Raw genomic sequence first — 54,000 nt, forward strand, 5'->3', positions numbered from 1 at the left:
CCCTTTCGCCCGGGAGGGAGTCCACAAGTACACCAAGTCGCCCTGATGATAAACAACACTTCGTCGCCTAGCATCATAGCTGCGCTTGTTCTTCTCCTGCTGACGCTTCTCCCGTTCATTTACTATTTTTCGAGCCTGCCGCAGCCTGCGGGCCACTTTCATTGCATCCAGGGTGTAGTCGAATCCGCGTTGCGCGCCCGACCCTACATCCACCGGTAGTGTCGGTTCATGTCCGTGAAGAAGAAAGAAGGGAGTGAATCCAGTCGTCTCGTGGGTGGAAGAATTGTATGCAAAAAGAACGTACGGTAGGAATTCATCCCAGTCGCGGTGGTGTGAGGAAACGTACATGCTGAGCATGTCAGCCAACGTGCGGTTAAAACGCTCGCACAAGCCGTTGGCCTGTGGGTGGTATGCTGTTGTGGTGGCATGCTCGCTACCCACGAGCCGGAATACTTCTTCGGTCAAGTTGGCGACAAAGTGCTGCCCACGATCGCTTATTACTTTCTCCGGGGCACCATGACGTAGGACGATTTGTTCGACGAAAGCTCTGGCTGCTTCTGTGGCAGTGGCCACTGGACACGCGATAGCCTCGACCCATTTCGTATGGTAGTCGGTAATCACGACGATGTAGCGGTTCCCTGCTTTGGATTTAGTGAAAGGCCCAATGAAGTCCATGCCCACCTGCCGAAAAGGTCGACCTGCAGGTGGGATCGGTTGGAGGAAACCGACCGGCCTCCCCGGTGGTTGCTTTCGTGTCTGGCAGTCGGGGCAGGAGAGAACGTACTTGCTTACGTACGAGAACATCTTCGGCCAGAAATATCAGCAACGAACTTTCTCCCATGTGCGCTTGACACCTAAGTGGCCTGCCGTGGTGGCGTCATGGCAGTACCTTAAAATCTCAGATCTCAAGCACTTGGGGACAACGAGCGCAGCACGATCCTCCTGAAACCCTTTCGCCCTTCGATACAGTACACCGTCGATCAACCGAAAGCTCCGTGCCGTTCTTTTAGTTTTCTTGACAACGGGCGCATCCGGGTGCTCGAGGTGCTGCATAATTTCTTTCATCCATGGGTCTGCCCTGTGCTTTTTTCCAACATCCACCTGATCCAGAACCAGCAACGGTAAGGGGTTTTCTTCGCTTACAGGCGCGGGATCGTGAGGAAGGCGGGAAAGCGTGTCGGCATTTCCATTCTTGAGGCCAGGGCGGTGTCGCAACGTTATGTCGAATTCCTGAAGCAACAGGGACCATCGCATAAGACGACCGTTCGGATTCCTTACTTTCATTAGCCAAGCCAGGCTGGCTTGGTCAGTCACGACCGTGAACTTAGAACCAAAGACGTATGGCCGAAACTGTCCGCAGGCGTACACAACGGCGAGGCATTCTTTCTCAGTGGCACTGTAGTTCATATCAGCCTTGTTAAGGTGGCGGCTGGCATAGGCGACGACTCTCTCTTGGGTTCCAATTTTCTGTACAAGCACGGCGCCAATGCCGTAATCACAGGCATCAGTGTGCACCTCTATCGGCTTTCCCGGCTCAAACTGACGCAGAATTGGGGCTGTGACCAACTTCTCTTTGAGGGTTTGCATGGCCACTTCGCATGCCGCATCCCAGACGAAAGGAACATCCTTTTTGGTTAAGTTGGTCAGAGGTCGAGAAATGCGAGAGAAATCTTTGATGAATCGCCGATAGTATTACAGATTCCGAGAAAGCTCTGTACACCTTTCTTGTTTCATGGCTTTGGGAATTTTTCGATAGCTGCTACTTTGTCTGGGTCCGGCCGGATGCTTTCACCTGTGAGAATGTGTCCAAGATATTTGATCTCCTGGCGGGCGAAGCTGCATTTCTCGGACTTCAGTCGTAAGTTTGCCACGTCCAAAGCCGAAAACACAGTTTCCAAATCTTGCAAATGAGTTGCCATAGTCTTCGAGAAAATAACGATGTCGTCCAAGTAGGCCAAACAAACTCTCCAGAGAAGACCACTGAGGACTTTGTTAATCATTCTCTGGAATGTGGCAGGGGCGTTGCACAGGCCGAAAGGGACAACATTGAATTCGTACAGGCCGGGTCCACAGGCAAATGCGGTCTTTTGCTTATCTTCCTCCTTGATGCCCACTTGCCAGTAGCCTGATGTTAGATCAAGTGTGGTGAAGTATTTTGACCCCTGTAGCACGTCGAGAATGTCATCAATTCGTGGCAGTGGGTGCACATCTTTTTTAGTGACCTCATTGACTCTGCGGAAATCGACGCAGAAACGCCAAGTCCCATTTGGCTTCTTCACGAGGACGACAGGTGATGACCAAGGACTGTGAGACTCTCTAATTATCCCATCGCGCAGCATTTCTTCGACTTGTTGCTCAATCTGTTGTCTTTCAAAAGGGGAATGACGATATGGGTGCTCATTAATTGGTCGAGAATCACCTGTGTCTATCACATGTTCAGCGACATGAGTCTGCCGGATAAGGTTGTCACTGCTCGTAAATAGATGGCGGTATTTCTCAATGAGCGACAGCAGTTCATCCCGCTCAGATGGCTGTAGGTGATCCCCAGTCTCTATGTCAAACTCTTGAGGCACTTGATCGTTCTCGGGGGCCGTGATTGCCAGCTGTGCGTCATGAATAGATGAAGCCCATCCAAGCTTTGTTCCGCTGAGCAGGTTTACTGGCGACATGGTAGGATTAGCTATGCGAATGAGGCCTCTCCCATGCACGATCCTCGTTATTGTGCGTGCAACCTGAAGTCCGTTTCTGAGCGTGCTGTTCGGTTCGACGAGGTGAATTCCGTCCCTTGCGACCTTTACTTCAATAGCGACTTCTGTGCGAGGTTCAATGCGAATTTGCTCGTGGCACCGCACTGTAAGTACATCATTATGTTCGGGGGCACTTGAGTATACGTAGCCGCAAAATTTCACCGTTTAGTTGCAGCTCTTTTTTGGAGAAGTCAATGAGAAGCCGGGCTGCTCGACAAAAAGGAAGACCACCGAGTAGCTCGTACGGGCAATCCTTGACCACTAAAAACGTCTCGTGAACTTTGGTGGTGCCAAATTCAAGTTTTATTTCAGCTTCACCATTGGGGGTGAGCAAGCCTCCGCCAATTCCTCGGGTGAATATGTCTTTTCTCGATTTGAATGAAGCACATATTTTGTTAGCTAATTCTTCTGAGATGACATTTACGGACGAGCCGGTGTCAATTACAAGTTTTGTTTCTGTACCGTTGGCTCGTGTGGGGACTGTGAGAAGCTGACTTTCCGACAATGTGCCGATGGGGCGGCCGGGCTGGCCCCCTAGGCCCGGCCGATCTCGTTTCCCGAAGGATTAGGCTGCACATTCTGATTGCCTTGGAGCTCCGCCTGATCGTTCCTGCCATCTCGGAACCGCTGCCAGCACTGTTGTGCTATGTGACCTATGCGGCGGCAAATCTGGCATCGGGGACGCCCGTCGTTGGCACGGGAAGTTCTCTGAGGCCAAGGCATTGGGGGGCGACGCACCTCGTCTTCGATGCCTTTTAGCCGGTCAGACAGCAAGGCAACCGAGTCCGCAATCGTTTTCAGGTCTCTCTCGCGGTCGGCAGCCTCCCGCGGGCAACGCAATTCGGCCGCGGCGCAAGTGGCGACACACGTAGGAGGAGGGTGCCCTGTCGCTGCGGCGGGTGCGAACCCTACGGGATGCGCGATGTTTTGCATCCACGACCGCGATCCGGTGGAATACTGGATGCCAATCGGTTGTAGCCCCGACACACGGCGCATCAAAGCTGCCAGATTTATGCGTTGCAAAGTTTGGAGGAATGCAGTGCAGCTCTCCGGGTTTGCGATTATCATTTTCTCGAGAACATCCGGACGTAAACCGCGTATAAGGTGCCGCAACCGATCATCTTCCGTCATAGACGGGTTCACTCTTGCACACAGCTGTACGACGTCATAGTAGTACTGCTCGGAGGTTTCGGACGGCAAATGAGTGCGGGTTTGTAGCCGCAAATAGGCGATCTCGACTGAGTGGCGACTCGTAAAGGACGTTTTTAGTAGCGTCGCCCATTCTTCCCATGTATTAGGGGCACCGGTTAGAATTTGAGTATTGTGCCACTTTTTCGCATCTCCGTCTAAAGCCAGATATAGAAATTTCACCTTCGTGGCTTGGTCCCAATTATTAAGCGACGCTACATGTTCGTAGCAAAGTAGCCACTCGGAAATAGATTCCTCCGGCGCGCCTCTAAAGACTGGTGGTCCGATGAATGGTTTAGCTTGGGGGGTAGACATAGCAGAGAAGAAGGTAGGGGGTTCCGTCATAGCAGAGCAGTCAGAGGTAGGTTCCTGATATTTGTTGTTGACTCGGGGCATAATTTCGGAGCGGGACTATCGTTACCGAGCAACCTCCACCACTTTGTAGCGAAACGTCGGGGTTGTTCAAAGTTAGGCGCATCAGACGACGAGGGAGACGAATAAGTGTGGGTGAAACTCCGCGGAGGCAATCGATGAGAAGTCAACACGATGATTTCGGGGAGCACTCATTGGGGGTTTATTTAGCTAACGCAACTTCAATTTACAAAATGCACTGGGTAATAAAGACAAAACATAGAAAATGGTGACATACTCCTCGGCCTGCATCGCCTGGTCTCCCGTGGTGAGATCCGCTGTTTACCCCGACTCCGCTCGGTTTTCAAGTTCAAACATCCTCTTTTCAACCCTTGGTCGAACAAAGAGTCTTCACAAAAACCAATCACATGTTGGGACTCGCAGAATCACAACCAATCACAGAAACACTTTCATAAAAGGCACTACATTTGTAAAAACCTCCTTACCAAATGAAACACGCAAAGGGAAAGGTCCTCCGCACGTGACACTCTCTCACACGCCAGGCCGTGCTGCCCAACCTTACTCGTGCTGCCTCCTTCGGCCGACTACCGTCGGCGGCCGTTCCCACGCTCGGGCCCCGTCAGATCTTTCATTAACTGTTGCTTCCTGGAAGCGTCCTTAAAAGCGATGGGTACACCATTGGGCTTTGTGCGCTTACCAGGTGTACATGCGACAGTGAGGCGCCCCGACATCCTAACAACAGCGCGGGAGAATATGGTCGTTTACCTGCCGCCACTATGTCTCGGTCAGGCTAAGTGGTCGCGTCCCCATGTCATTCTCAATGACACGCGTGCCTGCCCACAATGGCTTAAACTCAGACGGTGGCGCCGGACCTGCCTCTTGCTAGACGCTTTTCCGAGTAAACTTTCCCCTTCTAATCCCGAACGGGGGCGACCTTGACTGCTCCATTTGTAAGCCGTAAAGGAACAAGTTTCTCCGCGAAACCTTGGTCTCGCGACACTATAACGAACATGAGATTGGTCATATCATGAATGACAATCATGAGATGACGCTTGCGGCCACTTCAATAACATGACAAACACAAAACTTCGTATTGCGCAACGTAACAGCATACAGCAAGTGATAAAATGAAAATCATAACATCCATGTCATGTACAACATAGTTTACATACCAAACTCATGGTGCGCTTGCGGCTTGTTCGCTATATTTTGATATACACTAAATTTGGTATTGCGTGGTGTGACTGTATGACGAACATAGGTAACAGGTGGTGGCATGAAATCATGACATTCATGTCTTTCACGACAGGAATTACGTATCACGCTCCCCGGAGCGCTCACGGCCGTTACGTTAACTTGATATACACCACAATTGGTATTGCGTGAGGTGACTGTACGACGCTATGCTAACAAGTAAGTCATGACCCGCATAATATGTGCCGCATGATTTACTCCTTGTTCGGCTGCTTCGCGTTACCTATGTTCCCACAATTCGTGGGATTTGCCGGTTTTTTTCCCCCTCACCATTCTTTTTTTCTGACGTCATCCGGGTAGCCGTTTCGAGGCCGGCTGGTGGAACTGACAGCGGAACACCCGACACCTCATTCGACCGACGTCTCGCGCGCGAGACACGTGTCGACCGTGTGTGATATCTTTATACCTGTTCTTTTTATACCACCCGCTGTTCGTGTCAGCCGCCGAGTATATGGGGCGAACTTATCGCACGGGGCGATTGAGGCGGACGGGCGCGAGGCTCTGAAAACAGCCCCGTCCTGGTTGCTGCATGCGGCACAGCTCACCTGTTCCAGAAAAGAACCGAGGCCCGTGTAATAGTACAGCCAGCCGAAACGGACAACTCCAAGAGAGGACAAACGAAACAGCCTAAGTCATTACTGGCGGCACTTTTAGCCTAAGCGTCGATCTCGTCCTCAAAACGACCTTGTGCTGGAAATGTTTAACCCCTGCCACCGCCATCCGTTGAGAAAAGCTTCCACACGGTGAGGTTGTGCCGGCGTTGCTACGAAGAACCGCCCATCGTTTTCCACTTGGGCAAGGGCTGTTGTCGCAACCACTAAGTGAGAGCTCTGAGTACTCGAAACGCAACGCGGGTGTGTAGTGCTGTGTGGACGCTGATTAAACAAAGGTTGGAGAACCTTGTGCTGCACAGGCAGTACTGAAAAAAAAAAGACTAACAGAAGGCAGCAAAAAAAAACATCAACAGACAATGCCACACGAACAGGACATAAGCGGGGTAGGCACTAATTTATATTGTGTTGTTTTGTGCCTTCCGTGAGTGTTTTCTCTTTCTTTTTTTTTTGTATCGCCTATGCAGCACGAAATTCCCCAGTCCTTCTCAAAATGTACAAACTAGCCCGAAGGAGTGCTTGTCCGATTCACAGCTTCGTTTTCTGTCCTTCATACAAGAAAGCTTGCAGGGTTGCTAATTTATAAACGAAAACATAGACCACAGAAGCGCCAGTTGACGAGGTTGTTTCAAAGAACCACAGTAATAGTTTTCAAGTTGAAGCAGTAACTATCAGAGGCCAAGAACCATGTGTTAGTCATGACTGTACCACCGTGACAGAGTATTGCGCTGCGCTCTCTAACACTCTTCTACGCAAAAACCTTATCATGCTGGCAGCAATGTCCCGCGTATTATTATACATTTTACCGAGGAGGCATGCGAGTTCAAAAGAGGTAAATTAGAAAAAAAAAACGGCAAATGTTTGCTTCGATGACCACCTTATTGGCGATTCCGCAGCGAATGATTGCAGTAGGGGCAGAAAAGATGAGGAAGGACGATAAAAAAAAATCTGCCCTCAAATTGTACAAAACTTCAGTCAGTTCTGCAGCTTAAAAAAGTCAGTTTCACCAAAAGGATGAAACAATAAATGTGACAGCAACAAATTAAAATGTTTTACGAAGCAATATTAGCACATTTAGGAGCAATATTGGTTGTAGTAAACATGCGCCTAATAAGTAACCGAGTTTCCGGCGGCGCGGCCACAGTAGATGGTCACACCAACAACGTTAATATACGAAGTGTGGCTGGCAGTCAACTTATTTAGATCTCACGTAACTCGACAAAACGCTGGTGTAAGAGAACACGGCTGCTCCAGGTAGACTTTTGGCACCGTTTTGTGTGTGTGTGTGTGTTTGTGTGTGTGTGTGTGTGTGTGTGTGTGTTTGTGTGTTTGTGCGTGTGTGTGTGTTTGTGTGTTTGTGTGTTTGTGTGTGTGTGTGTGTGTTTGTGTGTTTGTGTGTGTGTGTTTGTGTGTGTGTGTGTGTGTGTGTGTGTGTGTGTGTGTGTGTGTGTGTGTGTGTGTGTGTGTGTGTGTGTGTGTGTGTGTGTGTGTGTGTGTGTGTGCGCGCGCCCTCCCCCCCTTGTTCGCTCTCGAGATAAGCGCGCGCGCATACGACCCCGGCCGCAAAGGCAATGTTCTCTCCACAGAATGAGGAGGCTGGCGCATCCTTCCCTGTGTATATACACTGTAGAGGAATAAACTAGACACAGCACCGTTGTTGGTGGTGGTAGTGGTTAGAAGATGAGAAAAGGCACCTAATTTCTGCAACCCAGTCGGGAGCATGGCGCAGTGCCTGGCACCCTTGTTGCGGGCCGGCTGTTCTACTCTGAGCGTCTTTTTCCTTCTCTGCCTCACTTTTAAGACTTTCGTGGAAACCGCCCACCCGCCCGCCCGCCCGCCCGCCTGTCTGTCTGTCTGTCTGTCTGTCTGTCTGTCTGTCTGTCTGTCTGTCTGTCTGTCTGTCTGTCTGTCTGTCTGTCTGTCTGTCTGTCTGTCTGTCCGTCCGTCCGTCCGTCCGTCCGTCCGTCCGTCCGTTCGTCCGTGCGTCCGTCCGTCCGTCCGTCCGTCCGTCCGTCCGTCTGTCTGTCTGTACCTTTGTTTGTTCGTCCACCCTTAACGGTACCCTGAACGCCACCGAAGTGACCAAAAGATACTCCAAACGGCCGACCCCCTCCGCAGCGCCCCCCCCCCCCCCAATATTACTCAAGGTTCAGCGCCTGTCAATTAAGAAGCAATTGTTGCGCATAACTGAGGCACCATAACAACACGTCAATATTATGTATGTGTATTTTTTACTAGAAAATGCATACATGAGTAATTCTAAGGATCCCTTTATAACACTGCGCTGGCCATGCAACGCTTGCATAAAAAGGCAAGTGTTTCCAACGCTTTGCTAAGACGACACGGTGGTTGCACCTACCCGTCGCCTTGCGTTCTATACCTTATCACCTCAGAGACGGGCGCGCACGGGGCCCTCCCCGTTTTCCAGGATAACTGCCAGATGGCGCTCATGTCTCACGTGTGACGTGACTTGATGCCCCCGTTTGCCTCCGCTGCACGCTCGAGGCACTCTAACACAGCATTTCCAGAATACCATTCACCGATTTTTTTGCGCAGAACATCAAATAAACGTTTTGTTCACTCTCTCCAGACGCGAGACTATCGTCTTTCGACGACACTTGCGGTGTAACATGCAGATACGCGGCCATTTTTTCCCCTACCCCTCCGCGCGCTAGAGCCACGATGCCACTTTTAGTCATCACAATACATACATATACATATACAGGAATGGCGCCGGCGGCAGCGGTGACGGCAAAAACAAGCCAAGACTGTCCATTTAATTGCTATCGAAATGAAAACGAAAAAAAAAGCCGCCATTTCACCACAATAAACTAGTAATTAATGTGATAGCAATAAGTTCTAAGGTTTCGCGAAATGATTAGCAGCTCGCTCCTCAAGATCCGATCTGTTGTGACTCTACAAAACGCTCGCCTAAGAGAACGTGGGCCGCTCCTGCGGGCGAACCCAGCTTCGTGCTGTGCACTACTCTAACGCAAAGCAGTGAAGCGTAACACGTCTACTAACCTCCGTCGATATACCAGGCCCGTTTGATCAAAGTTCGGATCGAAGCAACGCTTCCCCCTATACAAGCCTACTGCACGCGTTTTCGCGCAACAGGGAGAGCATCGGCACGTTTCGTCTTTGCTTGAGCCGCTACCAATGGCAGCCCTCGCCCACTTTACTCCTACATAGAACATATTACAGACCCGGCGATGTTACCGAATCAGACGTTACACAAAGCGTGGCGGCGACGGTGAAAGTTCGCCCCGAACACCCATATAATTGCGGTTGCATTAAAAGTACTGACTTGGAATTGAGCGCGATAACAAAACGACGACACAGAGACAAGAAGGACACGAAAGGCACGTCTCTGTGTCGTCGTTTTGTACTCGCGCGATAACTATCATCATGCCATACCAACTAGCCCAAGCTGCCACACTTGGAATTGAGGCCTTGCGAAAGTGGGTGCCAAGCGAAATTTTTGAACACGACCACTACTGCAGTGCTGAGGGTCATGTGCGGGGGTTGTACAAGGGTGCATGCTGTTACGCTGGGTCCGGCAATTCGTCTGGGCAGACGCCATTGTGCGTAAGCCGGTCTGCTAGGGATGCTTTCAACCCCATCGGCGCCCAGTCTGCAAGACGCTGTCCTGTAGATGTTGCAGGAATTGGTCGGGCCACAACAAAAGCTTCGCGAGGCAACCTTTTTGTTGGTTGGATTTAAACAACAGTGGGACGGCGCCACTGTGGCTGTTCTCATTAAGTCAACCTCTCGACTCGGCTATTGTCATCTACGCGAGGCCATCGCAAAGCACCGTCAGTCCGGGAGCGTGGGGAGACGTCGAAGAAGCCGTTCTCAGGGATCGACCATATGGACTGCCATGTTCGAGAGAGTTCTGGAAGCCTGTAGCTGAAAGCAGCCATGGACCGCTGCTGACGTTCGGGTCAGCGACCATCTCCCCGGAGGAGCACAACTTTCCCTCTTCAGACTCTACCTCCTCGCCCTGCGGTGCCTTCAAGGCGTGGGCCGGGTGCGTCTTTGTGTGGTGCGCTCGTGATAACATTGGACTTTTTCGCCCAGCAGAGTAGTTCAATATCTGCACCCTTTCCGGTGGACCACTGAGACTGCGTCATCTGATTTGTGGCAAGAGTGGTCCCCGCCTTCTTCGGACCTCCGTGTAAGGAGACGGCGGGCTACAGAAGCCGATGAAATTTTGTAAATAAGCTGAATCATAAGCTGAATCATGAACTGAATCTCTGTTGCACATAATACGGGATCTTCTGAATTTCTGTACAGTTTCTATCTTTCAAATTTTATGTAAATAAACCTTTGATCTATCTCTCTACGAACTCGTCTCCTCACTGGCGAAGATCGGCTATGTGGACGACGGCGGGGAGCCAGCTACCCTATAAAAAACCCGTCGAACCTACCATCGACCTCCTACCCTTAACAACTGGTGGCACCGGTGGGATGCCATCATCAAACTTCCTTACGTTTATAGTGCATGTATACATGCATTCTCCGTCTAACTATATGCGCCGCCCTGTGCCTCAGAGAGGAGGGGCGGAGGGAAGCGTGGTATTCTGAACCATATACACTATTGTGTTTTTATTACGATTACTAAAGTGCAGTCCTTAAGGTTGTATTCACTTCTGCCATGTTGCAATATCTTCGGCTTCAACCGACTTTAGCGTTGAGGACGACGTCACCACGAAAAATATCTACCAACTATATGGTGGACAGGTTCGCTTTAGAGCACTGGCGCTTTCCACACAGATCGGGCCGGCGATGACTGGGAGCCAGGGTGCGCTATTTTAGAGTAGCGATGCTGGCAAATCGTTTTACGTGAATGGCGAGGTTGAGCAGTGCAACGAACACAAGGGCCGCAACACAGGTAAATGAGGACTATGGAGATATTGAAACCACGACATGTCCTGTGCAACATGACTTGTGTGCACCACGCTTATGGCACTCTCACGGCCGTTTCGCTGGCTTGATACCCACCAAAATTAATATTGCACAACGTGACAGTATAACGAACATAAATGACACGTCCTAACATGTAAATCATGAGATGCATGTTACATACAGCATGATAAGCAGTAGCTGGCTGCTTCCCATTACATCGATTCCCACAATGCGTGGGATCCACCTTAATATTTCTTTGTTAGACACAATGTTATTAAAAACTAACAGACCATTATGACACGGAAAGTATAGGGGACGTAAACGTAATGAAAATGTGTAGAAAGAAAGAAAAGTGGACGAAAAGATACATTGCCGCGGGCAAGGACTGCATGAAGCTGATATCTTCGAATAACGCACCCGATGCTCTACCAAATGAGCTACCACGACGGCCATCCCCCCGTCCACGTTATGGAATATATATGTGGCACAAAATATATACAGACGGGTCCACTGTTAAAGGTGACACTTGTGCGCAAGGCGTGTTCAGCTTTCACTAGCATTCAAAGGCATGCTGGCTTAAATTTGAATATGGCTGCTGACGGTTCTGGCTCTTTCCGACAAACTAGTTCAACGCACAAATACCGTTTCCTCGTTCACTTGAAGTTAGAGAGCCCGGCAACTTGAAAGAGTTCCCTTTAAGTGTCCCCTTCTACAGAGGACCATACTATACACATACAGACGGTATACGTCAATACAACGTTAAGCATGATGCGTTCTAAAACGGCTATATATGCCTCCATAATGATGCAATATAGCAGAATGACTACATACACAATTCCTTTGATTTGCTCTTTCGCTCTCTCCTTGTCCGTTGTACAACCCATATTTACCCACCTCTGTTTACTGGTACAGGGTCGCCTGCCCGTTTTTCTTTTATAATCTTTTTCTTTCTCATCAGTTTCATCTGGTGTAAATTATATATATCACGAGCTTGGTTTTCTTTCTATTGTTTTGCAATACATTAAATGCAGTTTTTGCCCTGCATAGCGTTAAGGCATAAGCTCATTATCTTCTGAAACTATCTAGTTACTGAAAATGCATGTACCACAACACCTATATACTATTCTGGCACGCTCCTGTAAAAATACCCAGTGGGACTGACAGTATCACGAAATAAGTCAACATAGAAAACATGTGACGCGGACGGCGGCATACACAAGCAGCTGCCTGCGCGCAACAAAAGACCTTCCGCGTGATCATTAGATCATCTTCTCTAAACTTCGACTGTGCCCTGTCTTCCCAACCGTTTCAAGGCGAGCACAACCGAGAGAGTCAAAGACACACCGTACATTGCAGGCAGGCACAGAGACAGACAGACGTACCTCGGCCTCGTAGGCGAAGTTCTTCCAGAATCGGATTCCGCCCCGTGAGAGCAGGTACCGCTGCGACGAGGCATCGTCGTCGACTGCGCTGGTCTGCCGCTGGACGGACGACTGGCGCACCAACGGCGGAGACGGCACCAGCGGAATCTCGGCTTCCGACTGCCGAAGAGAGCAAAAACAACGAGCGTGTTGCACGCCACACAGGTAGAGGACATAGTGACTAATAACATCTATACACGGCCATTAACACATGCACCGGGACATAATTTGTGGGAATCAACTGCGACAAGCTTGACGGATGGATACGCACACTTCGGAAACATTGCAGTGCGTAAGACGACGGCATGTGAAACAAAATATAAAACGGAGACACTTTGACCACTTAAACAGTGCTTTCTGTAGCACAGCTGTAACGATGAGTGAAGCGCGATGTTTTCAATTCTGTACAGACGTTGATAAAGAGAACGAAAATATAGGAGTAAAAACACCAGCACATTGCCCAGTATTTTTAAGGCTCTTTTATTCTGCTTCTATCGAAATAATGCTTCGTAAAGAGGCTTTATAAAGCTAACGTCGAGTATATTGAGTATAACCATACTTGTTTTCAGGCAAACAGCTTGCAAGCATAATTTGCCAGGCGAGCCGAGACGCACTATGCTTCCCAGTTGGCCGGGCAGCTGGTGCACGCGAACATGAAAAGCCGGCGTTAATGTGTACGATCAGACTGTCGTTCTTGAAATAGCGAGCCCACAATAGGTCAACGTGATTTTCCCGCCAAATGTTGAAGAAGAAATAGCAGAAAAGCGCCTGAAAATGGCCCACGCCAAAGTTCGACAAGCTTCACTAATTCAACGTTTCTGCAAGCGCAAAAAGAGCAGTGAAAACAAAACATTAGTATGCTACACTCTAAAAAGTAAAGGAGGAAAAGGGGGGTCGAGGTTACTCCTTTAGAGGAGTAACTGACTTGCCACACCCATTGCACCATTTCGGGAGTAACTGCGACGGGAGGAACCGTTACTCCCCAATTTCAGTTGCTCTTTCAGAGAGTAACTGACTGGAGCAACTGATGCTCTGTCACTACTCCCATGGGAGCAATGGTTACTCTTGCTCAATACTCCTCAAAGGTGTAACGGATAGTCTTATTTGATACTCCCACAGGAGTGACGGTTACTCTTTCCCAATACTCCTGAAAGGAGGAACAGATAGTCTTCTTTAATACTCTCAGGGGAGCAACAGTTCTCTTTGCAATTACACCGCATGAGAGCATCCATTGCTCCCTTCCTAAACTCCTCAAGGAGGAACGGATGCTCTTGGTCAATGCTCCTATGGGAGTGACACTCTTTCCAATGGAGGAACAGATAGTCCTTTTCAATACTCCCAGGGGAGTGATGGTTACTCTTTAGAAGGAGCAATGGATACTCTCTGTCAATGCTCCTATGGGAGTGACGCTTAGTCCTTCCGTATGCCCCTGATGGAGTAACAGATAGTCTTTATCAATACTCCCCGGGGAGCGATGGTTATTCTTTACAAGGAGTAATATGCTCTGTGAATACTCTCACAGGAGTAACACTTGCTCTCTCTGAGTGCTCTTAATTGGAGCAATTGTTACTCTTTCCCATTAGTCCCGCAGGGAAGAATGGATATTCCACGCCAATGAGAGCGATGGTTACTCTTTCACAACGTTCCTCATCAGAGTCGCATGCAGTTGCTCATGATCGATGTCTCTCAATGTAGTTCATTACTTGTGCGAGTGCTCTTTAAGAAACCAGCCGTCAAGCTCTCCCAGCGGCAAATGAAAAAAAGTTTTCAAGAACATGATTTTCATTAGGTTGCGCCATGTCTGGCACAGAGGCTCCAGGAGAGATAAGAAATCCACATCTATTCGTTCAAAAAACTTTATTCATTAATGGCTCAGGGTGGTCAGTGTTACGCTGACTAGTGGTGTTGGCCGTAGGCCACTCTTCACTTTAAGAGCGCGGGATAGAACGTCAAACGTTCGTTGAGCTTTTTTATCAAAAACTATATTGGTAGCCCAGTATAGTGCCATCTGGGTGGAAATTGCTGCCAAGAGGCTCTTCTCTGCAATTTCGATGTCCTCCAGCCTCACAGCAAATGCATCAGATGTCAACACATTTCCCATGAATGTGACTGTGGGCACGTAGTGCGTCTTTGTGGGGTCCTACAAAAATAAAAAAGCACACTTCAACAAAAAACTTGTTGCTTCATTATTACAACAGCTCCTTTATGTAGGAACAGATAAAACGTAATGTTTTACGGCACACTGACAAATAAATGAAACTGAAATTAATTTGCAAAGCATGCTTCCAAACTAGAAGGAACATTCTTAATAATTCATAAAGCATTCGCACTAAGGCTACAGGCTTATCCACAGTTTAGTGACTGGTCTTGTTTACACACAACCCAATAATTCGTTCTGAAAAAAAAAAAAGAAAAAGGTGTGATTCCACGTAAGATTGAACAAACCATGGCTGGTCGACCTCTTAAATTTTTTTCAGAATTTTATATTGTTGTTTGATCAGTGGAAAGAAGAGATCCGCAATTGGTTTTGCTGTAAAAAAAATTGTTCGAAGCACAGTAAATTAATAATGACGGAGAGGTGGGGTGCCACGCTTACTTGCTCTGCTGCTTTTTTCGAATTTGGCAATCAGTTACGCAAAATATAACAAAGCTACATGACTCCAATTTGTTTGGCTATATATAGGGGTACTGGCACATACAATCATATTTAGATTGTCTTTTAGAACTGCATTATCGAACTGCATTAGAACTCCATTTAGAACTGCATTATCGATGAAAATGTTATTGTAAGAGATTCCATTGAAGGCATGAAAAAATTGAGCAGGCATGGCATGCTAGCATGACAACAGAAACAACCCACAAGTAAACTGAGTGCGATAAGACCATGCAGTTTCTGGCCTAGGTGCCCTTAATTTGCAAAAACCTTGCACAAAAAACACTTTAGAACTATGTGAGCTAACACATGGCAGTGAATTGAAAAAAAAGATTGACTATATATATCAAGAACTACAAAATTATGCCTAAAAAGGAATATGCCATCAACAAAGCTAATAGTAAAGAAAAAAAGAGTTCATTATTGGCTGCCTACCCTGGAGTCTGCACAAGCGTATGTAAACCTATAAGGGGAGCCTATTTATGAAAAAAAATTAATCAAAATTAAAAATGGGCAGAAGTGCATAAAGCATGCATTCTCAAATCATGACAGGGAATCAGCCACTGTTCCTCAAATGAAAAGTATGCAAACCTCTACGTACCACCAGATCAACAAGTAATCTGGGCTTAGAGCCTAACAGGGAAACTTAATAAAAATTAGAGAAATACTGAACAAAAATTGGAAAACTGACTAAAATTCGTGATTATAATCAGAAGATGTGACTGTTCTGATAAACAGTTGATTTCCCATATTTTTGAACAGTTGCCTGTATTTTTCATGAATTGTCAACCCGTGGCGTCTGTGTGCGAGTGGAAACCATGCCATCACATTCGCCGAGAAACATGCAGGGCGCACGAGTTCCTGTCCTCTTCTCTCACTCTTTCCCAAAAGCACTGATGCTTTGCCTAGCTACTTGGCCTCGGCGGGGAGAACTGTTTGCAACCGCTGCTGTTCATACCGGTTCTAGGAACCGCAGGGGGAGATGAGCGAGTAGAGGGCCCGCATTGTTAGTGTGCCCATCTCGGGTGGGTATGACGTCACGAAACATCACCTCCTGTAGTGAACGGCGTGGCTGCTGGATGCGGTAGTAGTTTGTTAAAAACGCATTAAATTCATTATTTCCCTGTAGTTTCTGCCTGGAATGAAGGTTGTCCCGATCACTTTGAGGACCCCACTTCCAATTTGATTGAATATCTTGGTGGCCAAAAATTTGTTCAGTATCCCTTTAAGGACCATGTACCATACCATGAAACAGGAAATGGTTGGTAAAACATTAAGCTATTAGAAAACACCAGATTGGGTGAGACAGTCGGGTACTGCAGGTTGAAAGAAATAAACTTGGTGCGGCCATACAAAGAGTAAAACAAACAACTGGGGGCAAGAGAAGCAGAATGAATGCAAAAAAAAAAAGAGGAAAAGCCGAGAAGGCAGGGAATCACCTAGAGCGACAGAATTAGGGAGCTCACAGGGATGAAACTGAATCGGCTTGCTCAAGAAAGGGTAAATTGGAGATAATTTTAGAGCGGTCTTCATTCTGCAGAAGACACAAAAATAGGCTGGGGATGACGACGGTGGCACAGATGCCGTGCTTACATAGCATTACACAGGTTCTAAGATCTATGCTTATGGTGACACGAATAAAAACCATATCATGGCTCGCGATACACAACATCACATCACTGAATGCATCCTTAAGCCAGTTCGGGCTGCATAAAAAATCAACGTGCCCACTCTGGTCAGCTTGGAGTGCCAGTTCATGGCATTTCAAACAGTGGAGATACCGATTCATTGAATCCTATAAAAACAATGCAAAGAGTGGCTGACAGTGATGTAGCCTCCGAGCGGGCTACATTATGGCGGGCTTCTACTGTACTGGGTAACCTATGCATAAATGGTACGTGAAAGTCGTCTTGGACATGGCTGGTTGAAAGGCTTTTCAACAATTCACTTGCAAAAGATATAGCAAACATTTATCACAGATGGCAACTTCACAACTGCAGTTCACAGGGAAAGTAATATACAAACTATGAATTATACTCACAAATTTGCAGATGAAAGCATCCATTCTTTCCTTCACCATTGCCGGAAGGACACAAATAGCAGCAGTGAGCATCACCTCTGAAAAAACCGTGAGTTGCACTGTTTCAAAAAGTACTTAAATGCAAAAGCTACAAGCTGGATTCAAACTGCCATTTTAGCAACTCACTAGAAACATAGAGGCTGTAATGGTGTACATGACTGACTATCTTTTATGGGGTAGTCATGGTAACTACACTCAAACTTAGGAAGTATGCAGGGTCACCCAGCCAAGCGAAATTCACAGTCACGTGCACCACAGACCAGCTGGATACCTAATGTGAAGTGAGAAGGAGTAGACGTGCTTACTTACATCTACATTACTACACAACTAGTTTGTGTATTGCTATGGTGTTTAAGCAGCAGAACCTAATTCCCATTGGGGATAGCACTGCAAGACATAATATAACAAAATTTTTATCGTACCTTTAGAAGATGCAGTTTACATCTTCGTGCTTTCAGATGTGAAAAAAATTTTGGCACGAATTTTAATCCTTGCCATTGCCAAATGTAGAATGCACAGAAATAAATTGAAAACTCAAGAAAAGTATTGGAAAACACAGTGGCACCCATCTTGCCTGCTACGACCCCTTTAAAAAGACTAAAGAAATCACTTTGAACTGTATGTAAGAATGTTAAATTACCTTTTTTTATTAGTGGAGGTAGGCATTTTGTGAAATGGGAGTATTGAATTCATTCATGCAAAAATCCCATTGCAGTTTAGAAATTTTCAAAAACCGACCTCTAGTAATATTTGAGAAGAAATGAAATTCACCCACATTCAGCCGCGATACTAAAACACGGAAGAGCGTCACTGCCCTACTTCGTCAAGAATAAGTGAGCATCATTATATCGACCACCAACCAACTTCGTTGTGTGGGCGTGCAGGCTGTGCTTGCAATTAAACGCACATGGCACACAACAAATACAGAACTTTGCCTCTTCTGTAATCTTTGTTTCCAACATTCTGGTCTTTTGCTTGTGCTCATCTGTGCTTCAGTTTTGGTTCCATCATTGAACAAAACTTATTTTCTTAAATTTTATTTTATTGGTTTGAGCACAGAATGAACTGTATTTCAACCTAGCTTTAGCTGAGAAGTTCAAGCAGTGGTGAATGTATTGCACAAATAGAGGCAGTTTAAGATCTTCAGCAGCTGAGATATTTAAGCAATTTTTATTGCTTCTGTACATGAGCTCTTGAAATAAATTTATCTCTGTAATAGCTACCTGTAATCACGTCGTTGGCACTTAATGCCAGTTTCTAGGAGTGTGACATTGCATTTTCAAAACAAGTGCATATAGTGATAGACTAATCGAACGCATGCTCTGAGTCAACCAATGTAGAACTGTGCAAACAAATCTTGCCTAATACATTCAATTTTACAGCACCCAATTTGCTTGACGTAAAATCGGAAGAATGGCGCTACTGGAAGCTAGATACAAAGAAAGGTGGTAATGTTAGCGTAGAAATGTTTGAAATTACCCTCGGATGCATCTTCAGAGGCATCGACAAGAACAGCATCGAGGTCTTCCAGAAACTTTTGCATGTGACGTTTCTGTCTGGCTATTTTTACTATTTTTCCTGAAGCAGGCCCCAAGAATTCTTCCAGTTTCTCCATTATGGGCACTTTGGTAAGCAACCTGAATTCCAGCTGCACCTATAAAATTTTCATAAGGCATTTTAATGACGGTAAACCCTATAGACTTACTTGCATCTGCGGTACAACATTGCACAAGGTCACAGCACTGCAAAACGTGTAGTCAGGTTCACGATTACAGTAATATGAATAAAAATGCTGAAGATGATGTTAATCAGTTTTATGGGCTCTTGCAATGTGGCAAGACGGTTACTGTTACAAAAACAAAAATGGACAACCACACATTTGTAGCACCAAGCTACAAAAAAACTTTCATGGATTCCTCAACATTTCCATGGACAGAACAAAGCTTTCATCCTAAAAGATACACGAGGATTTCGGTTGAGCTTCGTGCTACAAATGCATAATATCTTTCCCTTTTAAGGAGTTGCAGAAGTGCTCAGATACGTGTGCAGTTAAAAAATATTAGGAAATGAGACTGTGCACCAGGTTATGAAAAAGGCTTTGAAGCATCATTTTCATACCTTGCAACAGTTTTCTGAAATGGGACATACTTTCTAAGTTTTGGATTTGCAGTGCCATCCACAGCACCATGGTGCTATGGATGTGAGATAAACTGCTAGCGAATGCATTTGAGCTGAGTATATTTATGGTTCCTTGGAACATACCAGACATTTGTTATTAGTGTGCTCAACTAACCTTGTTACTGTCTAAATTTTCTTTCTTTCTGCCGGTCTTCTTAATACCAGCTTTTTGTTAATTTTTCAAAAAGGCAAACAAAGCCACTTTCAAATACAGTTGAACCCCTTTATAAGAAATTTGTACTGAGGAGCAACTCTTGTCTTTTTATGCGGTGTTTCTTATAAGCATGGGTATCACTTATGCATTTTCTTATCAACACCTATTTCAATGTAGACACACTGCTGTCTCTTATACCAATTTCTATTTTAAATCAGTGTCTTTTATAAAAAGGTTCGACCTACTCCTACCAAGCACAAAAGGGCAATTTTGAAATAAAATGCGGAGGTTACTATCTGCCAGTTTCACAAGTAAAGTACATAGCAGGACATAATCTTCGTAAGTCCTGCCAAGGAATTCGATGCATTGAAGCAGCAAGTGACGAAATAAGCTGTTTAGCAAACAGATTACTCATTCCTGCCGCTTGGTCAATATAGCTATTGAAAATCTAGATGTTAGTAGCTTGTCGCTATGATGTAATATGAGTGACTATAGCCAAAAGTGCAGAGACAAAGGGATGTACATCAGTGACGCACCACCAGTTGTGTCATAAAACAAGTATACTATAAAATTTTAATATAAGCAAGGACAACTGCAGACTTACTGCAAAACCTTCAAAAATACTTTATGCTGCTCTGTACAGCAAGCCAAATTAACATAAATTATCAAAGCATGCACCTTGCCAATTTTGGCACACATTCGCTTTCCCCTGAATGGGTGTGCTGCATGCACTTTAGTTGTTCTTTTACAGCCTCAAAATGAATCACATAATGCCAATAAAATAGCATAAATTTACCATGTTTCTGTGGATGATGCCACTCTAACCTTCCACAGTTTAATTTGAATTTCCATTTGTCAACTAGATTGTGGCTGAGTGTGGCAATGCATGTACTAGAGAATAGCTTTAAGATGAGCTGGCACAGGAGCCATTTTTTTAGACAACTGCTTTCAAAGTCACTATTGCAGGGCATTCGGCCATCTCCTACAAACCACAATGACACAAAACAATGCCAACAGTGATATGTTGTAGCTACCAAACATTGGCAAATAAGGCGACAATCTCGCAAAGGTATCGTGAAGTAGTGATCACTTTGGCTGCCGTAGCACTAGACTTTCTACGGTATTACACCAGGCACTCGAACAACTGACTGATTGTCATGAGTAAATGCACCAGGCAATGTTGCAAGTTTTATTTGACCCTTTTACTGTCACTAATGTACCAGTAAGTTCATCTTGCATTCACAAATTAGTGCTGAAGCACTAAATTGGCCTATTTGGCATAATCCTAGTGATTCCACGATTTCTTGAATCAATATACAAGACTATCAACAAAAGCACATAGATACTTCTTAGCATGGTTTCCATTATGTTGCCATGGCATGATGAACGTTATTTATAATTTTCCCCCGACATATATTTGACGTTTACTTGAGTTTCCCTCAACATATGTTTGAACACATAACCATAGGCCTGCACATGGAAAGCGGGTCACAGGGGCCAGCCTAGCTCACCTAGTCACCTAAGGGAAGGGGGAGCAAAAAATCTTCCCCATACGTAGACTTAGTAGGGTTGAGGGCCACTGCAACGAACCTTTGGCCCCCTTTATGGGGAACCCTGTAAACGCCTATGCATTCACGTTTCAGTCAACAAAAATGTTATTAGTAAATGACAAATGTGGATTCTGGAACGTGACAACTAAAATAACTATATTTGCTGGAAATGCAAATTACCCCAAACTAAAACGCGACAGGCGACTGAAAAATTCTCCAAACAAATCGGCAGAAAAAGAAGCCCGAATCCTCCTGTTATAAGCAGAACTGGCAACTCTAGATTACAAATCCAAGAGTTGCTCTGCTATCTGCCAAAGGTTTGCAGTTGTTGCTTCGTCTTTTATATTCTCTTTGTGCGACTTCTATATTGCGTCAAGTTCAGAGGCACTCTCCATTGCTTCTTTGATGAACTGAAATATTACTCAAACACTGCTTTCACTCGCTTCATGCTATCAGTAGTAGAAAGGATGTTGTATCCCCTTTCTGCCCCATCTTGACGTCACAACAAGCGATTTCTGTGTTTCGAGCTTCCCTGATATTCCCTAAACAAGCAGACTCTCGGGTTGTGTGTTGGACAGAACCACGCAACAGTAAAAGCAATAAGTGTAAGCAATGAAATAAACCATACAGCTCAGCAATGCTAAATTATTTTCATTTTTCCTGTTTTTTCACATCTTAGGTGTACTTTTTACACTTTAATCAAAAATGTACATTAGGGTTTTACTGCATTCTTGTTCAAGCCATTGTACATATGCATCATGTTAGCATAAAGTGAACAATTCAAACAGTCAGTAAATAACATTTCAATAGTTTATATCAAATAAACTGCAGAATAAAAATTTTGAAAAGCTTGATGAACTAATAAAATACTTAGAACAACTGTACAACAAATAATTGCAAAACAAACATCTCAAGAATGGATGGATGTGGCCGAAACAGCAGAGCATGCTATTTCCCTGGGCACTTTTTAGCCACTTTCGATTCATGAATGCACACTGAAAAACTTACGATGGAGCCGATTAAAAGAGCAGGGTACTTCTTAATGATGTCATCAACAGATGGGCTGTCTTGGGACACCCACTCCCTTCTGCTTGGCAAAGTTCTGCTCATACAGTCCTCAATATAGGCCATGTCGGGCCTGGCCTTTGCAACTTCTTTCGTCATTGCCAAAACGTGACCAGCAATGGTCTCGGCATCTTCTGCGTCAGCCAAGACAGCTGCCTGAAAGCACAGATAAATTTTGTTGGCCAGATGGCAAAGACAAACCTGATGTCTGCAGGGCTGTGCAAAATTTGAAATACGTACACTAGGCCTCTCAGTGCGCCGAGGAGCAGTGCACTCGTCCTCTGTAGGCTTCTTCTTCCGCGGAATTCTTTCTGTGTTCTCCTTTGTTAATGCCTTCATTTTCTTCCTTTCATATTTGGCTTTAAATCTTAGAGCTTCTCGCCATGAATCCTGTAAAGCACGAGAGAGTTACTAAATATGTTATTTAAATAGGTAACTGCAATCATGTGATCATGGATCGCCTCACACACAAAAGTATGACTGGCAACAAGTACAAGGAATGAGTGCCACTGCAGCAGCTGTCATCACAGTTTGGTTGAGTGAGATCACATAATAAAAGTATTTCGGAAAGTTGTTATTGATTCATCCCTTTTCTTTTGAAAATAAACATTGCTCTAATCAATAACTTATAACAGAAAATATGAAAAAAGAAATTTACCTCCCCGGCACTTCTGTTCTGCTTTTGTTTTTATTTTTTCTGACCCCACAAGGGTACTTATTGAGCTTAAAGGGAAACTACACTGAATGTTCTGCTTGTAACTTCATTACTGCAGTTTAAGTGATTAATAATGAGAATAGATGGTGATGATGCCAAGAAAAGTATAGATGATGGTATTAAAAGTAATTGTAATGTAAATGTGACAAAAGAAAAGTGGACGAAAAGATACCTTGCCACTGGCAGGTACCGGCCCAAAGGCCTTTGAATAATGCGTCCGATGCTCTACCACTGAGCCACAGTGGTGGTCATCCCCCCATCCACCTTATGGGTATACTATATGTGTATTTAAACGTGGGAGGGTCAGTCAGTGTTGCCCATTGCCACTACAATGAGTGTGGAACACTCTTCGATCCGTGCCGGTGGCAAGTTATTTTTTCGTTCACTTTTATTAACATTTACATTACAGTTACTTCTGATAGCATTCCCTATACTTTCCTTGGCGTTGTTGTCTGTTAGTTCTTGGAATAATCTGTTTACAAAAAAAATGAGCCCTTAAGTTTACACTTCTTTCCTTCATTTCTGCAGTTTGTAGCTTTGTGTCTGGACATCCCAAAATTGAATCATTAATGCTCAAATGCATTGTATAAATAATGCTAGCATCACTGAATTAGAACAATTTTATGTCAGTTCAAAATGCTCCCCTAAATACCAACAAGCAACCAGTGTCCGAGAAAGAGAGAGTGCGAGATAATGTGCATTTAAGCCATGGTGTTGTTCTCAGTTATAAAAACTGGGCCCCATGTGTGATAAACAATGAAACGATGCCAGTGCTAAATATGTGCCCCCTTCCCCCCAGAAAAATAAAAAGAGCAATCCTGGCCGAAGCAACAACTACCACATTGAGAGCAGCGTGACAAGACAGCGTGGGGAGGTGACAAAAAATAGTCCTTGCCAGATTTCAGTTGGTGTATTGTGCACGCGGGCACTGCATGACATCTTGTGATGTTGACAATACTCGCTTTTCTTTCGAAACATCACATGGAGCTCTGTCTCTGTCATATTAGTGGTGATGTTGCGAGTTGATGCAAACTCAGATGCGCACTCTTGCTTACTTTGAAATTAAATTAAAATATTTTAACGGCAACATTTCTCGCTAATAATCACTAAGAAGTGCTCACGCATGCAGGACTATCGCACACATGCACCTGAGTTTCAAAATTTGGTCTCGGGGGTATTTTAGGCGCATAATTATAACTTCCAACACTATGTCTGCTCTGAAATCGGATTCTAGTGCACAAAATATTTTCTAATAGCTTATGCCAGAACATGATTATTGTGTTAGAGCATATTTAAGGGGAGACGTGGCAATGGGAATCGTAATTTGGTCAAAATGTTCAGTTTTTCAATTATTCTTTTCTGCAATCCTGAGACCATGTGTCACATCATAGTGTGATTTTAGACCCAAATAAGCAGTAAAAGTTGAGAAACAAGCATTTCACTAGTGGGATGTCGTCAAAAAAAGCTATGTGAAAATTGGGCATAGCAAGATGCAAATTTGAAGCTCTCCCTTGGCACAGTGCCACCATATTGGCATCATAAAGAGGACAAATTGGAGCTCTAGATAGCCACAAAGATGCATTTCTCCAATGAAAAATAAAGCCAGTTTCCTTCAGAGTTCCATTCTATCAACTTCTAGCTCCAAAATCTTTGGGCTCCATTTTCTCAGCTTTCAATTTTTTGAGCAGTTGCTGTCAGTCATCCCTATGCCATTTCACAACAAATTAAGCTATAGCCATTCCGTTTTTTGCACTTAGATTCTCAAACATGGGTGAGTGCGGTAAAGCTGTCCATATTTGTGTACACATCATACGGACTTTTCTAATTGGCTTTTTATAAAAGTTGTTGGTAAGACAATATGTCTGGGACATTAAAAAAATTTGTGTGCTTATTTAAATATTAAAAATAAACCAATAGCATTATGGCACAAAATGAAGCCTTGTGAATATCCTTATGCAAAAATTTTGACAAGCTTATGTCTAATTAGCTAATTAATATTGGGATGACAATGAGAGTCTATCAAGTGTTGTAACTCAAGAGGTACATTAGATAGCTCAAAACCGATTCCAGTTATGATATCAGCACAACAAATGACATCTGCATGCCGAATTTCATCCCTTTGGCCTCATAAATAAAGATAATTTTCATTGCCACGTCCCTTAAAAGGGCTGTGACAACAATTTTGAAGTGCAGTTATTTTTTTTTTTGCAATAGCTTTCTGGTGGCCAATTATTCATACCACAGTCCATTGATTGCTGCAGTTCACAACACATAAGTAGTGTGCTTATTGTCAGCTAGTTGCACCTTCAGTTTGAAAGAGCTAAGAGAACGACAAGCCGCCGGATGCAACTAACACCATCTAGCATGTGAAATGGCACACACATAGGTCGGCAAAGATGAAGAGCTCACATACGCTCACTCATGAAATATATTTTGCCCTTGGGACTCGCTCGGACTCAGAGACACCAAAACTCAGACTAGCGCTGTTTATCAGTCTCAGTGAGCCAGTGAGTCCATTTGCATGCAATTGACTTCCTTGAACTTTGTGTCAATGCTGTTTACCACTAATATCTCGTGTGCTCTGTGCCTTACTTGACACCTTTCGATCTCGTTCCTTGAAATATGAAATATTAGCGATCGCAACTCGGTGAGAATATTTTTATTGAAAGAGATGACTCACGTGAAATATTTTTATCGAAAATTTCTAGGAATCCCCACTGCCTGTTGACTTTTCGATAGCTCACACCTCTGATCAATAAATATTGAGCTGGCGTGCAAATGCTGGTGCTTTGAAGTACTATGTGCGAGTATAGGCCTTATGCAAAATCGCTGCCATCTGTCCGCCGTTGTGTGCATAGCAGCTATGTTAGAGGCTCCACATGGCGCAGTACACACAGGCTCACGTGTGTTTACGTAGACGTATCGACGAGAGGCGTGTATTGGCCCATAATCGCAATGGCAACGTATTGCTGCGTCTCTTGCAGCACACATAGAGGAACTCTGAGTGCTGAAGAGAAAAAGGTAAGCCGTAAACTTTGCCCCTTGTTTTTTTTTTTTTTTTCCCCAAGCTGATGGTTTTTTTAGCATGAGCTCCGGCTACTGCTCTCGAAAATACGTGTTTGCATTCTCCTTTCTATGCAAGTAAGACGAGCCATAGCATTTGCATTCGTGTTCCCGAAAATTGTTGCGTGCCAAGGTAAGGCAGTTTTTGTAATGTTCTCGCTAGCAACCATTTACCAAGTGACGGAGAAGCTTATGTTACACGCTGAAGTCACCTTTATGCAATTAACTTCATCACAGCTAATTGCGTGTGCCTATATTTCGTTGATGTGTTTTGTTTATTATGTTTGGGTAACGGCACATGCTCAATTAGAAGCAAGTGCATGCCATCGGTTAGTGGGATGACTTGCGCATGACTGCGTACATTTTTCAAGCATGCGATGTGCTCAGCACATGCAATGAAACGTAGGCACACACAATTAGCTGTGATAAAGTTCGTTGCATGAAGGTGGCTTCTGCATAAGTGTATGAGTCGCCTTAACTTGGTAAACAGCTGCTAGCGGAAACATTGCAAAAACTGCCTTGCTTTGGCATGCAACAATTTATGGGAACACGAATACAAATGCTATTGCACGTCTTACTTGCATAGAAAGGAGAATGCAAACACGTATTTTCGAGAGCAGTAGCCGGAGCTCATGCTAAAAAAACCATCAGCTTGGGGAAAAAAAAAAAAAAAACAAGGGGCAAAGTTTACGGCTTACCTTTTTCTCTTCAGCACTCAGAGTTCCTCTATGTGTGCTGCAAGAGACGCAGCAATACGTTGCCATTGCGATTATGGGCCAATACACGCCTCATGTCGATATGCCTTACATATACATACGTCTATGTAAACAAACCTTCTTTCAAATTTTTTTGGGACATGTGCTAAATGTGCATATATTTACAGCAACCAAAGGAATAAAGCCAGTTGATAGTTTGCGCTCTTTCCGTTTACGCTTTTTTACTTCCTGTGTTTGTTCGATTGTATGTGCAACATTACAAACCACAGACATGCACCAACTCGCCCAGCAAGAAGTTGTTCTTAGTACTGGGATGTTCCTTTTTTCTTTCTGCACTTCACCACTAAATGAAAAGCAGCCACTGTGGTGCGGTGAGCACAGTTTGAATATGTTCTACTTTTTAGTGCTCACTGAAAAACACAGTGCATACACACTAAGCCCTTGTGGTGCCACAGGCACACATATGGGCTGTTGCACCCCATCACCCATAAGCAAGCACAAATTATTGTTTTAGCATATTGCGGGACTTTTTTCCCTATAGCAGGTGTTCTCTCTTCTGTGAAGACATGAACGGCACCATATCAGGAGATCAAAAACGAAGCACTGATGCAAGATAGCTGCTATAGAGCACCTTCATTTAGCGACCAAAAGAGGAAAACTAAGCTGTTCCATGCACCTCAACTTTTTTGTTGAAGGGACACCACCTTTTAAAGATTAAGATGGAAGAAAAACAAGACAAAGCTCACAACACCTAAGCGAAATCACCACAGCCATGTTGTTTGGCATGTTGGCGTTCCTTACACTGCTCCTCATTACTCACTAAACCGAATGACACTGCTTGGTTGTTCCCTTTGTAAACGGAATGACCTGCAGGCTCACAACACATGTTCAACATCACCTGCTGCACCACGACTCAGCTAACTAGAAAAAAAGAATGGTGCAGCACATGCACTTTACATGCTGTCTTGCAGCGCACAAGCATTTTTGGACTGCGAACAATGCTCTTAGTGATAATGCATCGTCACATATGAAGCTCTCCCTTAGTTTCATGGAGGTATTTAATGACCGAAAACGTAGTGGATTCTGACTTCTTGGTAGACTCACTTGATGGTGTGAAGGCAGTGCAGCTTTCTAACATTACCTTTCCTCACATCATGAATACGTATTCATGTAATAAAGTGCCGTTGCTATTTTTTAATTTTTACTTTTTTAATGAAAATGCAATGATTCCAATCAGAAGCAAAGTTAAGCCTGCAGATTTATCATCACACAGGGACCTTGAGGGCGAGCAGCATTTCACTATTGAATGTTGCATCGGCTAATCATGTGTAACTGCCTGTCCCAATTTAGAATAATGGCTTATAGAACAGGAGGAGCCATGTTCAATTCTGAAATTCTTGCAGAAGCTATCTTTTTATTGTCAATGACTGATTTCGCTTCACTGTTGGTCCTTAAAAGCAGGCATTTATTAGACAAGCTTTTCAGTGCAATCAATTCTGCAATAATATGTGAACTCACATAGCCAGTCCCCGCTACATCAGCCAAGTTAGGAAATCTGGTGATCAAAGCCCGTGCTGCCTCTGTGTACAATTTCCCAGGGTACCTAGCAGGAAAAAATATTTACAAAAGCAAGAATGTAAGTTACTCACTAGCAGACCAAAGCTTTATCGAGAGATCGATAAAGAAGAGTATGAGGGCAAGAGCCCCTTTGATATGCAAAGAATAAAAATCGCAACAGTTACAATTGCAATGGCATTGCATTTCTAGAAAATAGGTTGCCTTTAGCCAAGTTTCTTTGTGGGTAATAACTGCAGAAAGTATGGCTAGAACAAAACATCAGAAAGGCATTTTTGGATAAGTAATTGATTGATATCTGACGTTTAACGTCCCAAAATCACCATATGATTATGAGATACGCTGTAGTAAAGGGTTCCCGAAATTTCGACCACCTGGGGTTCTTAACGTGCACCGAAATCTGAGTACACGAGCCTCCTGCATTTTCGCTTCCATCGAAAATGCAGCCGCCGCAGCCGGAATTCCATCCTGCGACCTGCGGGTCAGCAGCCGAGTACCTTAGCCACTAGACCACCATGGCGGGGCATTTTCAGATAAGTAGAAATCCAGTGTATGTACAGTTGACTCCCGATAATTCGAAGTCGCTTAATTGGAATTTTCGGTTAATTAGAAGTCAAGAGGTGTTCCCGTCAGTTTTGTATGCAACACCATAGAAAAAAATGCTCAATAATTCGAAGTTGAAAGCCCACAAGATTGGTTAAATAGAAGTTATTTTTTAATCTAGAGCCTCGAGGCAACCGTTAGTTTCAATAAAATGCGCAATTTTTCAAGTGCCAGAACAACTACCGCACTGCTGTCGTCACCATCGTAGCTGTCCGCAGCGCACTGTTGTGGACATCGTCGTTGTGCGCAGGGCCACAGTGCATGAAGCGGCAAGATTGTTCAGTCAGCACCGGCGTGTCGAACGTCGAGCTATCCCTTTCACTGTCAGTCTTGTTCTCTCGTCTCTGCTTGTGTTTCGTTGACTGTGTCAGCTGCGCGTCGCAAGTTATTTCCTCGTGTTCGGCTGGCCACGACGTTGAATAATGGCAAAACGCGGCTCGTACCGAACACTTGATCTGGCGATGAAAGAAGTCCTGAAAGAAGTAGAGCAGGGAGGCCTTGCCAAGCAAGACATTGCACGGAAGTACGGCATTAAGCCTAACATGCTCTCGAATTTTATAAAAAACAAGCAATCAATAATGGATGCTTTTGCAAATTACAAGTTTAAAATGTCACGGAAGCGAATGCGCACCGGCGCCTACCCGGATTTGGAGAAGGCGCTGCTGATTTGGATCAGAGAGGCACGCAACAACAAACTTCCTCTCAGTGGTGAGGTCATTCCAGCGAAAGCCTCATCTCTTGCGTTAATGTTGGACATCAACGACTTCGCTGCATCGGACGGATGACTGACGCGCTTCAAACAGCGCCATGACCCGATTTTCAAGAGCGTGTGTGGAGAGAAGGCGTCAGTCGACCAGGAAACATTTGCAGCATGGAAAGCAGAGAATCTTCGCGGGTACCTTGAGGAGTATCAGCCGGAAGACATCTTTATCGCAGACGAGACTGTGCTTTTTTATCGGTTGCTACCAGACAAGACTGACGTTTAAAGACGACGACTGTGCTGGCGATAAACGTAGTAAGGAAAGGGTGTCTGTTATGATTGCCGCAAACATGACTGGCACTGAACGATGTCGCCTTCTTGTGATCGGGAAGGCCGCTAAGCCTAGGTGCTTTAAAGGCGTCAGGACCCTTCCTGTCGACTATGCTTCTAACAGAAAGACGTGGATGACGTCCGACATTTTCAGGGACTGGATAAGGAAACTGGATCGGAAGTTCGCATCATCGAACTGCAAGGTGTTGTTCCTTGTCGACCAATGCAGTGCCCACATGGACGTACCAGCCTTGAGTGCCATCCATCTTGCGTACTTGCCCGCAAACATGACATCTGTGTTGCAGCCCATGGACCAGGGCATAATCAAAAATGTGAATGTCCTGTACAGGAAGCATCTCATCGAGCGCATGATTCTGTGCATGGATAAGTCCTCGCAATACGAGGCGAGTTTAATTAGTGCCATCCACATGCTAGCGCGAGCGTGGGGCTGCGTGAAGAATGAGACCATCGCCAACTGCTTCAGGGCCTGTGGTTTCGTGGCAAATTCTTCGGGAGAGGCTTCTTGTCCGCCGGTGGAAATGCGAAGCGAGCTTGACGACAGCATTGTTGACGCCGCTCTCGGTGACAGCAGCTTTGACGTCGTCCTCGGTGACCCCTGCTTTGAAGATTATGTCGCCGTGGACAGCACAGTCAAAACGTGCGGTGCACTGACGGACAGCGAGATTGTGCAGATTGTTCGGCCCCACGAAAGCGTTCATCAAAGCGACGACGAAGATGACATTGAAAGCAAGCCACAACCGAAGGCTGCCGATGTAGCTGCGGGCCTCGCTCTCGCGCAGCGGTTTTTCACTTGGGAGAACAACGCTAAAGAAGCACTTGGGCACATCTACGCCTTCCAAAACCTGCTTTCCACTGCTAGATTCGGCAAACAGAAGCAGACGAAGATGACCGACTACTTTTCGTAAAGAACTGCCGGCTTTGAACCTAATAAAGATGCCATGTTTTTGTGATTTCTGCCTAATTGGAAGTTCGTTTAATTCGAAGTTTTTTGCGGTTCTCGGGAACTTCGTATTAACAAGAGTCGACTGTACCAACAATGCAACAGGCATTGAAAGGCATCATAGAAGCATCTATATTGTTCGTATACCTGTTGTTGGGTCTTATACAAAGTTTTCAAGAGTCATCACAGTTTTCTGTGCTGGCTACCACAAGCAGGCTGAAACCATGATCTTTTAGCTCATTAAAGAATGTCAGTACAGATATGGAGGGGGCACTGGCACTACTTTGATGCCACTGTTTTCTACTCCTTGCATTTGAGCGAGACTTTATGCAGCATTCCAACCAGCTGGTACCTTGAAGATAGTGACCACAATGATGTAAACAAAAACAATATATATTTAATCACGGGAGGAAACAAGTGGGCATTGTGACTACTCCATGGTTTGTCACCAAGGGGTCATGCTTCATTGAAGCTTCCTTCAGCTGCACAGATGGCACTATGACATGTCAGATATTTTTTCTAGCATTTGAGTGCTTTTTCTGCAATTTTTTTTGTTTATTCACCATGGATGTCCCCCCCCCCTTTTTTTTTAACCCACGAGAGCGGGTAAAAGATGAATGTGAAGAAAAGTTTCAAAGCACTTTCAAACAGGATATTGCACAGTATCTACGTAAATATTACTCACATGTCGTATAAGTACAAGTCATGGTGAAGCCACTGTAGTACTCGAGAGCGACCTACGAAGTACTGCCCTGGCTGGTGGCATTTTACCATCCAGGCAATGTCTGGTGGTACATCTGGGAGGCAGTATGCACCGGTCCGTGCTGGCTGTGACGGCTGTGCAGACTCTTCCAGAACATCTGCTATCCTGTAATAGCAACACAGAAACTGCATTTTGTCAAGCTGTTATGAAAAACCACCTCACCCTTTTTTTGTTACAACTACCAAGCTAAGAGGCTTATCCAATTGAGAGGTCTGTTTTAAATGAAAACTTTAGCCACCGTTTTTCTCAAAGCAGTGTGCAACAAGCAGCTTGTAAGTGTATTGCTAAAGATGCAAAACTACTCACCGGACTTGGCTGGTCAGTCGGACTTTTATTCTCGATTTATTTTCGATCACGTCCACTTCTGTAATGTCGACAAAAACGTCGAAGTCTTCGTCGAAACGCTGGAAAAATAAGAATGCCAGAACTCAGAAGGGCACTACATAACACACGGATAAAAAATTTGGAAGTGTCATGGTTGCAATGTTGGCCAACAAAGACCTGCTGTTGCCACAAGCATTCGTGCTATTTACATGTCCCGAATTCCCGCCACAGCAAGTGAAAAGCGCAACATTTAACTGTATTTAATAAACACACTAAATAAATTTGACTACTGCCAGCGTCGGCTACACATACACGTGCAGCCTCGCTAGATGCCGAACACTACTGGAATCGACACCTAGCGCGATCTCGAAGTAGGATTCCCTACTCAACAAAAATACCTTCCACGTTTTCTACGATTAAAGAAGTGAGGGGTAAATTCGGTGCAGCAATGATTGTCATCGAGGCTTAAATTGGGCGAAATTTAGCAATAACATGTAACTTAGCGCTGTCGGGTTTTTCTATAGAATGGACGAAGCAAAAAGATGCAACACAAAGCTACAGTAATCGATGACAAACGCTGTGGCAACCACTGCAGCACGACGACTGTAGAAATATATAGAAAGGAAGGACTCACCGTCAAGCCTATGGCAGAGGCGTCAACTTCTGAGAACATGTCCAACCCTTTCAAGTGTTCAATTAAATCCCGCCCCGTCCACGGCTCGTCGAAAGCGACGGCGACATTTCTGTCGCCGTATGTAACGAGGCACTTCGATTGCATGGGGCGACAGCGGCGCAAGACAAAGAATCGTTTTTAAGCCAGCCGCGGCACATGCACTCGCTCAAAAATTCATGGCCCCGCTACGCACGTGCCTCCTCGTTGCAGTTGATGTTGATGGCGCAGCGGCGGCCGATGGATGGATGGATTGATATGGCTGTACCCTTTAGATCGGGCGGTGGCTGACGCCACCTAGCCGGAATACTTAGTGAACCACAAACTAGAGTTATCTTTTTTTTTTCCTTTAAATAGTGAAGTTAAGGTCTGGTACTTTACAGTGACAGCGACGTCACACGGCCATAATTTTTTTAAAGTATGTTTTAGTTTAAAAATAAACAGACAGTTTCTTATTCCAACCGTTCCAACCATAATGCTGTCTAAGGTGCCTTGAAGTGTTACTATTTGACAACCGTGCTATTTGACCAACCTTCTCGTAACGCGTTTTGCTATGGCGCCTGCACACATTGAATTTGGCATGATCATGGGCACGCTGTACCACAGTATTAAATACAAATCAGAAGCCGTAGCAGTAGTGCTAATACGACTGCTGATTGAATTATGGTCCCTGGCAGTATATTCTAGGGGCCACAATTCACTAATAGATCTACTGATTTTTTGAAATTTCCGCCGATTCAGTGTACTGCTGTTCGGTCTTTTTTTTTTACAAAAATGAAAGGAACTTCCACTTTTTTTACTAAGTATTAATTAAGACATTAATGTGTTACTACCAGTCAAACAAGAAATTTCTTTCATGGTAAAATTCTCAAGCTAAGCGCTACTTTTGATTGACGAGTCATACACCTTCATACAGTAATTATTACAGGAAGCTGCTCTATGTTATGAGCAAATATCGGGAAGTAATGAGACAGCGATATGAACGCACACCACACCCAAAATCCACGGAACCACAAACAACAAATCTGGCTCTCGGGCAAGTATCGTCTCTGGAATAAAAGAAATGCGTGCCACTAACCCCATCGAGTAGCATGTTGTATGAGCCAATTTCTCCTCGGCGACAAAGCAAGGCACGCTCTATCACTGTAGTGATTTGAGCAGTCTGGTCTTGCTGATCGAGATATTTATCTTATCGCTGCCTAGCTCCTTGTCCTCTCTGAAAGCTTCAGCTAGCCGCTGGCTCTGAAGCCTAAAATATTGCACCTGAGTCCACAGAGAGATCAGGAACTTCAGCTAGGAAGACCTATATGCTTTCTAACTGGTTATTAAAGCTGTTATTTGCAAAGATACAGGACGACATTATCCAATGGACGCTATTTGCTATGGCCTGTGATTTTGACCTTGCGCACATGACACGGCCACCACATCACAGATTTAACATGCAGCAGTCAGTGCTAAGCCGAATAAACATAACACGAGGATCAACACAAGTGCTTTTAGTGTGTTGTTTGGTGTAGCCGCATCTGAAACTGAACTGCGCATGTGGTGCATTATTCTTCTTCACATTATTCGGCACACTATTCTTCTTCACGACACCTGTCTTCCAATTTCGTTCACGAAAGCTTAATGGAGCTCATCTTCCTAAATGCGAAACATTTCTTTGCCAACTGCAGGCACTTCAAAACGTTTCTATCTATCGATCGATCGTACGTCTGAATGTTCTCGCGGCCCCAAGCTGTTTAAGGATGTACTTGCTTGGGCGAGTTGGTAGCTATTTACTAGTTGTTACGTTATTGCGCACCGCTTATGACGAACACTTGGAGTCAATGACTAGACGGACACAAGCGCAATAACACGGTATTTTACGCGGTGCACAATAACGTAGTAACGCCTGTTTAACTTGGTATGGAGCAAAATTGGTATGAAAGGATAAGAGAGAACATGAGAGCGTGAAAATGCTGTCCCGTACGTACGTGGTCAAACTTGTGCGCGCCACAGGTGATAGTTTATATCTACCCCGGATACGGCAAGGACAGACATCGTAAACTGACATCGACAGCGTTTACCCGATGAATATAAAAAGTAAATGTCAGGGTCCCAGCAGGAATTGCACCCTGTCACAGAGCCACGTACGCCATGTCTTGAAAATGCTCTGGAAAAAGACACGATGCAGGTGTAGTGCTGGGGCAACATCAGTTCTGTGTGGTTGTAGTGCTAGTTATCTAATTTCATAAAAATTCAATAAACATTATTTGTGTACTCCTAGGGTACGTCTATGTTACAGGCGCCATGTCGCGTTAACGTCAATTGTGGTTCCAGTGTTCACTCTGTTTTTATAGCAATGCAAGAAACATTACATTAGCGTTACGTACGTATGATATCCGCATCATCGCACCGTGAGGTGCACTTCGTTTCAATAATGCTGACGTCTGCGATCTATAAGTGCTGACGTACTCTCGGAATGTAATAACATAAATTACTCAGTGTAATGAGAAGTAGACGCCAGTGTAATGGACATTCCTGGTCTGCCTACGATATGTGTCCACAGCTACTCGTAACGCTTGCCTCACCCCCCTCCCAACCCCAAAACAGTTGCTGGCCGGCTGCATGCGAGTACAAGGCTGTAGGTATCCCTTGTTTATATATCCTGCTCACGTACGGCTCATGTCGGGGACATTTCCTTTACTATTTGTTAAAAAGTGCAGTTTTATAAAAATGACCTTTATAGGCGCTGAATTTGGCATTCCTAAAGCGAGAGCAAATAGCGGAATAAAGAGATCTACTCATTTTTCGAAGACATATTCTAGCAGTGTATAGGTGTTCTGTGTTTTAGCCACTTTTTTTTTTTTTTAAATGTGTCGTGGCAACACTGAGCCACCTTACCCATCCTTACCCGTGTTCACTGCCCGCGTGTGTCCAGGCGTTGTTCACGACGACTACAGCGTTCGTTTGGTTCCTTCATCCGTGCTGCAGCAAAAAGACAGCTTCTTTATTCTGCTTTCAGTGGCGTGTTTCTCCTGACTCGTATTTTCCATGTGCCGGATGTCTACTATGATGAACTTATTCACGTTCTCGCCTGCTAATCTTACGAACACCTAGGACGTGTGGCTTTCCAGCGAGCAATGTTCTGGTGATTTGTGGTTAGAACTATGAATGCAAAGTACTGTCCGAGATGCCCGTTTTTCTCTTACCAGCTGGTAAGAGTGATAACGCACATAGGGTTAGAGCACAGCGGAGAGCCGAACTTCAGCGTGATATGCGGCATCGAAGGCTGCGCCAACACGTACACGAACTTCTCCTCCTACAGATCACACCTGTATCGTCACCACTCAGCCGTGCTTGAAGAAAATGGCAGCAATTGCCATCAGCGGTCGCTCGAGCGCCCAAGGGATCGACGGAGCACTGAACTGCCGTCAAGCGAACAGCTTCGGCACGAAATGGACAGTGCGGATATGCACAGTGCTGAAATGAACGGCGCCGAACTGCCAATCTTTCGCGGCGGTTATTCGCATAGGAAAACTCCTGTGAGGAATTTGCAATCACAGCAGACTGCAGCTCCACGTGACCACTTTCAGCGCTTTCTGGAAAAAGTTAAATCCACCATATGGGATTTCTTTTTTTCCATCACTACAAAACACAGCTTGCCACATGCTGCAGCTGTGAAGATATTTGCCCAACTGAAGGAGGTGTTCGAGCTTGTGCTTAAGGCTTATGGTAATGAATTTATGAATGCAATGGAGACATCAGTGATGGGTCCTGAATTGCAAAATCTTCTTGGCTGTTCATTTCTGCCTGACCTGTTCAATGGGATTGAGAGTAAATGGAAACGAGACAATTATGTGAAGGAAAATTTCCCTTTTGTACCAGCTGAAGAGCATTATGTCGGTGAGGATGCAAACTATCATTACGTCCCATTGCCAAAGCTTCTCACTGTACTTTGCCAGCTCCCGGACATTGCAGCCCATTTAAAATCACCTGTAAATATTGAGAGGCATGAAACCTCTGTGTACAGAGATCACACAGATGGCCTGGTGTTCAAGGAACACATGCAATCTATCATTCCCGAGGGCAGCACACACACAATTATTCTTCTATTTTACACAGATGAAATAGAAGTTGTAAATCCCCTCGGAGCTAAACGAGGAAAGCACAAGATCCTGGCAGTGTACTGTAGTTTGGTGAACATTCATGCCAGGTATAGGTCACAGATTGACAATATTTATCTGGTCATGCTTGTGCGCTACGCATATGTGAAGACTCATGGTCTAGGCCCTATACTACAGCCACTGCTGGATGACCTGAAGGCAATGCACAAGGAGGGCCTCGTATTAAGTGTGCAAGGGCGTGAAGTTAATGCCAGAGTTATTGTGCTTGCATTTTGTGGTGACAATCTGTCCCTGAACCGCCTTGGCGGGTTTTCCTGCTGTTTCAGCAATGGGCGAGTTTGTCGATTCTGCATGATATCCTCAAAGCAGCTAGCACAAAAAACGCATGAAGACATGTGTCAAGCACGCACATTAGGTAGGCATGAATTGCACCTTGCAGCTGTAGCTGTGAACACAGCCAACAGACGTCTGTATGGTGTCAATGAGGCCTCTCCCCTGCTCCAGCTTCCCTATTTTGATGTGACTCGGCAGTTGCCTCCAGACCTAATGCATGACATATTGGAAGGTGGTGCAGAATCCGTGCTTCGGCAAGTTTTAAGATCGCTCTTATCTAGTAGGTTGCTATCCAAGCAGGATCTGGATTTGGTGTGGGCATTCAAGTACGGGAAGAACGACACAAAAAACAAGCCTCCTGCAATCAATATGTCGTTTCTGAACAGTAATGCTGTATTGGCAGGAACGGCATCCAGCAAATGGTGTTTGATGAGATTTTTACCACTCATCCTTGGAACGAGGATCCCAGAAGGCAATGAAGATTGGGAGCTCCTGTTGAAGTTTCGCGAGATCATTGATATAATTTTTGCAGCTGAAATCTCATCGGCCCGCCTTGCATACTTGGACGTGCTTGTGCAAAGCTTCTTGGTTGATTTTTCAGCCAGGTATGGCCCTGGAGCACTCATCCCCAAGCTGCATTATATGGTTCACTATGCTCGATTTGTGCGTGAGCTTGGCCCACTCAAGAACTTTTGGTCGATGAGATTTGAGGCTAAACACCAAAGCTTCAAAAAAATGGCTGCAACTATCAAGAACTACAGAAACTTGACACATACTCTGGCCGAAAGGCACCAGATGAAACAGAGCTGTCATCTGAAAAACTTTGAGCTATACCAGGAACTAGAAGCCTCAGGAAGCAGGCCTGTTAAATGGAGCACACTGCCAACATGTGCCAAAGAAGTTTTGTCGAAGACAGTGCATGAAGTACAAAATGCAATGGTCGACCGACGCACGTACCATGCTGGGAGTGTTTTAGTTCGGAGAACAGAGGAGGGACCACAGTTCTATGAGATTGAGCGACTACTTGTGGCGAGAGGAGTGCTCTACACACTCACGAGAACACTGGTGGTTGAGTGCTTCGACAGGCACAGGTTTTGCTATTGCGTTCGAAGAGCAGATGAGCAGGAACTTCAAGAAGCTAGTGAGAGATATGAGCCATACCTGCTGGACCTCTATGGGACAGGTGAACTGGTCCCCAAGTGGGAAACTTGGTAGACAACTTGTGCATTGTTTGACAGTATTGTATGAACTATTCAGTGGAGTGATTCATTTCTAGATTTTTTTTCTTAAACTCATAAGGGAATGTATGAAAATAGAGTCCTATGTTTAAAGACGAATATCGGGAAGAAATCATTTTTGTTGTACAGTATTGGGAGCAAGGATATACCATGGCGCCACCATGCAGATGCATTCCTATGATGTACGTGGTTGGATTGCTCCGCCAGCCTTCTCGCGCGCAGCCCGTAGCCCCTTTTGCGTCTCTTTTTTTTTGTTATTCTTGTCGTACTTCACTCAACGAAATCATAGAAATGCTGCCGTAGCTTCTTTACTGACTGTGCAAAGTGCTAAATAACTGCTCTGGAAAAGTTTTACACTTCTCATAATGCCTCACTGCCGGCGTCGTCTGGCCGAGCTCTCTGTTTTTGTAAAAGGTAGAGACTCATTCCATGTCGAATTGAAGCATCAAATGGGTATTCACGCGTGCTTGTGACAAAGAGTTATTTTTGCTGAAAGAAGTGTGCGCAATTACACTTTTTCATTCGTTGTAGGTTTGCATCTAAAGACGTACCGCGGTTGACACGACAAGCATGCGCAAATTTTCATTTTTGCTTAGCACACATATCCTTACGAAGCTCAGCGCAAATGGATTCCCCGCTTTGTGGGAAGCAGCACAGGATTATTACAGCCGCAACCTTTCTGTTATGATATCGGGCAAACGTGCGAGTCACATGCACATGCATGCCTCATTCAGAGTTGTAAATATGCAGGTAAAATTTCACACGAGGAGAAGTTTCTCTGCGGCACGATCCTAATATTTATTGTGAAAATTTTGTACGGTTGTTAGACGGTGCGCATTTGATCCCCATTGAGCCACACATGAGTGAAAACAATGAATGATTGCCAGTTCCACAGCTTCTACGAAGAGGTAAATCGTGATAAAAAAAGAAAAAGCAATCCCGACCGGGTTTGATAAGCGCAGCGAACAGACTGCGCGCCAGTTGTATTATTTTGTGCCCTTGAAAGGACATTCTGCGAGGTACATCTTTTGTACCGTGATCTAAATGGCAATTTCATGTTTCGGTAAAAATGCCAGTGTCCAGTTTCTTTCCAACTTCATTCATAAGCTGTGTGACATTTCACGGTAGCTATTAGAAGATGAATCAGTTTTCGAAGCTGGCCACGTTTCCGCCTGTAGATCAAAACAACATTGAGAAGTGGCCGTGAGCCCATTTTGCAGACTCAAAGAACCATGTGAGCTGAAGTCGCGGACGGCAGGGGCATAGACAGAAACTTTTTCTGGAGGGGGCACCACCTTGATAGAGTTGGGAGGTGGGGGGGGGGAGGCAGATGTGGTTGTCTGTTATTTCGTGCGCTTTTTGCCATGGAAAAATTTCAGGGGAAGAGGTGGGGGGGGGGGGGGCACAGACTTGGTGTGCCACTCCATGGCTACACCACTGGCAGACAGAAACCTGTGTGCTTGAGTACACACATGGGGCAGACACCCGGGGAGGAGAGGGGAGTGGGGGTGGCGCAGACTGTGGTAGAAGTTACCTTGGCGAGAAAAGCAGCTTTAGCAGACTGGAGCGGCACATGTATGATGCAAGAACGAAGGTTTCGTCGAACGTGCTGGCCGAACACGCAGAAGCAACTGGCCACGAAATAGACCGGAATAGGTTAAATTAGCAAAAATTAAGGGAAAGAACTGAACTTCCGGGCTTTATCTTCACTCTCTGACAATTCAGACGACGGCGCACATTCTTAAATGTAATGACAAAGACTTCTGCCACATCTACGTACGTGCGTCGTGAGAAAGAGAACAACCTTATTTAAAACGCCTAGGCTCCCTCCACACAGGGAGGACGAGCTTTCATCGCGACGCGGCCTTTACGACGTCATATTTTAAAATATGCATAATCGGTCTGTTTGCACATTCATTTTTTTATTGAACGAGGCTCCCGTGTGGTAATTGAAACGTTCTGCTTTCATGTGAACAATCGTGGTCGGTGCTTATTTTAACCCCATAGGCTTGAATTAACAACCACAACAAATAGAAAGAGAGAGGTGACAGTGTTATTGTCAGCGGCCGCGACGGTGTCATCGTGTACGTAGCACGCTGCAGCACACCGCCGATAACTTTTGCTTCAAACTTTCCAGATTGTGTAGTCTGTAGAAGTTCGCATACATCAAGTGAGAGCAAAACAACGCTGTTCAAAAGTGAAAACAACGCATCCAACCACCAGCTTTCCTTCGCCAGAGCGAGGCGAGATCACGTGATCCAACTCTGCATGCTACCGCGATTGCAGGGCTCGCGCCTCCAGTGGTGGGCCTCACCCCAAATACATCTTGTCACAAGAAATGGGCAACATATAACCACTTGAACAATGCATTAATGCCAGACTGCATGGTTGCTGAGTGAATCAGTGAACTTTCCTGTTTATGTTGTGAAGTGCACCTTTGCGACATAAAAGTTGTGCTGTAATTCACCTTAAAGGGACCGACAACAGGCCAGAATGTGCGTTTAGATCATAGGAAAAATGAAAAGGCCGTGAAATATACTGACCGATTCCAGCATTCTTTTCATGTTGTGACTAGGATTTATATTTTAAATCGTGCTTAAATGTAAGAAACACCATCTTTTTGTGCAGCCTAGCAGAATAACCTTGAAGCTGGAATATGGACTACGAAGTCAATCATTTTGCTGTACATAGTCTTGACACCATCATGTATGCCAGTTAGCAAAATTAAAATACGTGTATTAATATCTAGCCCTGCTCAATTCTGCGCTGAAATAGACTAGTACTGCTGAATGGGCGAGTTGATGCATGATAAATTAATATTGCGCTGACACTGTCGTCTGTATCTGTTTTTTTCCCCTTCTTGACTGCATAGCATCTTCACGCTCAAACTGAGCTGCGCTAAAGCAATATGAATTCTGCGCTGCGACATGAAAGAAGTTGCATGGTGAGTGAGAAGCGGCACTGCCATCGTGGCTGCCAGTGGACTAAGTCGAGTCGTGTGCATGTGCGTCAACCGCACACATGCTCATTTAACCACTGCGCTCTAACATGAACTGTTCTTGCGCTCACTGTTTGCAGCATATAGGTACACGACTTCATATTCATTACAGATAGAACAATTCTGAATTATGAATGTTTCGCGGTGCTTTCTTCTTTACCATTACATGATTAGACTCACCGGCTGGCAAGCTTTCCGTAGCGCTAATGAAAACAGGCACCTAGAAAATAGGCTGTCGCTCCCTTTAATATAAAAATTTCAAATGGAAAACAGCAAAGAAATCCAGAAAACACCCAAGACTTGTCAGGCACAATGACTTTACTCTGGCGTGAATTATGCGTTTAAGGGCCCCTAAACCACCTCAATATTTTTTCAAACTTTTCAAGTAAACATGCGCACCGTCTGCAGAATGCCGTCACGTTCAACGATGCCACACATGGCAGTGCTACAAGCTGCCGGCGTGCCACAAATTTCAAGAAACAATCACTCCTTTTTAGGCCTTTCTGGTTCCCATGTGATGTCAGGAAATTGAATATATTGCTGCAACACAAATCATACAGCGATTAGTCAAACAAAAACCCACTGCGTACTTCCGATTAGTCTGCAAGCAGCTGTCTGTGCTGCTTGTTGTTCGTTGTGTTGCCCGTGAAAGCCACTTCCCAGCCATCCCAGCAGTACCCGTTCTCCGCGTCTGTACCAGCCACACACAGACCTCATGTGCACCAGCATGCCATGCGAGATCAGGAGGGTCACTCGAAGAGAGGGAAAGCAAAGCAGCTTTTGGAGAGGATACCTATTCGGGTAGTGAAGAGAAAAGTGAGAGGAGCGATCGCCATACTTCATTAATTAAACACGTCTAACTCCGTTATTATGGCACCATTTCAGAAAATTCTCACGGCTTGTTGAACACTCGTGCACAACTTCCTCACAACTGAATTTCAACCTCTGTGCGGTTAAGGGCCCTTTGATGTGCATTTTGTACATTTGCTTGGTGATTAATAATTAATGTAATACATAATGGTGTTTATGTAAAAGTGTTTATTGTGCTTGTACATTTCTTCATTATGGGAATAGGTGGCTTTGTTGTTATACCTGATGACCTTTCCTGGAACAATACCTCTAATGCTATTGAAAAATGTACTGTTCTTTTAACAGCTAAGCCTGTCCACCTGTCTTATGAACCTACGCATAAAAAAAACCGTGAAAAGACCCATAGCGACAATATGTCTCTGATTTGCATTGTTCAAGTTGTCTGAGCACATCATAGACGACAGTTTTCGTGTACAGATTACAAGGCTGGTTGCAGCAGGCCTCTCTTCAGTGGTTTTAACCAGTGTGTCTCAATTTCTCCTCCAAGAACTTTAAGGATGCAGGAGGCAGTATGAGTGTACATAAAAAGAGGCCATTGGTTCTGCCTTACACACACAAGATTGCCCACAATTTGGAAAAGGTTACAAAAAGGCATGACGTTCCAGTCGTTTTCTCGGCACCCAACAGGCTCTCGAAACTTCGTGCCCACGTTTCTTCGCAAAAAGCCAAGCTTTCATGAGAAATGAAGCATGCCCAGCTGCGTTGCTTGGTGGGCATTGTTCATGAAATTTCGTTGAGCTGTGGCAAGGCATACGTAAGTCGAACCGGACCCTGCGTTTATGATCACCTAAAAGAGCATAATTATATAGACCAAGAATGGCGTAGGTTCACACCTGCCATTCCATTGTGCTTTGTGTGGCTGCATGCCACTGTTCGGAGAAGTTTGTGTGGTAGAAAGAAGTAGGGAAACCTTAGCATGCATGTGGAGGACTAGACGTTTCACTTACAGAAGAAGGGGGATGATGCATCAGTATCCCTCCAATCTCTTTGTTTTAAAATGAATGGCTACAATTATATGGTGCTGTGTGATAGCTATTTGTGCTCTGTGATAGTGTACTTGCACTGCACCCTCTTTTTGTGGGCATATCTATAAATATATAAATTTAGTAGTAGTTTAGAAAATAAATTAGTTGAAACTCTGCTGCCCTATCTCATTGCTCTCAATCAATCGTATCCCATTTTTTTTCACCTTGCCTCAGGTGACGCTTTAGAATGCTAAGTTAAAGCAACTTCATGTAGTAGTATATAAAATGGTTTGCTGTTATGAGCGTGCATATCGTCTAGGCTAGAAATTGCTTGTATTCCTCCATAAGATTCGAAGTCGAAAAAATGAATCGAACAGTAATGAAGCAGTACAAACAAACCTAAGTCAACCAATTATTCAGACAACTAGAATACTGTACATGTAATAAGACTGCAAAATCCTATGTTAGAAGTGTGTGAAAAAACGCTCACAAATGCTGGTTTTTCTGAATTGCACAAAGATAAGGTGTCATCACCACGGATCAGCAAAATTTTGAGCAGACTCGCTCATATTGGTCCAGGTGAGTAATATTGTGGTGAGTTTGATGGTAAGTGAGTGCAGTTTATGAAAATGTTCGTGAGTCAGAGTGAGCCCTAAAGGAAAAATATATTTCTTCAGTGAGCTCCACCTTTTATTGCCCCGCTGTTGTCCCATCATTGCTGTTAATATTATATTGGCTTACTTTTATACTGTAAAATTCTGAACACAAGTGCCCCTCTATTTTTCGTAAAATCTGAAATATGACTCCCCCCTTCTTGCCCTTTTCATTTTCACTGTGGCATTCACTCTTTTTATTCACCCAACGAGGACGAATGAAAAGAATTAATGCATGTGTATTCAATGAAGCATTTAATTAGAAGCATGGGTGTGCATTCTTTATTCTTAGTGGCTCTTCCTTCGCTATCATAAATTTCGATCCATGACCGAGCAAGCCCCCCCTCCCCTGTAATTCTCAGCAGATTTTACTTTATCGTGGGGCTTGTTCGGGATTTTATGGTGGTGTCTATTCACACATGTCTTAGGGAGACCTGCCTCACAAACTTTTTGGGAGGTCCTTGATGAAAATATCTTGCTTGAGTCGCATACTTTGTATTAATGTCCTGTAACCCTAATAACTGATATCTGATGATGTAAAATCAAAATGCATTTCGTAGAGGACGGATTTTGTGAGATGTTGGCATTAAAGCGTATTGACACCATGATTGAAAAAGCTGATTTTACGCTCGTGGACTCATGAGTCTACTCACTCAGGCTCACTCAGACTCGGGTCAAGTGGTGAGTCTGAGTGAGTTCAGCTGAGAAAAATTGTGTGTCTGAGTGAGTTCAATTGACACAAGTTTTAGTGGGTTTGAGTCGAAGTGAGCCCTCAGAGCAGATTACATATATTTGTTGAGCGAGCTCCAGTTTTTTTACCGACCTATGGTCATTAGTGTGCTAAAGGCAAGTCCAAAACCCAGAAATATGTGACCAGCATATCAGCATACATCTGTTGAAATACTTCAACGTTCAAAGCTATGTTTTACTGTAAATAAGTCTAAGCTCCTGCTACTGAGCGCTGTCGAATGGGACGCTTACTTCCATTTATTTCGTTCATGTTGCACAAGAGAAGCATACATCAGATGTTGACCTCCACCAATACTTTGATTTGAGTGAGTTGGTATATACTTAGCTGAGGAAACACAGTGCAGCAAAAGGATGAGGACTAAGGAACACAGTGTACTAGACAAGCGGTGAAATTACAGCGGAACTTTATTGCACCAACTATTCTCTTTTATAGCTTATCATACCATGCCTTTCCAGTCACACCTGCCATGTCAGAAAGCTATCTACATTTTCACGGAAAAACATCACGTGTACTTCTTTAAAACTATGCATGCACAGCTTGCAAGCTTATGTAAAAGGCAGAGAAGTTAAAACAGATGCCACATCAGAAAGCAATCCACATATTCACGTCAAGATGTCACGTGTACCTTTTTAAAACTATATGTGCACAACTCGTGTGCTCATGTGAAAGGCAAAAAAGTGTAATTAGATGCACCAAACTTTAAAGCAATAGCAGAAACCTCCAGGTAAGAAGCGAAGAAAAAATGATGGAAACAAAGGCACAAGAAGTAAAGGTGTAATAAATTATAATGAACTGTAGCAAATGTACAGATAAAAATTGTGAGAGGTCGACAAAAGGGTAAAGACATTTGTGCCTAACAGACACACTGGTGCTGTGTTTCAGATAGTAGAACCACAAAAAGTGTGGTTCTACTTCTTAGAGTAATCAATATATGATTTCAGGGGCATTGGATTATGTCAGGAAATGTGTTTGCAGAACTGAAGTGTACTCTGAAGAAAATTTTGTTAATATGTAGTGGGTTAGCATTGTAAAAAATTCAATAGCACTTTGGTGTTGGGTTTAAAAAAAACTTCATACAACTGAACACTTTGTTTAATTAATGCTCGTGCAAGTAATATTTCACTTGAATTAACAGTTAAAATATATGGCAGTGAGACAGAATTGAGATGAATGCCACATGAATTAAGCATATTGAAGTTTCATTCACACACATAGCAGATATGCTAGTTACAGTTCTTAGAATCTATGAACACACTTTTTTTTGCTTTCACATAATCTGCCTCTAAAAATCTTCTTGCAGCATATATTCGTTTTGGCAGCAAAATAAAATTTAGTGAAATTAAAATAGCTAATGCTGCACATTGCAATATTCTTCACAGAACACTGCGAAAGAGAGAGCTCACAAAATTTGCTTTTTCTGAAGATTAACAATGTACATTGCTGCTCACCATCATAGTTACTACGGTAAACAAAAGCTCTCCACATTGCTTTAAGCATGCTACTCTCCTGCATAAATTAAACAACATATTATCTCTGTAGTGTTTAGACCCTGCTGCTCACTATGAGGTAATATGGTAAAATTCAATAACGTCAGCTGGATGTGAATGTGACAACTACTAGCTTGAGCTAAAGTTACTGTATATTAGTTTTAGTTAATTTAGGCTAGCTTAGTGTAAGGGATGCCCAGTATCATGAGTTGCAGCTTATCTGTGGTTAAGCAAGGTTAGTTTTTATTCTGTGGTTTATTGCTACAATTAGCTAGTCTCATATCTGTGGGAGGTCATTTTAAAAATGTTAGACCAGGGAAGATGTAAATCAATTTGATTAGGCAGCTAGCTCACTATACATAGGTGAATTACTGCAAGTTCAGCTGCATTAGGCCAAGTATAGTGACACATCCACCTAGCTTTATATGGTGCAGGTTGGGTCATCGAATGGCCACAATCTGGTAAAGCTAAGTGGATAATTATTAAATGGCATACAAAGCATCAGAACAGACCCTGAAAATGACCAATATTTGCATTTGCTACATAAAAGAAGTACTCAAGGTTAATGTAATATATGCACAGATCTTGAGTAGTTGACAATAATAAGCTTATGAATGTGGTAATATCACAAGTCATGCATGTGTTCATGATAACTAATAGACAATAATGCCAGGGAAAGTATGGGAGCCAGTTATTATACGAAGCAATTGTAATGTAAATATGAAGAAATCAAAGTGGGCGAAAAGATGACTTGCGGGTGGCAAGTTATCTTTTCACCCACTTATCTTTCTTCATGTCTACATTACAATTACTTCTAACAAAATCCCCCATACTTTCCTTGGCATTATTGTCTGTTAGATCTCATTATTAATGTGTTTAACAAAGAAAACAAGCCCTTAAAATTTACACTTTCTTTAAGTCATGCATGTAGTTACACATCTATACAGGCACTTGTTTATTCGTTCAAATTAAAAATGTAGCCACCTCGTTTTATTTGTTATTACTTTATCTGCTGTCAAAAATGTATGCCTCATGATGTCATGAATTAAGGTGAATATTGACGAAAATGTCCTGTAAAAGATGCAGACTAAGTTATTAGTCTTACATTTCAATTAATTTAGATTGAGCACATCTTTCACCTAATGTGCTGTGAACAAAGCCTATGGTGGCAGAGAAAGGAATGGCAAACAAACATTGTGATTTAGTTATATTTGTAGTAACTAGATGTGTTGTCATGAAATTATACTACAAGCTCAACATTTTTATATTTGTGGGTATATAATATTAGTTATGTATACAATTTAGGAATCCATATGGGATGGATGCCCATAACGCTTGTAAATATTTATAATTTTCTCAAGTACCCACTGGGCCCTTAAATACGTCATTCTGGACTGTCCAAGACTGCCAAAAATACTGCATTAGTAGTGCCCACTGGCTGAAAATGCCATTTCAAGCAGTCTAAGACTGGTAGAGATGGAGGATAAAAGACTGTCATATGCCATTTAGTCACTGAGAAATAACTTGGCAATTCAATTAAAGTAGCACTTTATTTGAATGAAAGTGCATTTACAGTCAGACTGCTAGAAAATTTTCTACTGCATACATCATATGTGCACAAACTGTTCATAGTGGACATAGCTGCACACATTTTGGCATAATGAATGCAAGGCCTAGCAAAAAATTGCTTTTAATTTTGCCACTTGCTAACGCCATGCTCTTTTTCAGCAAAGTTGAGACTTTGCGAAGCTCACTTGGCCTCTTTAATTATTTGTTCCTGACAGTCCCTTACCACTTGAGGCAATTCTGTCAGCCAAGAAGAACTTTGTTTACAGTTTCTCAGATTTTTAGGGATGGAGAATCAAAGAGGCTCACTACGTTTGTGTAGCATGTGTGTGTTACAAATTTGTATGAACACAAAATTTGTATAAACACAAAATATATGTCTATATTAATGGGGAAGGTGGCAGGATGACAGACACATGCGACTGTTCCAGTATTTACGGTAAAAATGAAAAATTTTATGTCATGCACACACTATATATGAAGTCCTTGTGCTGCTCTAATAAACTTTCTGTGGAGTGCAATGACATGTGGTGCCTGTTTATTTTGAGTGAAGTTTTAAGTTAGTGGCTAAGAATATAAAGTAATGCACTCTTATCTCGTTTCTTTAATTCATTACTGCCATTACTGTCAGGTTGCTTACTTGATATGTGGGCTTGCCACTCAACAGAACTAAAAACTGACATTTATTTTCAAAAATAATTTTTCAAATATAATTGGGTGTCTACAACGTTAAATATATGTATTCTCGGGCCTTGGCCAGCATATTAATCAATACGCTCGTAAATTCGTATGCGATTATTAGGTGTTTTTAATGCTGCATATCTAGATAGTCTCTTTATTTACAATTTTTTTATTTTACTTTTATTCCTTTTCTTGTTGAATGCAGCGACAGTTTATTGCTTTTTACTTGATAGAAAGAACCTTTTTTTCTTATGTAAACATAACTACATGATGAAACATTTTTATGTATGCAATCATGCCTATCTTTCAAGTGAATGCGCACAACATGGCTACCGGCAATGACAGGCATTCAAGTTTTGCTCAGGCAAAGGTTTGTGCTCCAGATGGGGGCAGAGCAGCCTCACCAAAGATTTTTTCCTGCCCTGCCATTGCCCCCACAAGAGCCGACAGTGAAAAAATGCGCATGTTCCCTGCCTCCTTGCCAGTATGAGTTGTCCACTTTTCACAAAATTCCTACAATCTCTTTTGAAAGTCCCTTTGCAAGCATTGATAAGCCTTATAGCTTCTATGCTTCTCTGAATCAAGTGGACAGTGAAAAACTGTATAACAAGGATGAAACCCAGCACTTTCATGAAATCGGTAAAATAATTGAACAGGTAACTTCAGCCCTTGACGTGCCTTTCTCATTTCCTGTTAATGTTCTCTTTTCCATATAGTACAATCCAGTCTTGTCTTTAATTCCCTTTGTTCACTTGTACATTGTATATTTGTGCTTATACGTTTGTGTTATTTATTTTACACTGTCATGTTAGATATGCTGAAATAACTAAAGTTCCGGGCACAGTTTTGTAGCTTCACTGGCAATTGATTGGAGGAGTGGTTTCAGATGGGCTTTTTTATTTCAGCTTCTTCAGTGACATTAGGGTGTCCACAAACTAGTGAGTTTATTCAGCAAAGGTAGCAGAATCTACACACATGTGTCCTGCTTACTTGTAGTGATGGAAGTATATTTCACAAAGCTACATTCCAGGTACACATTCTATACTTATAAAAGGTATGGTTATGAATAAACAGAGCCCATGCCTAGTCCCATTCGTGCAATATGTTTCTGCTTTCATAGATTGGATAAGAGCCCTTATATGGCACTTAGAAAAGCATAAAGGCAAATCTGGTTCTCCAAGTAGCACGTGAATTCAGCAGCCCCGGGCAAATAAAGGGTCTCACAGTTTTGAGATCTCAGCTTGCTGAGATATTCAGAAGTTGAGGGCAAGGCTTACAATTTTAATAAGAATCAAGACGCAGCAAGTTGGGCACTTTGGTAATTTACACAGAAATTTGCAGAGCCAAACAAAACTATACAGAAACGACATATTAATGACTACCAATTACCAATTGTTAACAGAAATTTTATTGTAACTACAAATGTGTACATATTATATACATACACACAAAGTTGCATGTGACAAGAACTAAAGGACAACTGCAAAAGGATGTACTTTTGACCAAACTACATGTGCCAACATAACTAGCTAAAGACCAATGAGAAGGTAATTATTTTAGACGTCATGGAGCAATAATGAAGGCCATATGCAACACACATGCCATCTAACAATGTAAAAAGCCTCTACTAGTTCATAAGCTGCTGTCTCCTTTTGCTTCAATAGTACCTTGGCTTTCAGAAGGTACCACAGGCACTCTTGTATTGCCATTGTACCTGGAGGTGTGGATATTGATATTCAGACATGATATAGCTTGCTAGTAACAGCACTGTTTTTATTGATTGCCATGTTTGTTAACCAAATAAGCAAGCTGCAAACCTTACAGCACGATAAATTCAATGAAGGCGTCCATTCAAGTTTTCCTATACTCCCTGAGACGCACGTATAGTGATGATTTTTTTCTGTCTGGCAAGCATGTTGCCTTCCACATGAAAAGAGTTTTTCACATAGCAATAAATAGTCTCGATGAATTTGGTCCGAGCTTTATTATGCATCCTCGCTGTTTGTCCTGCTTTCGCAGCTTCCGCTATCAATAGCAGCACAAATATTGCCCAACTTGTCACATCCAAAAGACAACATTGTGGCCACCTTGTTTCAACTTTCTTCCACCTTGGTGAGACACCGTGCAGATCATGAACATTTATGATATGCTTATCTTTCTTACTTCTACCACCAGTTAATTCCTTGTTTTCTCTAGATTTCTTTTGCTCAAGAGAGCCAATTAAGCAATGTTCAGGATACCTTAACTGTTTTATATTTCCAACTGCCTCATGAAGCTCTTGTCCATCAAATCTGGACATCATTTTTTATAGAAAGCAGTAAAAAAAGAGGGGGCAATGGCATTATTGATAAATTCAGTGTTCTGGGAGATAGTCAAGGATAGATTTAACTAAACTTGGTGAATGCGTCTGACACATGTGCAGCCTTCCATGCCAGATACCGAGGCCTAAAAACCAAATGACAACGTTGCTTTCACTACCATTCCTGACATTATTTCTGTGATCAAAGTGCACACTGTGGTTCACATGGAACAGAATGTACAGCCCCCTTCACATGGAACAGAATGTACAGCCCCCTTTCTTATTAAAGTGATGATCTTGGGTTTGAATCCTATTGACAAGAAAGAAATGAGGACATGGAGATTAGGTATGGAGTTCTGATTTGTGCTATGTTTGCTTGCCTTTGGCTCTTTCTGTGGCTTACTAGAGGCAAATAATTCAAGATGTGTTGTGGAGTGTGTGGATAGTGTCATTGTATATCCAAATAGCCCAAGCTTGTGATGTTAGAAATTAAGGTGATGTTAGAATTAAGGCATTGCTGGGTGAATTGATCCCTCTCATTGGCTGACAAGGAGGGATAAATTGTGGTTGTGCCTGCCCCACTGTCAGGGAGAGGGCACTTATGGGTTACTAAAGCTCGGACTTAATGAGTTATTTAATACAATAAGGACACTGGCAATTTCAGTGTTTTGGAGATACACATGCACACAGTTCAGATGCAAAAGATGGATGCACCATCTCACTTTGTTGTGTCTGAGAAGGGGATGTGGCAGGACATTGTCTCTGGACACCTCCAGACAGGTCCGTAGCCAGACATTTTTTAAGTAGGCTTGCAAACCTTGAAAACTGCCTATTTTAATTATTTATTTTTGGTAAAACAACCTCTTTATTCGAATTTCAAGAAAAACTCGAGTCCCCCCCCCCCCTCCCTCTTCCGTTACGGGCCTGTCTCCAGAGATACCTTCCAGAAGTGTATCTCAAAGATCCTTTTCGAGTTGAGATCTCTGGTGATCAGGCACAATCTCTTGCGAAAGGAACATCTCTGCTGATTGCGTTCAGCAGCGATCTTGAATATATGCTCAACTCATTTCTACATCGAAGACTACCTTCACGTACAGGGGGGATGAAATTGGAATGACAATAATGAGAAACAAAACTTTTTTAACAATTGTGTTTCAGAAGCACTTGTTTTTTTTTTGGGGGGGGGGCTATTATATGTTTGTTTATTTTTGTTATTGGCTGGATAGGTGACGTTACAGGCGGGTCAGCTTATATAATATGACCTGCAGGATCCTCTTCTTGATGTTATTCATTTAAATATATTGAGTGGATGTTGAAGACATCAGGTCGCTCGATTGCTCTGGACTCCCAGGGCCCAAATAGCCAAAATTCATAATATCTGGCACAATCGCAGCGCAACATTCCATTAATTAAAATGGCCAACGTCGCACACGCACTTGCGAAATGCACTGCGGACGACACAAAGCCCTCACGGGGAAGGCACAACTACAGGGGCAAATTTCTTCGCCAAATTTGTTGGCAGTCTGGCAACACTGAGTCCAAAATTTGGCAACTGATTCAAGCAACGCTAAACAGAACCTTGCCCTCGTTACAACGTCGACCCTTTAGCGAAAATATGCCACGTTGCATGCCTTGGAGCTGCACAACGTCTCCGTGATTTAAAAAAAAGCTCCGACACTACGACACTACCAGCACGCCGTTCCGCTGCAACAGCGCGGGTACGACAATTTGATGACCATGGAGGAAGGAATGTTGACGACGCACGCGTCACAGTGTGCATATTCGTTTGGCACGTATTACAAGCATGCTCAGACGAGAAGGCGCTCACAGTGCGATCGAGAAGCTACAGCGATATCTAAAGCAAGGGTAAACGTGTTCCACAGAGGTGTACGGGAACCACAGTAGTAAAGTCACCATGTCGGCACTTAAGAGGATTTTTTAAAATAAAATAACGTTGCAGCTGATAAATAAACGCGACTGCGGCGCAGGTGGAAATAAAAGCAAGGAAACAAACCGTGCACGATCTGATCGATCAAGCAAGCTGGACATCGAATTCCGCCGAATGCGGATCATGTGTGCATGCGTGTGTTTTCGTAATTGTGGACTAGTTAAGCGATTTTATCCACTTATTGCTTGCGAGAAACGAACGAGTATTGTTACGGCCACTTATATATATTTTCCAGGCACGGACACTTCGTAATGCACTTTGTAAAAAAGTGCTCAACAGTGAAAGGAAACCTACTCGCTCACCCCCCGCGTCCCTCCCTCTCATTCTCTAGGCGTACAGGAGTAAGTGTTGCAATTCGTCCTCCCGTTTCTCTCGTTTTGACGAAGGACTAAGCAGTTGCTCTCCGAAATTTGCGCACGGCACGCATGCTTCTGCAGTTCATCCTTTGTTGGAGTAAAGCGCCCTTTTCGGATGAACGGCGCAGTTACTCCTCAAAACTTTTTAGAGTGCACATCTTACTCGCGTGCGATGGCGTGCTGCGATAAGAAAGACATTTCTGAGTGGGCTGCTGTCGGCCTGTTGCGCCACACGGCGGTATACTTTAGTGAAGAATGTAGATGTGCCCTTCGCACGCACATTGATCGCGGCGCGCTTGATGACGTTATGCAAGTCGCGTTTGAAAAAGAAAAAAAAAATGGATGCCGAAATCTGTGGCCTGCATGTCGTTCGTGGAGAGAAGGAAGTATTTTCAGAATTACTTGCACACGCACACACACGCACGTGCGTTTTCTCGCCTACTCGCGTTTATTTATGGTATGCCCTAATAGTCGTCGCTGTTCCTTGGCATTGCACAATGTCCCACTGATCAGCTGAGGGTCGCTTTGTGCCGTGTGCACAGTGCACATTCTGCGTGATATACGACCGCAAACAGAGAAAAATCGTCGTGTCGATCGCGCTCTTATCGTGTCGTGTATAAGTATGCATGCATGGCCTGCGGCAGCTCGCGTTATATAGCGCGATGCTCGCGTATATAATGTACGGTAATCATCGACGGCTGTTACGGTCTATACCGACGAATTGAGCCTGTACGCAAACTATCATTAAGTCCACAATGTAGAAGCTGTGACAGGTGTAGAGTCGCCGGCGCATAAAAAAAAGTACCGAGCTGCAGCTTAGAGGTTGCATTCATCTGTAACGCGAAGACGTTGGTTTGTATATCTCGCGTGCGAAAAGAATTGAGCTTCTTCTCTGTGTGGGTTCCGTCTTTCGTACTGTAAGATTTTCTTAATTTTTCGGGCTACGTTTTTTTTCATAGTTTACTTACGTTTCGATCGAATAGACACCGTGCAGAACGCGTAGTTTCCGTGCACGACCTTAGTTTCGTGACGTCGCGAAAGTGGGGCGACGGTGTCGTTATGTACGTCTCGCGTCTCGAAGTTCTGCGGTGTTACTATAGTGCGAAATTAATACATTGGGTTTTGTGAAACAGCCACCTCGAATGATG

General features: G+C 43.9%; 2 protein-coding genes across 3 annotated transcripts; one reads left to right on the forward strand and one right to left on the reverse strand.

Moving 5' to 3' along the window:
- Positions 1–14,343: 14,343 nt before the first annotated feature.
- LOC142795063 (uncharacterized) lies at positions 14,344–32,849 on the reverse strand. Of its 2 annotated transcripts, XM_075885997.1 has the most exons (9): positions 32,566–32,847; positions 31,914–32,011; positions 31,530–31,712; positions 28,194–28,278; positions 22,422–22,571; positions 22,125–22,337; positions 18,714–18,888; positions 17,196–17,272; positions 14,344–14,641 (listed from the first exon to the last, which is right to left on the reverse strand). In XM_075885997.1, the coding sequence occupies exons 1-9, from the start codon at positions 32,707–32,709 to the stop codon at positions 14,366–14,368; spliced, it is 1,401 nt and encodes a 466-aa protein (XP_075742112.1). In that variant the 5' UTR covers positions 32,710–32,847; the 3' UTR covers positions 14,344–14,365. The 2 variants fall into 2 exon arrangements, with proteins under 2 accessions (XP_075742112.1, XP_075742110.1); XM_075885995.1 differs by having other exon boundaries at positions 22,125–22,571; positions 32,566–32,849.
- A 2,901-nt stretch (positions 32,850–35,750) lies between these two features.
- On the forward strand, positions 35,751–38,255 carry LOC142795064 (uncharacterized). The gene has a single exon (XM_075885998.1). It carries the CDS (start codon positions 35,751–35,753, stop codon positions 38,253–38,255), a length of 2,505 nt encoding a protein of 834 aa, XP_075742113.1.
- The last annotated feature ends 15,745 nt before the right edge of the window (positions 38,256–54,000 follow it).

This window comes from Rhipicephalus microplus, unplaced genomic scaffold (assembly GCF_043290135.1).
Source record: "Rhipicephalus microplus isolate Deutch F79 unplaced genomic scaffold, USDA_Rmic scaffold_539, whole genome shotgun sequence".
NCBI lineage: Eukaryota > Metazoa > Arthropoda > Arachnida > Ixodida > Ixodidae > Rhipicephalus > Rhipicephalus microplus.

Bases quoted from the DNA above. Each gene is read 5' to 3' on its own strand.
- LOC142795063 (XM_075885995.1), bottom strand. From the start codon at position 32,709: ATGCAATCGAAGTGCCTCGTTACATACGGCGACAGAAATGTCGCCGTC. The intron at 28,279-31,529 runs GTGAGTAATATT...TTTTCCTGCTAG, and splicing joins GACTTGTACTTATACGACAT to GTACCCTGGGAAATTGTACA. The intron at 14,642-17,195 runs GTGAGTATAATT...TTATTTTTGTAG, and splicing joins ATGCTTTCATCTGCAAATTT to GACCCCACAAAGACGCACTA.
- LOC142795064 (XM_075885998.1), top strand. From the start codon at position 35,751: ATGAATGCAAAGTACTGTCCGAGATGCCCGTTTTTCTCTTACCAGCTG.